Source organism: Leptidea sinapis, chromosome 32 (assembly GCF_905404315.1).
Source record: "Leptidea sinapis chromosome 32, ilLepSina1.1, whole genome shotgun sequence".
NCBI lineage: Eukaryota > Metazoa > Arthropoda > Insecta > Lepidoptera > Pieridae > Leptidea > Leptidea sinapis.
In genome coordinates, this window is record NC_066296.1 from 6,076,961 (window position 1) to 6,149,049 (window position 72,089).

The 72,089-nt window shown below is 36.9% G+C and overlaps 1 protein-coding gene across 1 annotated transcript; it reads right to left on the bottom strand.

Annotated features, from left to right (window-relative positions):
• Nucleotides 1-900: 900 nt before the first annotated feature.
• LOC126974441 (uncharacterized protein DKFZp434B061-like) lies at nucleotides 901-21,943 on the bottom strand. Its single transcript, XM_050821933.1, has 7 exons — nucleotides 21,118-21,943; nucleotides 18,546-18,637; nucleotides 17,248-17,434; nucleotides 15,166-15,225; nucleotides 6,069-6,258; nucleotides 4,284-4,464; nucleotides 901-1,228 (listed from the first exon to the last, which is right to left on the bottom strand). Exons 1-7 carry the CDS (start codon nucleotides 21,941-21,943, stop codon nucleotides 1,187-1,189), a joined length of 1,578 nt encoding a protein of 525 aa, XP_050677890.1. The 3' UTR covers nucleotides 901-1,186.
• Nucleotides 21,944-72,089: the final 50,146 nt, after the last annotated feature.

Consider the following 72,089-nt stretch of genomic DNA (forward strand, 5'->3'; position numbering starts at 1 on the left):
TGATTTTTTATTTATTTCTATAAATAAATACAATAGTACCGCAGCGGTTAGTTTAAAAAAGAAACAAAATTATAAATTATGAATTAATAAGTTAAAAAACGAAAATGCTTCCATCCTAAACAGAGTATAATTTAAAAAAAATGCTGTGTTAGTGCAAAAAAGTTGAACATGTTTTGAAAACGTGTTTTAAAAAAGTTCTATTAGGAAACTGTGTCATTCTGTTGTTTAGCTTTAGCGTTCAACAATCTTTAGACTTAAACCCGAGTCAATGCTTGTCTAAGGTGTGTCTAACGGATAGATCATATTCATAAGGTAGATTTAGCTTACATGATGACAGATAGGTGACAGCTGTCAAAAATGGCGACCGTTCCTTTAATTGTTCCTGTAAGCTTCACTTATGTTGTGCTTAACAACGTTTTAGTTATACACAAGAAATACACTGGTTTGTAATAGAAAAAAGTAACCTCCATTTTAGACGTCTTTATTGTAAAGTCACTGACGTTAAAATTAGATCCCTGTCTAACAAATCACGTGTCCAAGCCATGTTTAAATATATTTTTTTGTAATTACACCGATGGTGTTTAATTAAAGTTATATCTAAGTTTATACCAAATGCGCTTTTTATAGTATAAATTCAAAATAAACTGTTCCACGGACTATTCATAATTTCACCGTACTGGGACTTTATAAGCTTCGGGCTGCAATAAACTTATAATCTATTGTACAAAACAGGACTATGAGTGAATGTAGGTTTCTAAAATAACTACTGCATTAAATATTGGAATGATAGTGACAGAAACACTCAGTTAAGCTATCATTAGATACTAGTATGTATGATATTTAAAGCATTTACTGCAATATTTCTGTGAAATACACCTAATTATATCTAAAAGTAGTAAATAACGTCCGCAGATTTGAAATGCACACGTTTCTTGGGCACCACGACTCTCAACCATCAGGCTGGGTTCTTTGGGTTGTTCTTGGGACTCTTGCGCACTTCGTCACTGTCACATGGTTCGTGTATCTCGGGGATCCTCTCGTTCTTGTCGGCCTGAGTGAGCACTTCCTGGACGTGGATGGTGAGCTCTGGCCTGACGAGCTGGGTGAAGGGCAGCAGAGCGCCGGCAACGTCCATGGTGTTGTTAATGTTTCTGTGCCACAGCTCGAGCACGACGCTACGCCGTTGCTACTTGTAGCGCGGAGGTCCAAGCCACCCGCAGCCGAAGACCTGGGGGCAGGCCACGCTTTGATATCACCACATCAATCCAAGTATTTTAATTCAAATGTTGTGAGCCTTCTTGATAGACAAGAGAGAGAGAGTCTCGTGCTAGAATTTTGCGAGTCAACATTTCCTGAGGATGCCTCGTGTAGAGGCGAAACACGACGTGTCGAATTGATTGAAATATTAGCGAAATTTACACTCAAGAAGACTCACAACACTTGGATAATTATGGATTTCCGCAAAATTTGAGAGACAAGAGGCGTGAGAGAAAATCTCGTGCCAGAATTTTGTGACTCAACATCTCCTGAGGATGCCTCGTGTAGAGGCGAAACACGACACGAAGTAGCGCCTATTTCAATAATTTTTTTCTCAAATATTTTTATAAAAATAGGATATGTTTTCACTTATTGAAAGTCAAATAATATCACCCATTCGAAAAAGTATGCCTCAGACCTGAGATAAGCAGGTGCAAGAAACTCAGCGGGATTCTTTTTTTCATAAAAAGAATGGGTACAATGTAATATCGTTCAATAAAATTTACTATTTGATAGCCCGAGGGCGGTCGCTCTATTCCCAATCTGTGGTAACATTAAGTAATGTAGTATGTTATAGAAACCTTTACATACTTTATATACATGACATTATCAAGAATGTATTAGGAAGCAATAGTTAAAATATTTATTTCTTTAAATTTAGCTATCAATGATTCTCTAGGACCTAGGTTATAGGTATAAATTCTCTAAGACTACTTGGGCTGAAAAAACAAACCCCTCTGATACTAGCTTTAAATATTTTCTTTGTAAACTTTATAAAATAAATAAGTTAAAAAAAAATTCGCAATAAAAACACGGTTCGTGGAGGATTTATGACCTTTTAGAACTAGAATACGGACTAGACACACTACCAGTTTGGAGTTTCTGTTTTTTTTTATTAAATATAAAAACAATTCTCCATCAATGTAATAGAAACATTATATTTGATTAAACAATAATGTATGACGCGAAAATTGTTCAGGCGATGGTCTGCAGATAATGGAGGGCTAATATCGTCATTAGATGTAACGGCTGAGTTAAGTTGCAAGTCATGTAGATTTTATTTGTACAAGGGCCCTTAATCTTACTAATGTATACTTATATATATGAGATAATTGACTCATCACGAGATCTCATAAACTACAAAGACTACAAAACTTGGAATTTGGAAGATAGGCTTTTCCTAGGTGTCAGCTTAGAAACGGATTTGAGGAATTCCTTCCCTATGGGGGTGAAAAGGGGGGTCGATAGTTCTATGAAAGTCTTATGTATTTGAAGTAAGAGAATCTTTAAATAATTAAAATCTGTGTAAGTCATTTTGGGAAATTCCCTTTTAAGGGTGGTAAAGAAGGGGGGTAAATTTTGCATGGTAAAGTTATTTATAGGGGGCAAATGCAAGAAAAAAGGATGCTTATTAAAATCCTCCACACTAAACGGGGCGAAATTGGGGTTGAAAGGTTGTATGAAAGTCCTATGTTTTTGAAGTTAGATACGTGAATATCGTAATTTAGGTTACTCGCTATGAATAATTTAAATCTGTGCCTATACGTTATTTTGAAAAATTCCATACAAGGCTCTATATAATAATGAGGCAAATAAATAAAACTTTTTATTTTAAACACCGTATATCAGGGTAGTAACCGCCATACTAAGTTTGTATGATAGTATGTCCCAAAAACAACCATTCGGGAGTGTTCCGAAGATCTGCTCTGGTTCCTTCCATACGCCACAAATTAGAATATCATCCCCACAATCTGGATGTGTGGCGTTCATACACAGTGCGGTTTTCACGGGACTTTTGTCAACGTACAACCAAGCTGTGGAATGAGCTTCCTTATGCGGTGTTTCCAGAATGATACGAAATGAGTACTTTAAAAAAAGCGCGTACACTTTTCTAAAGACCAACAACGCTTCCTCTGGTTTTGCATTTTAAAAAATAAAAGAAATAAACTTCTGTACTTTTATATATTTTTTTTTTATGGAATAGGAGGACAAACGAGCGTTAACCTGTTGTTAATGATCACCGCCGCCCACAATCTCTTGCAACACCAGAGGAATCACAGGAGCGTTGCCGGCCTTTAAGGAAGGTGCACGCGCTTTTTTTGAAGGTACCCATGTCGTATCGTCCCGGAAACACCGCACAAGGAAGCTCATTCCACAGCTTTGTAGCACGAGGAAGAAAGCTCCTTGAAAACCGCACTGTGGAGGCCCGCCACACATCCAGATGGTGAGGATGATATCCTAACTTGTGGCGTATCGTGCGAAGGTGGAATTCGGCGGCAGGAATCAGGTTAAACAGCTCTTCGGAACACTCCCCGTGATAAATGCGGTAGAAGACACACAATGAAGCGACGTCTCTACGCAACGCCAAGTGATCCAGCCGTTCACAGAGTACTGGGTCCCCGACAATTCGAGCTGCTCTGCTTTGCACGCGGTCAAATGGATCGAGCTGATACTGGGGTACGCCAGACCAGAGATGACAGCAATACTCCATGTGTGGCTGGACCTGCGCTTTGTAGAGCGCTAGTATGTGGGCCGGCTTGAAGTATTGCCGTGCTCTATTAATGACGCCCAGTTTCTTTGAAGCCAATTTGGCTTTGCCTTCCAGATGACCACGAAATTGACTCGAGATCGCTCGAGATTTCGAGACCCAGTATTCCGATACTAGGCGAGGCTTTGAGGGGAGTGTTGTCGAAGAGCGGTGATACGACAAATGGGGATTTTTTAGTGGTAAACGTGCAAACTTGAGTCTTTTGGGGCTTAAATTGGACAAGGTTCAATTTTCCCCATTCCGCGACCTTCTCAAGAGAGGACTCGATAGAAGACACAAGTTTATTTATATTAAGTTTATCATATGAGTGCTTTGTGAAATAAATGTTTTTCTTTCTTTCTTTTCTTCAAAAAGAGATCTAAGGTTGTGTATTAATATATTGATTTATTCAGACAAAGCTTTTGCGGGAATCCCAAATGTCTAGACGGCTTTTTCATTAACATAGATGATGTTATCTGTCGATTGTAATTAAACGTACCTGGCAGACGATTAACGACAGTAACAGCAAGATGATAAGCGCTATAATTCCCCACACGACACCCAGCTGAGTTAGTGCAAACACATACAATGTCTTGTGACACCACTGGTTGGGCTCGAAGAGTGTTGGGGCGTAGTCCGGCCACATGATGCCGAGGGTCCAGTAGTTTCCGAAAGCGAACCTGTACAGTAAACATTAGTAGATGTATCAGAGTCCCGTTGATGTCAAAATAACAAATCTATAGTTTAATAAGTTTGCCAGTGGGAGTTCTTTGCACAGGATGCCGGCTAGATTATTGGTACCACAACGGCGCCTATTTCTGCCATGAAGTAATTTGTAAGCAATATTGTGTTTCAGTCTGAAGGGCGCCATAGCTAGTAAGATTACTGGGCAAATGAGACTTAACAGCTTATGTCTCAAGGTGACGAGTGCAATTGTAGTACCGCTCAGAATTTTTGGGTTTTGCAAGAATCCTGAGCGGCACTGTTTTGTAATCGGCAGGGCGTATCAATTAATATCAACTGAACGTCATGCTCGTCTCATCTCTTATTTTCATAAAAAAAAAATGTAGAGTCGACGAGTCTGTACATTGGATATTTCTTTCCATAGATGATAGATAAACCTGAACAAAAAATACAAGTTTAAAGTCAAAAGTCAAAATTATTTACTTGTCAGAAACATTCACAAGAAAAGTTGTTACAATTTAACAGTAGGCACATGTTTCGTCTTGACTGACATACAAATATTTCAGTAGTTTCGTTTTATAATATTATAATCTAACACAATCCATAATTACTGCTACATTTAATTTGACCAACCAACGTAAAGCCATACCTAAAAGGTCCTACAATATAAAATTACAATAATTAATAAATGTCTAGAGATAATGTAGAAAAAATAATCACAGAAAATTATAGGATTAAAAATAGTATTGGTGCCAGTTACCACTTCTTTTGATAATATTCGTTTATTGAGTAAAAACAATGTTTGTTAATAATTAAAATTAAAATCTATTTAACACAGTATTTTTAATATTAATCAAGAAAAACAGTTACCTGCAGAATCGAGGGGTTGGATCTTGTACTATCATACTTACGCAAGTAATTTATAACATGTTCAAATTGAGAAATGAATGCGTATAACCCACTCGCAGTTTATCGTTTGTTTAAAAAAAAGTTCGCGGAAGTTTCAAACACAAGAAAACATTAAAAATGAAGCAAATATAATATACATTAAAATATACGCTGTCTTTTCTCCATACGAAAACAACGATAAGCTTAATACAAACTGAACAGGAAAAAGAAAATCTAAAAGATGCCCCGAGGATATCTCCCAATCAACGCCACAAGAACTTAGCGAAAAAAATAACCGATATTTTCCGGCAGTCGGCAAATTAAATTAGATCAGTGAGAGGTTGCTGAGATGTAATGGATATATCAATTTGGTTAGCTTTTAAATATAATAGGAGTGTGATATTCTTTTAATAATAAAAAAAGTTATTCAAAAAAATCAACAATAACATCCCGTACTATAATATGTACATTATTATTTATTTTAATTACAATAAGGGACGTTCAGCTGATGGTAGTTGATACACCTGCCCTGCCCTGTGCCGCTCAAGATTCCTGACAAACCCAAAAATTCTGAGCGGCACTACAATTGCGCTCCCATAATCTAGCTGGCATCCTGTGCAAAGGAGTCTCCCACTGGTGTTCAGTCTCTCCCATTATATATCATGTTGTACAAAGATTAATATGAAGAACACTATAGTGATCGTATCCATACCATCCCATCAAGAAGACAGTCAAGGTGTACGCCAACACTCTCTCAGGCACACTGGCTGAAGAGTTGGAACTCCTGCTAGCCAGCTGTGCCCAAAGCAGCCAACAGATGCCAAGCCCACCAGCTGCACCACCCACCACCATGTAGACCGGCAGACGAGGTTCCGCAGGACAGTCGCGGATGTATTGTACACCTATACCGAAAAATTGATATCAATTTATACCTAAATAAAACGCTTTTTAAAGGATTAAAACGCGTGTTATTGTAACTGTGTTTTTACATTCGTTTTTGCGTTAAAGTTACCTTTTTATTATTATAATAATAATATTGACACACTTTTTACACAAATTATCTTGCCCCAGGTTAAGCATAATATATAGCCTGTGCTATGGTTTACAAGAGAATGATATATTTAATACAATATACTTACTTAAACATACATAAATTCATATAAACATACATAAATACATTTAAACATCCATGACTCGGAAACAAACATCCATATTCATCATATAAATGCTTGCAACTACCGGGATTCGAACCCGGGACCTCTAGCTTAGTAAGTAGGATCGCTAACCACTCGGCTATACAGCTCGTCATTATAACATTATAACCAGAAAATTTTGCCAAAAACCATCTGTCTACAGCAAATACCACCTCCGAGGCAACAAATGGCGCTAAATTTCGTAATGACAACTACCTATGACAAATACTATCTCGACTCCTACCAACCGCGATCCCCCTGAAAACGTGCTCTGGAAAGGTCGCGAAACATCTGGTTAAATAAAATAATAATAAAAATGTAACTTTTATGTGAAACCTGATGTAAAAACACAGTTACAATTACACGCGTTTTAATCCTTTAAAAGTGTTTTATTTAAATGTGTAACACTCGCGAAAATCAAAGAAAATACTATAAATTATGTTTTCAATATGACTGAAATAATGTTAAATTGTCTTATTTTCAGTCATACCTCAACCTTTACTTTTTTTTGTACTGAATATCCTCTTGGTTATTAATGCTCTTGAAAATGAAAAAATGAAAAAATATTTATTTCTGTAACAAAAATGGTACAAACATAATAGTGGATGTGACCTTCTATTAAGTGAGAAACACCTGTGCCAGAAGGCCATTCTCTTCAATACCAATTAAAATGCTCTTACCACAACTACTTTCATTTTATGAGTTTTCTATAAAAAAGTCAAAAACCTTTACTCGGGTGTTTTTCTTGTAATCGAGTATTGAAAAAAGTGGCCAAGTGCGAGTCGGACTCACCCATGAAGGGTTCCGTAGCTGCAAGTAACAGAATATAAAAGCTCTTGTAGTTCGTTGCAACTTTGATTTTTAAGGCGGAATACGCGCGTCTGGGCACGACCGCCTGCCATGCGGTTGAAAAGAAGCTCTTTCCAAACTAGCATTCTATTAGTGTGGACAGCATTCTTGAGGAAATGCAGACCTACAGCGCACCTCCATCGACCTGCAGCCAGCGCTCATCAACAGATGAGCACACCCGCATACGGGCGAGCACACCTGAGATGCCGTAACAGAATACATCCCCAACTGCGAGTTTCGCCGCAGTTGTACCGACTCCCGGCCACCAAATGAAGACGCAGACCGTCCCCACGGCCGCCGACACCACCCGCAAGGGAAGAATGCCGCCGCTGGTGGTTGAAGAAATGCCCAACTGGATCCAACACTTCAAGATCCTGCGCGAGAAGTTGGGTCGGGTCGCAAACGCCCGTCCATACCGCAGAGGGATCCGCTTCCTGCTAGCGGACGAAGCAGAATACAGAGTGGTACAGCAGTACCACTCAAGTCAGGAGAATCTCACGATCAAGGAGATGCAGACCTACAGCGCACCTCCATCGACCTACAGCCAGTACCCATCAACCACATATTGCATCCCCAACTGCGAGTTTCGCCGCAGTTGTACCGACTCCCGGCCACCAAATGAAGACGCAGACCGTCCCCACGGCCACTACCGGCCCCACGGCCGCCGACGCCACCCGCAAGGGAAAAATGCCGCCGCTGGTGGTTGAAGAAATGCCCAACTGGATCCAACACTTCAAGATCCTGCGCGAGAAGTTGGGTCGGGCCCCAAATGCCCGCCCTTTTGGCAAAGGGGTCCGCTTCCTGCCAGCGGACGAAGCAAGTACAGAGTGGTACAGCAGTACCTCTCAAGTCGAGAGGAAACCGCGAAGCTCCCCTGGTTCAGTTACTCGTTGCCGGCAGATCGCAGAGTTAAGTTTGCGATTCGTGGCCAGCCGGTCGACACTGAACCAGCAGAAATTGAAGACGCTTTGCGCTCACGGGGGTACAGTCCCGAGTACTGCCGGCGAATGCAAGCAAGAAGAGGCCGGCCAGGATGTATATATTTTATAATCCTGAAGAGATCTCCTGGAATTACCCCCGCCATATATGAGATAACTGAATTACTCAACATGGCGGGCATAAAGGTAGAACCGTGGCGCTCGAAGAAAGGGCCAGCACAGTGCCACCGCTGCCAGGGCTTCCGACACTCGTCGCACGGCTGCCATCGGCAGCAAGCTTGCGTACAATGTAGCGGACCGCACCCAGCCAGAGACTGCAGCCGTCCACTGACGGAACCCGCCACCTGCGTTAACTGCGGTGGACCCCACCCGGCAAGCAACACAAGCTGCCGGGTCTACAAAGAAGATGCTCGCAACAGACGCGCAAGCACGGTTACGCGCACCGGCTCCAGAAAGCCTGTTGCCTCCCCCACGCCGCCCCTCCCACAAGTGTCGGAAAAAAATGAGGAATATGAAACTACCCGCAGTGAGTTTTTTGTAGATACCCGCAACAACCATGAAGAGTTGTTGCGCCCAGAAAGAAGCGATCCAGAGCCACCCCCACGATCAGAAGATGTGGCGGCAGACGACTACCCATGGCCTCGGCAAATCAAGCCCTGCCTCGAGAGACCAAAGGAAAAAAGAAATCCAAGAGTACCCGCATAATGGCAAAACCACCATTGCGAATTGAGGACCTAAGTGATGAGGCAATCGGAATGTTGGGCACCCTCATAAAAGCATTCCAACTAGAACAATTAGTCTCGGAAGCCTTGAAGCCAAAAATCCTCGCCAACCAGCTGATCGCCCCGTGTATCCTTCCTACGGGGCTCGATCGCTCGGGACAAGCGGCGCGGAAATTTGCATGGTAATGTACATCATATATTTTTTTTAGTTTTATCGTTTTCGTATTTTACATTGAAACTAAACTAAATGCGCAAACTATTCAGTTTAGAAAAAAAAATATATAATAAACTTCAATATAATTTTTGAATACTAGTCCATAGATACACCCTCAAAATTGATTGCTTTTTTTATTTTTGTGTAAAAATCTTAATGCGGCTCACAGAATACATCTACTTACTAAGTTTCAACAGTATAGTTCTTATAATTTCGAAAAAAGGTGCTGTGAAGTACGGACGGACAGACAGACAGACATGACGAATCTAAAGGGTTCCGTTTTTTGCCATATGGCTACGGAACCTTAAAAATGATTTAAATATTCTTCTTTTATTGTATATGGTTTGAGCTGATGGTCTTGTAACTTATGTTATAAATAGGTAAAACAAATCAAGAAATGAGCTTTTAGCTATTATATATTTCTATAATAAATTCAACAATGTTTTACGAGAGTTCACTTTAACATTACTTAAAAAATAAATTTTTTTATAATAAATTTTCTTAATAAGCGCTGTATACTATTTACATTATATTATTTGACGCTTATTTAAAACTACAGTTTATTAAAAATAGATTTTACAACGGGTGCACATAACGAACCATTTTTATCCGAGACTTTTAGCCGCCCGAGCCGAAGGCGAGGGCTGATAGTAATGCCCAGGAAAAAATGGTTTTGTGGACGAGTTATAAACTCTGTTTTTCATTTCGATTGCGAGGAAATAAAACAGTAGTATAACATGGACATTTTTAACAATTTTAGCAAATTTTAAGAAATTAATAAACGTACGAAAAAACAAGACCTGTTTTCCGCCGCTTTTTTTTTAATATTACGTCATTGATTTTAGGCTTGGGCTCCAGACCTATACAGCCTACTATTAAATTAATTTTGTAATATATATATATATTTATTAATTAAGTAACCTACCGTATTTTAATTTTAATTTTGTATAGGCAAATAAATTAAAGTAAATATTATAAAATAACTAATTCCATCTGTGAACTTTTTATTGTGTTTGGCTGTATGGCTCACTTTCTTTGCCTTAATATAGATACATTTATGAGTAGATACGTTAATGCACTGGTGCACAAAAATCCATTTTGAGCAGCCTATATCGTGCACAAATAATTTCAGAGCATGAGAAGTGAAAAATATATTATGTTAGATTAATTAAAATCTGTATAAGATAATAAATATAAAATCGGCCATATTTTTGTTTTAAAATTAATTTCAGAGTAATAATATCTGCTGTAAGTATGTTGGTATTTAATTTTCAAATTCCTTTAAACTTCAATGTATGACGATGATACTAGTTTATTTATTACTAGCTGAACCAGCAAACGCTATATTGCCATATAAAGTAATTAAAAAAAGTTTAGGGATGCAACCGATTATCAGACCTACCAAATATATCGTACTACAATTATTGTATTCGATTGCCATCTTGCAACCCTATTGCAGATCTGTGGATAGAATAGAATATTATAAAAAAGGCGATACAAAAATAGGTGTTAATCTTAGAGGGTTAAAAATTTAGGGTTGTATGTATTTTTTTATTATATTAAATTTTTTCCAAAACAATAAAAAAAATTTTTGGGGTGGACCCTTAACAATTCGGTAAATGAAAAGTAGATGTTGTCCGATTCTCCACCCTAACCGATATTCACGCTAAGATTCACGAAGTCGGTCGGAAATCGGTCGAGCCGTTTCGGAGGAGTTCAATTACGTACACCGTGATACGAGAATTTTATATATAAGACTAGCTGACCCAGCAAACGTTGTATTGCTATATAAAGTAATAAATAAAAAAATCCATTGCCATCTCGAAACCCTATTGCGGATCTGTGGATGTAACAGAATAATATAAAATCGTGATAGAAAAATAGGTGTTTATCGTAGATGGCTGAAAATTAGAAGTTGTATGTATTTTTTTTAGTTGTATCATAAAAATAAAAAAATAAAAATAATTTATCTAAAAATTAAAAAAAAAATTGGGGTGGACCACCCCTAACATTTAGGGGGATGAAAAATAGATGTTGTCCAATTCTCAGACCTACCAAATATGCACTCCAAATTTCATGAGAATCGGTCAAGCCGTTTCGAAGGAGTTTAACTACAAACACCGCGACATGAGAAATTTATATATTAGATTATAGCGAACGAAAAATAAATCGACCACTACTAAATTCTCCGGATATTGCAGCGCAAATCTACACAATGTCTGAAAGTTTTACCAAAATAGCTCATTGAAAATACACATTGAAATTTAAAATATTTATTTTTCTAAATAATCAAAACATATTTTATAACTATATATGCAATACTATGATTACATAAAATTAAAACTAACATTACGGGGAAGTGGACCAAGAATAATGGCATATCCACGTTGGATAGCTATGCTGATCCGTTGACCGAAATAGCTGCCTACGCTTGGGTTTCCAGTAAGTAGCCCTATTGAAATTATGTGAAATTAATAAAGTATATAAAATTTATGTAAAATGTTACAAATAATGATATACGTATAGTGTTAATTCCGCTTAATTTCAAAAAATTACTTCGACACATGTTTCACTTCTACTTGAGGCATTTTCAGGAGCTGTTGACTCAGCAACGTGAAATTTGTTGCACGGAATTAATACTAAAGATAACCATTTACAAAATTTTAATGTATTTTTTGCGTTTTTAATACAAAAATAACTTTAAACATTATTACTTAGCAACTATAAAATTCCCGAAATACGTAACATTGTTGAAATATATTTAAAAATAGAAGCGATCATGCTTATTATATTCCTTACAATTTATTTGTTTACAAGAATATTTGTTACATTTACATAAATTTTGAAGCTTTACAAACCAAGCAAGTTTAAGTAAATAAATAAAAGCTACTTAGATTCTGGCGTCAGGATTGAAATATTTGACCATATTTCACAGTCGCTGGCTTCAGTGCGAATCACCTTTTAGCAGCATGAGGCTGAGATCTTCATATGAAACTGGCGTTGGTGAATTTTTATACTCTCTATCCAATGCCTGCGTCAGACAACGCTAGATAGCAGACCATTGAACGGACGCAGACCTTAGAGAGCAGAGCAGAAAAGAGAACTCCCGTGAGCTTGAGAATAATTCTTCAACATCGTTATCCTTTTCATTTAAACCATTCTCACAAACCATTCAATAAAAATCATATCGGTGAAGGAACCTGGACGTAGCAATCAATATTCTTATTCTCACGGCTACAATTATTTGTGATAGTTTGAAAATATATTTAAAAAATATTTAGTAATATTCAAATCATCAAATACCGAATTCCGAACTTGATAAACTTACCGAAATCAAATTACAAAAGCGAAGAACACGGATGGTCCAACGAAGAATTAAGGTATTCATTTTTCGTTAACATAATAATTGGCGTTTTAAATCATCCTCATCACTGTCTTAACTTTTGACAGTGATGTATAAGTCTTAAGATTCTAAACGAAAAATATAATTATGGAAATGACATGATGAGGATATGACAAAGCAAATACACCTTGACACCTTGGCCACTGACCAAGGTACAATTGATTGATAGTGACCGAGGTACAACACTACTCCAGCATCAACAAAACGGTGGATTTCAAATAATTTGGGGTTAATTATCTCGTAACTTTATGGTTGTTTTAATACAAGTTAAAGAAAAAACCAATGGCATATAAAAGTTCAGTGACTATTATAAAACACTTAAAACTATCAGACTTCAAATAAAAATTAAATAAAATAGCCTTTATTTAGACAAAATACTTAATCTAATTTTACATGCATTATAATTATTTAAATTTGACAGTATTTTCCCTCATAAATTATCTATATACATTTTTTTTTAATAAGTTGAATAACTATGGATTCTGTCTGTTTGTCTATTATATAGATATAGGCCTCCTCCAACTGCCTCCACTGACTCTTGTTTTCAGCTGTTCTAGTCCATGTACTACCGGCAACTGATTTAATCTCGTCCACCCATCTCCTAAATGGTCTACCTCGGTTTCTTTTTCTGTCAAATATCTATCAGACTTCAAAGCATATTATAAATACTTACTTTTTTCCCAATAAATCTTTTTTTTAACGCCGATAACACTAAACAACGGCTTAATAGCGGTAAGCGACTACTTTCAAATTGAATAGTCAGTAGTGACGTACAAAAACCCTAGACAATAGAATTTAACATCGCCGGAATTTTTGAAACCAGCCTTATGACCGAGGCACACAAAGTGCCAAGGTACAACAGGTTCCCGTAACAATTTTTATGAAAAAAAAATGATGTGGTGTCGTTGGACACCAGGTAGGAACGAAGTCGCGCCTGCGCACGTCTCATTTAACGGTTTTATTCCACGCACTTTTCCACGCACTTTTTTCCAAGGATTTTTCCTTACGGTTTTACTATCACATTTTTTTCAGTTCGGTCGCGCAGCAAAATCCCTATCCCCTCCAAGCCTGCCGTAAGGAACTTCGTTCCAACAATAACCATGCAATTCATTTGAAAAAAAAGTGTGTGGGTGTAATCTTTACGCGCGATTGAAGTAAAACTTAATTATAATTAACTTTAGGAGTAATTAACATGTATATAAATTTTTTGCTTATCTGAAAGCTCTTAGACTTAAATATGTTATTTTCGTTTGCACTTGTTTGTCCCACCTATTCTAGGACATTCCGTATATAACAAATATTCTTAAAAAGTTGAAAGAGAAGAAGATTAATTTATACCATTAAATATATACTTACATTAATTAAAGCCGTGTTATTAATAAATAATTGAATAAATATAATTAAATTATTAATATCATACATCGCTGTTATTGAATATTAACGAATATGGCTCTATGGGCTCGACCTTTTGCCTGTCCGATGGACGAAGAAAAATTAACGAATGTCGCAAACGTCAGACTGAGAACTTTTATATATTATTACAAAGTAGTCATAAATGAACAAATACACTTGGAGATTTTCAGAAATTATTAGTGAGCATTTTGAAACAATTATTTAAACCATTAAATTAAAATGGTTAAAAATTGTTTTAATTGACTTTTTTCATTCGGAAGTACTAACGTTACTTCCGTCAGAAAAATATTCTAAACTACCCCCAAGTCAAGCCTAAAGAAGTGTTACTTCAAAAATACTCAGTACAATAACTGCAGATTTATTAACCAAATAAATCTTAAAGCGTTTTTTTTAAACTTCTTTGGACTCTGCAAACCATTTTTATGAGAGACTAGCTGACACGACAGACGTTGTTCTGTATATAATAAATAAAATAAAGTTTTTTATTAATTTGTCAATAATATATTTACGATATTATCAATCTACATATACCTAGTTGGTTGTCAAACGTCAAATATTATGGTTGCGTTCAGAAATATAATTTATGACAAAAACTTAAGATTTATCAATCTACATAAAAATAATCTGATAGATAGTTAACAACTGTAGTTAATCTATCAACTATAGTTAGCTAAAATTAAGTTTACTTTTTACCTCCTGAGAAAGTTAGAAAGATTTAAAAATTCTAATTAGTTATTCATTTTAAATTATTCTTTCAATTTGATTTTTGAATAACTTGGGACACAATAAAGGAAAAACAAAATTATTGTTTTCATTTCATTCTATTTTCATATTTTTTCACCTTTTAAACCTTCCCTGCACTTCCACAAATAATTTAAGACCAAAATTAGCCAAATCGGTCCAGCCCTTAACTTAACTAATTAACTAACTTAACAGCAATTCATTTTTATATATATAGATTACCGTAGAGCTTACTAGGAAATAGTATTTAATCTTTCACGTTTATACCTGCCCTTATAAAGGTTGAAGACCTTTTTTAAGGTCCGCTTAGGCTTTTAATTTGAAGTTACTACTAACCCATTATTAACATGATGACTGGAATAGTAGAGAGGAAGGCCAGGAACACTGTCATTAGAACTGAAACAAAAGTTAATAAATTATTACTTATTGGTACAGATTAACGTCAAAACTTATCAGTACCAATTAAAACGAGAATGAATGGTTTTTATATACTGTAGGCGTGGTTCTGATGCGTGATTTATGTCTTGACGACCTTACTGTGTTTTGATGTTAAGTGAGGTATAGTGTGTTCTTCGCCTTGAATTCCTTAGCTTTATTTTGTTGATGACAGTAAGGGACGAGACGTGCAGGACGTTCAGCTGTTGGTAATTGATACGCCCCCCCATTATAATGCAGTGCCACTCAAGATTATTTTATTATTATTGAAAAATCTAAGAAATCTGAGTGCCATTACAATAATTGCGCTCGTCACCTTGAGACATAAGATCTTAAGTCTCATTTTCCCAGTAATTTCACTTGCTACGGCGCCCTTCATATCGTAACACAGTAATGCTTAAACAATAACGTAATGGTACCCATAATCTAGCCGGCATCCTTTGCAAAGGAGCATTCCAGTGGTTATGTAATTATAAAATGTTTTCAAAGAACTCAATTAAATAACATCTTCAAAGACGAGGAAATGTTATTGTCAAGCCCATTTTATAAATCAGTATAATATTGTGATCAGTTTCTGGAATATACATTAGACAACTAAAGTCACTAAAAAATATCTAGTAGTTTTCTATCAGATGTGTTTCGACCGCGCTTTGAATACAACGCCACGCAATGACAAAGTGTTAATATTCAGTTTCTGGAATATACATTAAGCAACTAAAGTCACTGAAAAATATCTAGTAGTTTTCTATCAGATGTGTTTCGACCGCGCTTTGAATACAACGCCACGCAATGACAAAGTGTTCCATATTTGGACTGTTTTTCACTAAAAACAGTCCAAATAACAGTATATCCAAACTTAAAAAAGGATAGAGTCCTGACATACAAGATATGCAAATATTGGGGTTGAGCAGGTTATCAACTATAAAGTAGATCCTGTAGTTGAACCCACAACCTGAGAGTTGAACAAGCATACAATACAATTAATCAACGATTCGTCACTCGAACGCTTGACTCAGTGGAAGAGCGCTCGTACGGAACGCAACAGGTCACGGGTTCGAGACCCGCATCGTTCATAAATTTTGTTTTCAAATTTAATTTGTCTCTGTCATCATATAATTGTACTGCTTTGAAAAGATACTTCAATTTTTTTTTTTAATTCATTTTTGTATTATCTATGATGTTTTAGTATCTGTTCTATTACTAATTAGTAACTTTGAAGTATATTTTAGTTATAAAAAATTACTTCATTCATTAGTAATAATCGAAATGTAATCTGTAGGTAAATCTAAGAAAATCATAAAAAATGCATGACAGCCCTACTTTAAACGAAATTTGTTTAAATTACACAGTACCTATTGTTTATGTTATCTAACAAAGTAGCGCTTTGTTTAATAACAAAAGCATTGACGTTCGTTTTTATAAACAAGCTGAAACACTTCAAAAGAAATAAATTTTATTGTGTAACCCGAGCCCGTTGAACTTGGCGTCGGTAACGCGCGGCGGCTTAAAACTGGCCATAGCGCCATGCGCTTTCTGGGCATAGGCCGCCCAACGGACGGGTTAAGCCTTACCTATCCAATTTCTGTGAAGTTGTAAATAGTAGGAAAATTATATGTCATAATGAAGTGTAACTTCTTACCAGTGTATTTATTTAAATTGCGTTAAATGCGACTTAGTTACTAAACAAACTTGTAGTACTAATTTATCTTATACACCTCGTAAGGCATAGCAATGAACAACACAGGTGCAGACATTCAAATACTTTTTTCTTCTAAGTATTCATTAATAGTAACTTTTTTCTAAAAGTACCTTTTTCAAAGAGCTTATGAATTTTTTAATATTGGTTTCGGCTTTTAAGTGTTCTGTACTTACATATATATTTATTATTTTCACACATATATATACACATATTTATTTAGCAAGTGACAACGTCAGAGCTTAATTTAAACATGGAATGCTCTCCTGAATTGAATAAATACTTACTGGTCCTATTCATAATTTTAGCAGCTCTGCACACGAAGTCGACGGTCCCTGATGCCTCCATGTTGGCATCTTTGAGCTGATAGGCCACGGAGCCGTACGTGGTGAGTCCCACTCCCAAACCCAGGCCACTTCGGTCGCTATACTTAGCTTGCTCACCGCACAGGCGTCGCTGCTCATCTCCGGAAACCTTAACATTGATAATAACTCCTATAAATACTTCAAAGCCTTCTATTTTATCTAAATTTTCAAAAAATCATAAAGTTATATTAATGTATTTTTACAAGATAACAACTTATCGTATAGTACTAAATTCTAGTAGTATATTCTACAAAAACGGTTCTGCTTGATTATATTCTAGAAATGACAGTTCTAGTTCGGTCGTCCAAAACCGGCTTATATTGATGCTCAGTAAATACCATACAAAACTGTTACAATTGGCACATGCACACATACGAGTGTGGAGTCAATGCAAATTCACGTCTGTTCTCGTCTTAGGTCTTAGACCTTGCGCCAGAAAACCGATATAAATCAGAGAAACCTTTGATCATTATTTGAATCGAGTCCACATTCGCGTTTCTCGTGTTATTCTCACTTATTCGTGAGATTCTCGCGTGAATGTGGAGAGGGCTTAACAACAAATAACAAAAATCAATATGGTGGCTTCACAAAATGGCCGCCATGCAAGAAATATAGTTTTTAGAAAAGAATTTAAATAGTACATACTATTAAATCTTTAACAAACACTTGCGAGTCCACTTGTCCTCTTTTGGTTTATTATTTACTAACTGACCCGGCAAACGTTGTTTTTCCATATAAATTGTATTGATCTTGTGCTTGCTAGTTGATAAGAGTTGGTGTTGTATTCATTAGTAACAATCACACTTCTTTTATATTTTGTCTAATCCACACTATAGTTTTATAAATTATAGCCTATTTGTTATTCTGGTGTGTAAGCTATATTATTGTAAAGTTTCATTAAAATCTATTCAGTAGATTTTGCGTTAAAGAAGTTCAAACATACATCCATACATACAAACTTTCACATTTATAATATTATTACTTGCTGGCCCGGCAAACGTTGTTTTGCCATATAAAGTATAATTCACGCGATAGTTTTATAAATAATAAATAGCCTATGTGTTATTCTGGTGTGTAAGCTATAATATTATTGTAAAGTTTCATCAAAATCCAATCAGTCGTTTTTGCGTTAAAGAAGTTCAAACATACATCCAGACATACAAACTTTCACATTTATAATATTAGTAGGAAGTAAGAAAGTATACAATCTATGTACATACCTGACTCACAGAACTGGAAGCGCGACGAGATCCGGTATCCAGTTTTCCGCTAACGGAGGCTCTGTACGGCGACACACTGCGACCCCGAGTACCTTAAAATAAATAATAATTCAACATTTCAAGTAAAAATATACACACCTAGCTGACTTACCCGCGACTTTGACCATAGCATATGAAAATCTTTGATTCCTATAACTTAAATTTCTTTATATGAAAGAAAGATACAGCAATAATTTTATATAAGGGCCAAGTGTCTTAGGAATAATACTTAGAAGACAATTCAAATCTATTCAGTATATGACCGTGATATGACCGTGCTAGGATCGTGTCTGACAATATAATAGTATTTATATTGTAAATCCGTTATTAGGTGTAAGTCCTACAAAATAGTATTATTATAACCTAATTTAAGCTCTGTGGATTTTGTGATGTTTTAAATAAATAAATGAAAGTGTATGCATTTACCCTTAAACCTATTATGTATCTAATGAAGCCTACTAGAATTAGTTACAAGCAATCCCTTATTTCTGGTGTAATAATAATGAAAAGATTTTTGTGAACGTATATTAAATTAATAAAAAATCATAAAAATTGTAAAGCTTATATCAATTTCTAAATTATTAATTTCGTCATACTCATAATTTCATTGGGAAAGTGAAATGTCCCTACTGAATGTAATAAAATTTTAAAAGTTTATTGATCATATCGTTTAGCAAAACATCAAAATTGTCAACTTATTTGACAGACTGCAAATAATCTTTAGTAAAAGATTAAGATCGCTTTGCTTAATTTTATTAATTTTTGTCTTAACACTACAGTCCAATCAAACGATCTTTCAATGAAATATAATCTTATCAAGTTATCAACAAGTTGATACCATAAAGAAGGCAAACGTTTAAATTACAGTAAAATCATATTGACTTATACAAATGATTTAAGTTTTCTTTAGTTTAATTCCGCCAATATTTGTTTTTAAACAATTCGACACGTGTTTCGCCTCTACACGAGGCATCTTCAGGACGTGTTGTCTCGCCAAAATCTGGCACGAGACTCAAAATGAGTCTCGTTGAGTATTGAAAACAAATATTGGCGGAATTAACACTAAAGAAAACTTTAATCAAATTCAAATTCAAATATTTTTATTCAAAATAGGATTTATAATCACTTATTGAACGTCAAAATCTACCACCCATTCAAAAGAGACTGCCTCAGACCTGAAAAGAACGGGCGCAAAAAACTTATCGGGCTTTTTTTTTATATAAAATATGGATTACAATGTAATATCGTACAATAAACATTTATAATTTAAGAGCCTGAGGGTGTTCGCTTTAATCCCAGTTCGTGGTGTCATTAAGAAAATCGTTTATGCTATAATAACCTTTCCCACACAAACGTTTTTTAACATTTCTTTTAAATCATTTGTATAATTATGGATTTCCGCAAAGTAACGCCTACTTCAATAAATTTTCATATTGAGTTATTATATTTTTTCAATACAATCAACATTTATCGTATTTCATAAAAACGATTCTATAATTTAGGCGTTTTTGTGAAATAATAGTTTTAATGTAATTTGAGTATATAAGTATCAATGAGCAAATAAATAAATGGGCTAATAATAATAATAATGAGACTCAACATGTCTCAAGGTGACGAGCGCAGTTGTAGTGCCGCTCAGAAGTTTAGGGATTTTTCAACAATCCTGAGTGGCACTGCATTTGCAGGGCGTATCAATTACCATCAGCTGAACGTCCTCGTCTCGACCCTTATTTTCATAAATAAAAGCGTTGTCGAAAAGTCGCTTCTAATAATAATTAAAGTTTCCATAAATAACCTTTTAATATTTTAAAAATATAGAAAAATAACTTTTAGTTAATCTTGAGTTTTTCTTAATACATAACTAGCCTTATACATACATTCAATTCAAAATACCAAAGTTAGTATATTTTCAGAGTTTAGTATGTGATAATGTAAGATTATTACTACGATGGAATGGTGCCTCAAAGGTCATCCGACATGGCCTAGTAAATTCTGGCCAGCTCACAGTTCGTCTATCAAAACAGCCCTAACAGATAAAATATTTATAAAGCTATTTATTTAGTGTGGAGCCACAAATTGGTTAATACGATACAGAATTTCTTTTGTGATTAAAAGCACTAAGTATAATAATATTACTGAAATTGTTACAGCAAAGAGAAATATAATGTAATGAGCCTTATTGTTCTAACATTTACATAAATGTAAACTTTATAAGGACATCAAATTCAGAGAATAATTGTGGAGCTTTAATAATATCATCATCATCAGCCGAAAGACGTCCACTGCTGGACAAAGGCCTCCCCCAAACATTTCCACGACGATCGGTCCTGCGCTGCCCTCATACAACGTAAAATAATAATAAATAGTATATATAATATAATAGCTATTATTAGCCAAAGATCTTAGATAATTTATACGTCTAGATAGAGCCATTTGCTACTTTACTTTAGTGTGCGTGACTAGCTACTTTTTGCACTCGCGATTTTCATGACACTTTAGAGACGTATGAATGATTCAAGCTAATAATACATACTTGCTGCTTGGCTTTCGACGCTCGCCCGTCGTTCTTTAGATATAAGTGGTTCTTGAAAGGTTAACGTCAAGCTACCTCTAGGACTGACCCTAGAAGCCTCAATGTCTGCAGCAACCAGACTGCCTCTGGCGCTTCTCTCAGATGGTGCAATACTGCCTCTGGGACTCCTTTGTGGATCAGGAATCAGAGATCCGCGTGGACTTCGGTTAAACTCTGATAGTTCCTTTTTTAAAGCTTCAGGAGCTATACTTCCTCTGGGACTAGTTCTTGGACTAGGTCCTAATTCTCTTTGGCTGCGAGCTGGGTCCAATTGTATACTAGCGACTGAATGTCTTGGACTTCTACCAACATTGGGTACTAAGGAGTTTCTTGGTTGATTCCATGACGTGCCTTCAGGTACCAGACTTCTTCTTGGAGTTCTCGCTGCGGAATCTGGCGTAATGCTATTTCTTGGAGATCTGTTAAAATCTTGAGGGTTCAAACTTAGCCTAGATCCATAAGCCTGTTCAACGCCCAGGTTATTTCTGGTCGGTGGGAGATTATTCCTCAAAGCAGATTCTGGTGTTATTGAGTTTCTGGCTGGTCTTATTTCTGGTACCAAAGAGTGTCTAGGACTTCGATGGTATGGGTCCAGGGCTGCGTCCGGAGCGAGACTAGCTCGTGGGCTTCTTTGAGGTGGTGGTTCGATTTCATCATCAGACTCTGTGGCGGCCAATGATGCTCTCCTTGATGACTGTGCTGAAGGTCGTGGTGACCTCGTTTGAGGAGATGTTGCAGCGCTGCGTGATGCACGCCGACGTCGTGATGATGATGATCGATGCAGCATCTTGGTACTTTACACAATGACTTGGATCATACCAAAGCTGTTAAACAACGCATCTGAAACAACAAAAATAAACTTTGGAGTTTTGTATCAATGTAACAATATCTATAATTGGTCAATAATTTGTGATATTATTTTTTTATTAAAGTTTATGAAAATTAGAGATGAGACGATCAGGACGTTCAACTGATGGTAAATAATAACAGTGCCACTCAGCATTATTGAAAAACCCAAATATTGTGAGCGGCACTACAAATGCGCTCGTCACCTTGATACAAGATGTTAAGTCTCATTTGCCTAGTAATTTCTCTAGCTACGGCACCCTTCAGACCGAAACACAGTTATGTTTAAACATTACTGCTTCACGGCAGAAATAGGCGCCACCGTTGTAGTACCCATAATCTAGCCGGCATTCTGCGCAAAGGAGACTCCCACTGGTCACAAAGTCACATAAAAGATATTGAGAAAGTTTAATGAAATGATTTTAATACTTGAGAAGCATATAATTTATACGACCGCCTAATTTAATTTACGAAGCTTTTACACAGTCCATACTCTAATCTTATAAATAGCATAATACCATAACAATGGTGAGTGAATTTATGTAAATAACCTTTTAGAAATGAGTACCTATCATCCCGAAGAGAAAGATTAAGCAAGCCTTAATTTAAATTCTCAGTTTACAAGCGGGCAATAAATCCAAATTACACTTGAATACCACTACCGTTGAAGTAATCACCCTAATTTACTTCGAGAAGCATCTTAAATATAACAATGATGTCTCAAGCCGCGAGAATTATTTCGTACCGTAATATAAAACGTGACTCGCAATTGGAAACCAGGATGAAAAGTGTCCTGGTATTTTAGTTATCCTGTTGAATGTTGGAATGCTTTCATAAAATTTTATAATATTAATTCATTTCTTATTTGATCTCTTCCAGATGTTCTTACGGCACTAAACAACAAATTGAAAATTATTGTTATTAGGTGAACTATGGTAAAAAACCTTAGCAGATCCTATTAGAGCCGAAGTTGTTGCTATTGTTATTTACGACGCTGTTTTTTGATATTTTCATATCTTTTTTTTATGGAATAGGAGGACAAACGAGCGTACGGGTCACCTGTTGTTAAGTGATCACCGACGCCCACAATATCTTGCAACACCAGAGGAATCACAGGAGCGTTGCCGGCCTTTAAGAAAGATGTGCGCGCTTTTTTAGAAGGTACCCATGTCGTATCGTCCCGGAAACACCGCACAAGGAAGTTCATTCCACAGCTTTGTAGTACGTGGAAGAAAGCTCTGCAAACATTGGTTTAGGTGAGTAACAAAATCATTCATGAACATTTTGATGAGCAGGGGGCATAACAATGACCCTTGGCGTACGCCAGATGGTATTTTTATGCAAGTCGACGTAACCATTAGGAAGTATAGCGTGAGACCTATTTTCTATATAAGCTTGATTGAAGCTTGGGAGACAGGAGTATTTGCGAGTTACAATCAATGCGTTTGATGAAATGTTGTAAATAACATGGAAAAGCAGGCAAAATACTCTTTTTTATGATAACAAGCAACGAGACGATCAGGACGTTCAACTGATGGTAACTAATACGCCATGCCCATTACAATACAATGCCACTCAGCATTATTGAAAAACCCAAATATTCTGAGCGGCACTACAAATGCGCTCGTCACCTTGAGACAAGATGTTAATTCTCATTTGCCCAGTAATTTCTCTAGCTACGGCACCCTTCAGACCGAAAAACAGTAATGTTTACACATTTCTGCTTCACTGCAGAAATAGGCGCCGTTGTGGTATCCATTATCTAGCCGGCATCCTGTGCAAAGAAGCCTCAAGGAATTTCAAAGTTCGATTTAAAATATTTTTGAATCACTTATCGAAAGGCATGAAGTATCCTAACGTTTATTAAATTTGATATCCTTATATCGTAGACGGATAACCCTTGTCTAATTGTGCCCGTATAAAGTTACGAGTAGCTCTGCGTCTTATAATACAAAACCATGTAGTATTTCATGCCTACTTTATAGTCATTGCCTTCAAGCCAACATGCCTTGCTTTCGTGAAATTGCTACTTGCTTTTTACGTAAAACCTTTAGAGTAAACGTAAACCTTGAATACTTTATTGGTTTATAAATAATACCTATATATAGCAATAGGATTGTTCATGATCCCACCTCCGATCATGAGGGTAGTTATTGTAGTGCTTCGCTTGCTGACGATACAAGCCCCGCTTGGGTTGACAAGCGGGTAAAGGCTTTTGAACTTTGCTCGAGCGTAGTTTCTGACATTACATCTATAAACCATGTTTACCCCGCGTGATATCCTGTGGTCATCAAGTCTACCACAAGCTTCGTGAGAGCCACCAGTGTTGACGTTCAATGCTTGTGTCTTTACGTTATAATTCATTCAAAATATGCAAGCTTGCGATCGCCAGTGTGACGTTCTTTTTGGAATACCAAAATTAGTACCGTTGCTGCTGCATCACTACCATCTGAGTGGCGTGGGAGTGTCAAAAGGTTAAGCATTTTACTTCTTTTTTTTTCTCTCCTCGTGATTCTTGGTAGATCACAAGTGCCTACATAAATACATTCATTAAACGAGCCAAAAACTGGCGACTGTGGGAAACCGTAATACAGTCATAAACATTGGTCCTTCGATCCGGATTTTGGTCATTTCATACCTATAGGAACCCTAAATACAGACGAAAATAATTAGTAAGTCGTAGATAACGGTGTTGATTGCACAAATACTTAAATATTTGAACAACTAGTTATAAGTAGCACTATTTGTTTGATTGTTTGTTGTCCTAAATAAAATAAAAATTATCACGGATAAGGGCAGTGAAGAATGTGATTGGGGTGGAATCAGGGTTCGCTATGTCTTAGGTCAGATTATGATATTTTACAAGTCATCTGATGATATAACTCAAGGTTTAACAACAGGACTCCTATTACTAAGTCTCCTCTCCTCATAAACCGATGGAAAGTTGAAATATTGACACAGTGTGTATTAATATTGCCGCAATTAAAACAAAAGACAAATTCCGAAATATTCTCCGTGAAAATAAGAAATGTTTCTTTTTTAAAGTATTTTAAAACATAATGTTATATATTATACGGAAGCTTCATGCTCGAGTCCGACTCCGATTATTCGAAAATGAGGAAATATTTGCATCACTTTTGTCCATAAAACAATTAGGTTTGTGTTATAAAAATATTAGGGACATGCTTAGATAATTTATATGTTTAGATAGAGGCTCTTGCTGTTAGACAACAGATAAAAACAGGCCAGCAATATTAGTTTAGTGTGCGTGACAAGTTACGTCTTACACTCGCGACTTGTATGACACTTAGAGTTAGTGTGTGTGAAATACACAAAACACAGGTTAGTTCTAAGGTCTATTTTCTTCGACGTTTTAAGAGCTGTCACAGTCTATCTAGAAGTATAAATGATCTAAGAAGGGGTCATTATATTTGATAATCTTTATCCACATACAATAGCAGAAGAATATCTATTAATCTTTCAAATTATCTTTGGTTTTTGATATGAAACTGTTAATAATTAAAATAATAGTAGAAATGCTAATGCTTCACCTTAAATTTAAAATAAGTACATCGTTGACTCAGTTATCTGTGCAATTAAAACACTGAAATGAAAAAGAGGTCAAGAATTAAGCGAGATGTTATTCCTTTATCTTTCTTCGAGAAAATGGTTTAACCAGATGAAAGCTGTATTAAGTTAATTAGTTATTATCCACAATAATTATAAATCAAAGTACGTACCCCAAATTATTATATTATTTCTAGCAGATAGAAACTCAAAGAAAAAGAAATATTTTAGAGATAAAAACAAAATCAAAATTTTAAAAATTGTTTGTTTTGTTATAAATTTAAACTAAGATTGGTCGCTACTGCGCTCCAACCTTGGGCGCTGGGCCTACGAACACTACGTCTTCCGGTATATGGTCGCCATTGGAGAACTTTACTGCCCAACGGCTACGGCGTCGAGCTATGTGCGCTACAGACTTCACTAGTCGAGACCACTCCAGTTTTGGATTTATATTCAATGTGCCTCTTACAATGCGGTGATCACTCCCAGTTTTCACTGGGTTGATCACAGAGACATAATTGAATATATGTCTTTTGGTCGACTTAATGAAGTCGATTTAATATTGGTACCATCAGGACTGATCCAACTCCATTTGCGTTGTTCTGGTTTCATGAAGAAGGAGTTTATCATATAGAGATCCTCCTTCTCCAATAATCAGCCAGCATCTGGCCTCGGGCGTTCCAATTTTCATAACCAAATTGCCCCACTCTACTTGGACAGTTTTGCCTGAAGTCTCCCATGACAACGTTGAATTGGGTTCTAGGAGTGCTGTTAAGTTGTCGTCATACATGGCCTGCACCTCCTCGTTATAATTTTTTTTTGTACTGTTAAGATTTGTACAAATTAAATCTGTATATTTAATCCCATAATTAGGGAATATCACTTAAAAAAAAAACAAACTATTTAGATTTAAGAATGTTAAGTAGTAGTGGGATTGGGCAGGTTACCATAAAGTAGATCCTGTAGATCCAAGAAGTGTGGGTTTGAATTTGTATACTTATATTACTTCATCCCTTGCTCGAATTCATTGTGTATTAAAAATATTCTAAAGATAAAGAAGGAAAATAAATGCAAATCATTATGATTAATGACTAATTAATGATTCAACCTATAGTTAAAATATAAGGCTCTCGTTTCATCTTTCTAAAAGTTTTAATGCTTTCGCCATAAATCTACATCAGGCCCGTGTTCCCAACGTTACTCGCTAAATTAGAACCGCTTTAAGAAGATTTAATCTCAGAAATATTATAACTTATTTATATTTTGTTTTAGTTGTTCTTGGAAGGACATATTTGTTGAAAACTCTCGAAAGAGATATACGAGGCTTTGAAAATACTCTTTATACGACCTGTACACCTGTTTTAACCTAGCTAGCGAAAAGCTCCCCTCGAAAAAGAAAGATACGTACTCACAAAAGCAAGTCAGAGAAAACTGTGAAGTTTTCACTTCAAAAAGAAAAAAATCCGCTGAATTCTTTTTGACGTACAATAGATACGATTGAATATATAAATACAATATTAGGATTTGAAAATGTATATATATTTTGTTGTGTCGTTTAGTTTGTTTTTTCTCAGAAGTATTCTACAAATACAACACATATAAAAAATTATTTTAATATTTTTGGGTTAATATATAGTATACATATATATGACACTCACACAAATTTGTATTTCTATTGGTAACAGAATTTTCAAAATCGGTTTAGTAGATCCAGAGATAAAGGCCGGCAAAGCTCTTGTGATTCCTCTGCTGTTGGTATAGAATGTGGGCGGCGGTTACCACTTAACACTTTGAAAATTTATATTATAATATTATTAAGTAGGTTTTGTTCTTGTTCACGTAGCGTCTACATTAACGCTACGCCCACGTCTACGCCGTAGCAATAGAAACAACCCCATACTGTTCCCTTGAGGTCAAGGCTTTTTAGGTTTAGTACAGTTCAAGGCAATCTATTGTGACAGCCGCTGTTAATTATAACTCACTACTAAGATTGATTCTTTTCAAGAATCTAATTATATACTTTGCAGTAAACTGGTGTTTCTTAAGTGGTTGAAGGATTGGTCTTCCCAAAGAGATGCTACGTTTACGCATTAAACGGATGTGTAACGGTTTCATCTGCACTTTTACAAAATTTACACGGTAAGCAATCTATGAGGCCTACGATTGAGAGCCGTTTGTTTAATCTGCATTGCCCAGTTATTACCCAGTTATTACGAAAAATAACAATAATCGTAACTAGAATTACGTTAATTTGATTGTATGAAATTTCGCAATTATTTTCATACTTTTTAGTCTTTATTATATTTATTGATTTGGTATAGTTTTTCTTGACTTTTTTTTATTCTTACGAATTTTAAGAGATTAAAGCTTTTTCTCAACAAAAACAGCTAGGTATGGTGGTAGTTTTACTTCATAAAAGCTTAAAAATGGTTTTGCTAGTACTTTATAAAAGTATCATTATATTTGGCTTTTGAATTAATGTATTATTCATTTAAAACAACGTATATTTCAATAATCCAATTTTGGAGTCATATTAAACGGATAAATTTGAGAGTACTTAATCTGTCTACGAAATATCATCCGTTTCAATATTTTAATTAAATTCACACACATTTACGTGGACTCCAACGAACAATAGCGAACATTATCTCGTTCAAACTCGTTATAAAACATCAGAGCTCAAATATTTTCATAGTTTAAGATAGAATAATAAAAGATAGTAGTAGATAGATAGATATAGATAGAATCATAAAAATACTTATTTTGGCTACATTTAAATTCCACCGAATAAGACTTCAAACGATACACATTCTGATTGTGCATAAAAAGTTTTATTTTATTTAGGACAACAAACAATCATACAAAAAGTGTTTCTTAAGTATTTGTACAATCAACCCCGTTATCCACGACTTACTCGAACCCACAACGTCCCGTGCGAGTGCTCTTCCAACCGAGCTAACCGTTCGAGTGATTTATCTTCATAAAATCTTGTATGCTTTGTTCCACTCTCAGGCTTCATTTTGTTTTTTGTAAATTTTATTTGTGTATTAATCCCAAGAATGAGGGTTATCACTTTAAAAACATAACAAATTGTTTAGTTTTGTAAGAGCGACATCTCAAGTCAATTTCCTAATATGCAAATATTGGGTTTGAGCAGGATAACAACTGTAAAGTAGATCCTGTAGATGAAGCCACAACCTGAGAGCTGAACAAAGCATACAAGATTTTATGACGATACGTCACTCGAACGGTTGGCTCAGTTGGAAGAGCACTCGCACAGAACGCGAGAGGTTTGAGTCCCGCATCGTTCATAAAATGTTATTTTCAAATTTTATTTGTGTATTAATCCCAGAAATGAGGGTTATCACTTTAAAAACATAACAAATTGCAAATTTTTTTTTTCATTATTATCTAAGTCGGATCTGCGATCAGTCACAAGACTATAAGCGGATGAGTTGGGTGAGTATGACGTTTAGACGAAGAGACCAGTGTCTCATCTGCCTTCCTATAACACATCCTTCCTTTTCAGCCTTTTCATCGCTCTGGGACGGATTAGGAGATCATTAGCCAGCCTAGGTATTTGGGTGAACCGAGAGGCGATCAGCGTATTTCCTTTTGAATTTATGAATTTCCGACTGAACACTGGGAAAGCCAAGATATTGATGGATCTCGTCATTTCTGGAAAACCATGGGGCACTTGTGATGGTACGCAGGATGTTATTTTGCACACGTTGGATGAGCATGATGTTGCTTTTGCTGTCAGAGCCCCACAGTGGGATTCCGTAGGTCCAGATGGGCTTCAATACAGCATTGTAGATTAGAAGCTTATTGTCAGTAGAGAGGACAGAGTTTCTACCCATGAGCCAGTGAAGGTTTCGGAACCTATGATTAATTTCATCCCGTTTCTTCTTTATGTAAGAAATCCAGGTGAATCTTCTGTCTAAATTAAAGCCTAGGTATTTCACTTTCTCAGAATCTGGTAGAACATCAGAGCCAAGTTTGACAGGAGGGCAATTTCCCCTTCTTAACGAGAAGGTGATGTGGTTCGATTTTTGAGCACTTGATCGAATGCGCCATTTATTCATCCATGCATGGGTCTCGTCTAAAAGGTGTTGGAGCTTATTACTAGCCTGTGCTGGGTCTTCATCGCTTGCAAGGTAGGCTACATCATCGGCATATGTTGCTACGGTGACGTCTTCAGATACCGGTAAGTCTGAAGTAAATATGCCATACATTACGGGACCAAGTACTGAACCCTGTGGAACGCCGGCTTCAATTTTTCGTAGCGTAGATCTGGCATCACTCTGTTTCACTTGGAAAAGCCTGTCTTCAAGGTAGGACTTGATGATGAGGTAGAGAGAGTGTGGGAGTTTGTCTTTAACTTTGCACAATAGCCCTTTGTGCCAGACTCTGTCAAATGCTTGGTGAACATCTAAAAATGCCGCAGAGCAGAAAAGTTTCATTTCAAAGCAGCGTCTGATCTCGTGATGAACCCGATGCACCTGCTCAATTGTCGAGTGCTGTTTCCGAAACCCGAACTGGTGCTTTGGAATGATGTTGCAGTTTACCATGAGTTCATTCAAGCGGACTAAAAATATTTTTTCCCATAATTTTGATATCACTGGAGTTAAACTTATTGGTCGGAATGATGAAGCTTCATGTGGAGGTTTTCCAGCTTTGTGAATCATAATAATTTCCGATACTTTCCAGATTATGGGAAAATATGAAGTTCTCATGGTAGCATTAAAGAGTGAGGCAAGAAATGTTATGCATTTTCTGGGAAGATTTTTAAGAACTATGGGGGTAATTAAATCAAATCCAGGTGCCTTGTTGGAATTCAGTCGTCTAATCTCATACGCGATTTCCTTTGGAGATGTGGGTCGGAGAGGCAGACATAGCTGGAGATCTTGTCCAAGTACTTTATCAATCTCAGATTCATCGCCACCATCATTCACCTTGAATACATTTTCAAGATAATTGGCAAATACTTCTGCTTTCTCAGGGTCCGTTCGAGCCCATGAGTTTGATTGTTTGAGGGGAGCGTGATGTTCTTGCGGCTTTGCAAAGGATTTAGCAGCTTTCCAAAGCGACGTTTCGCCCTTTCCCTGAGGTGACAATCTTTCGAGAGTATTTCGGAATGAAAAATTTGCCTGTTCTTGCAATAGCTTCTTTAGCTGTTTTGCTGCTCGGTTGAAGGCGGTTTTATCTGCAGGATGGCGAGATTGATGCTAGATTCTTCGTAGTTTTCGTTTCTCTCTAAGGCTTTCTTTAATATCTGCTGATTGTAGTGACATCTTTGGAAGGCGAGTGGAGACTGGTGAGTTTTTCCACGCCGATACTTGGATCAGGTTTGTGAGGTACAAGCAAGTATTGTCAATATCCTCCGGAGTTTTCATAGGAACATTTAACTGGATATATTCGTCCAAGAAATTACGAAAGCCATGCCTGTCAGTTTTTCCATTAGATAAGGAGTCAGATGGCTCGGCATGAATGGCTGAAGTACTTAAGGTGAGGATTACCGGCGTATGATCAGATGAACCGTCAAGACTCGTTTCTACAGTGGAGTAATGATGGCTGATCCCCTTGGTTACAAAGAAGTCCAACAAATCTGGAGTCTTGTTAATATCTGTTGGCCAGCTCGTCGGTTCTCCCGAGGATATTGGAGTGAGGTGGAGACTATCCAAGCAGCTTTTTAGCGCTCGGCCTCTAGGAAGAGTCATGCGAGAACCCCAATATGTATGCTTAGAGTTCCAGTCCCCTCCTGATATGAATTTGGTTCCAAGGTGAGAAAAGTAGTCTTCAAACATTTGATAGGTTATTTTATGCTTAGGTGGGCGGACAATGTAATCGGACCTGCTCGGTAATCAAGTCTTATGGTAGTAGCCTGAATATATTGGGTAGAGTATGCCTCCAGCACGGTATGTTTAAGGTTTGATCTTATCACTATTGCGGTGCCCGCATGAGCTTTGCCTATGTCAGGTAGTAAAGTAGATGTTGAAATCCTTCATTCGGTAGAGACTATTTTTTGAGGAATGTGACTCGGAGATAAGAACTATGTCAAGATTATTATTTTTAATTACTTCTTCAAGTTCAAGTATGTTCGATGACAGCCCATTGATGTTCCACGTTGCTATACGTAAGGGGATTACGAATGTAGTTTAGAGACAACGGACGTCAATAGGTTTAAGAGAGTACCTATCTGTTGAATGAGTTGGTCTATCTTTTCGGATTGTTTTATTAAGATTTGTTCAATCCGACTTTGTTGAGGGTTGGGTTCAGTTTCACAGTCAGTGTTAGGGCTGCTTCTATTTGCTGTAATATCAGAGTAGCTTCGCTTGTCACGGAGTTGGGTAGGATTAGGTGCTAGCGAGGGTTTGTTGGGGTGATCTTGTGGTTCAGTTGGTTTAGTTAATTTCATGTCGTTCATAGAAGGTCGAGCAGGGTGTTTTCTGTTTTGGTTTGCGTTTCTGGACGCGATTTCCAAATAAACCTGACAGCCTTTATAGTTTGCAGGATGGTCGCATGTGCACAAAGCACACTTTGCTGGAAATTTGCGATCTTTCTTTGGACAATCAGCGGACTTGTGTCCTTCCCCACATTTAACGCATCTATAGGGCCGCATGCAGTTATTTTTGGAGTGACCATATTGCTGGCAGCGCTGGCATTGAACAATTGTTTTCGCTTTTCAAGGGTCTTCTATTATTACTCGCTGGTGGTGGATATACTCTAGATTTTTCACTGCTTTGTTGTTATTATTTGGTTCCAAATTGACGAAAAATGTAAAAGATGGAGTTTTGTCTGGACCATATCGGGCGTTAATTATTTCTCCACGGACTTTATTACCAGTAGCTTCTATCGCATCGATTATTTCACTATGAGGTGTGGTATAATGTAGTTTCTTTATTACTATGCGATATGCCTTCTTTTCTTTTGGCGTAAACGTGTGACCTATCAAACCTTTGGCCCTTATTGCCGATATCACATCCTTGTTGGTTTCCGGGCAATCTACAAGAACTCGCAGTAAATTTTTGTTTGCTATCCTTATTTTAAATAGTTTGGCATCACATACTGATTCTATAGGTTTACATAATTCATTTACATCTTCTATTCCATATAGAACGATAGGCGGAGGCTTATTCGTTTTTAGGTTCGGTGTGGAGTTCTTTTCATTTAAGGCTAGAGGAGAAAACCTATTTGATACTGGCACGGGAGTACTGTTTGGTGGTGAATCGCTTGGTCTTTTCCGCTTGTTAGTACCTGGCACCCGCTGCCAGGGTGGAGGTGCTTGCTGGGTGCATAGGTTATCAGTTATATCCAGTGTGTCTCTTGATTGTAGTTCTGATTGGTTGACAGATTTAGACATATCGCTAAGAGAAGCTGAGCGTGTTCTATTAAATAGTTTTGGGTGAGGTAGTTTTGTTTTCGTTCATATTAGTTTTTATTCCCACGAGTAAGGTCGAATTTAGTAGTCACTCTCAAGGTGACGCCTATTCCTGAGAGAAGGCATTGGTTCAACGACACGTTGCCCAGTGTGTCGAGGTTGGTCGCTAAATAATGAGTTAACCCATCAGTTATTCATCCTATTAGCGCGTGCCTCACTGTAGGATTGGGGGATTAGTTAGAGAGGTTACCTTCCTCGCGGTCCGAGTGGCGAAGCTCAGACCCCCGTTCCTGCAAAACATGACCGCAGGTTTACGATCTGGGTTAGCCGGTTAAGGCTACAGTTCGGTTTATCTGTCGGGGTTGTCTCCCTTATCTAGAAAGTCGGTTTTAGGGCGCCAACAATTCGCCTGTGCCCTTCATACTTCGCTATTACAGTCATGAGGAGGAAGATGTGTGACACTCATAAGGGACTGTAACATTGCCCGGGGTAGACGAACCACCTGAAAGTTCACATGGATCCACCCCTAGCCTGTACGTCGGCAGAACTAGAGGCAGCGAGGACATGAATGATCGGACTGGATGATGCGCGCCAGTAGCCCAGTGCCACACACCTGAGCGTACGCTATTGGCTCTATCTCAGCATTTATTTGACGTATATCTTCTAGAAATGATAAGAATATAATATACACCACCGAGGCCTGACATCATCTCCCCCCCCCCCACAAATTAGTTCATAAAAAAATAAAAATAAACATTAAAAAACATCTGAATTGTGTCATGTCATACGTTACAAATTTACTCACAGTTAATTTAAATTAGATTTAATTAAATTACTTATAATACATACAACATTATTATTTTACAGTTTTTAATTATAATAGGTTGAAAAAAACATTTCCCAACAATAGATAACATTATAGAATAGGATAAATAAAATTGACGAACAATAAAAAATAATCTTTCTCTTTTTTTTAAGTATAGGCAGTTATAATATGTACGGAACATATTATAAAAATTATTTTGAAACTCTAATTATTAAAAATATTATTTCAGTTGTTCGTTATAAAATTACAGCTTTGAATATTCAAAAAACTCTCTAACCCTTACAATATCAAATAAAATTGAGTTTAAAGTCAATCATCACAAAATTCAAATTGCTTTTTGTTTATATTTTAATAATTGTTGAGATACGCCTCGCTGAATATTTAACAGCTTATTAATTATTAAACTCAGTTTAATGACGTTAATTCAATTATAAGACTGAGAAATACGGTTGAGTTATTAAAATAAACCGGTTTTACTTTAGTACAAGCTCGATCGATTTGACCGCGAGCAGCGCAGAGAAACTCGAATTGTCGCGGACCCAGTGCTCTGTGGACAGCTGGATCACGTGGCGTTGTGTAGAGACGTCGCTTCATTGTGTGTCTTCTACTGCATTTATCACGGGAAGTGTTCCGAAGAGCTGATTCACCTGATTCCTGCCGCCGAATTCCATCTTCGCACGACACGCCACAAGTTAGGATATCATCCCCACCATCTGGATGTGTAGCGGTCCTCCGCATTGCGGTTTTCAAGGAGCTTCCTTTAACGTATAGTACGTCGAATGATCTTCCATGTGCAGTGTTTCCGGGATGATACGTCATGGGTACCTTCAAAAAAAACGCGTATGCATTCCTCAAAAGCCGGCACCGCTCCTCTGTGATTCCTCTGGTGTAGCACGAGAATCACTTAACACCCGTACTCACGTTTTTCCTCCTTTATCATAAAAAAACACCTAGAATTCCTTCTTTCTTTTCTTTTTTAAAGAAGAGTAGCAAAGGTAAACATGGGGACCACATGATGGTGTGTATTGTCTCATATTGTCTTTTAACACCAGGGTAATCACAAGATCATTAGGGTAGGGTAGGGCTCAAAACATTCTGTACCATATAATATTAGACTTGAAAAAATTATCAATATCATTATTATTATATAGCATCCAATAAGCATACATATGAGTGCGAAATCAGTAATAAGTAATTAATAAAAAGTTTGAATCATCTATAGGAATAAATAGTACTGATGTTGTTTTTAACCCTTAAATAGCACTCTTCACTTCAATCTTAACTCATTTAATTCCTGCTAGAGATTATTAAATGAAAATACTAGTTTTATATTCGTTATAATGTTTTACTGTGCATTATTACCAATGAAAACTTCACAGCCGTTAGTAGTACCATGTAAACTGGGTTACACTGTGTAATGTACAGGGCTTATGATATTGTGTTAAAACTCACGTCATATTGTCACTGTTATGATGTAGTTTAATTTTATTAAAATATACGCTTGATTCATTGAGATTTTTTGCTACAACAAGTAGCATCATTATTATATAAATAAAAATTTCGTGTCACGTTGTTGGTCCGTGATGAACTACGGAACTACTGAACTGATATTAATCAAATTTGCACACTAGGTGCAGTTTGATTCAACTTGAGAGATAGAAATGTTTGTAACTGACTTCAAAACAGGAGGAGGTTTTCAAATCGTATTTTTTTATTTCCATTTACGTACCTTAATATTTTTTCATTTCAAATTTTATCTCTGTATGAATTATTCAATGTGATAGATTTTTATCGCACAGCTTGACAGTTATTATAATTATAGAACATATCATATAATTTATAAATAAATTTAAATGTTTTATTAAAAAATGGCTCTGTCATAAATCCTATTACATCACAGCTGAATATCTAAGTGATCGGAGAGCTTGGGACTAGATTATTTTATAGCAATCACAAAAAAAGAATGCTGGGAGAGTTTCTTGCGCCGCTTCTTCTCTCTTAGAGCGCCATTTATTTCCGAAGCGGTAGTAGTATCTAGTATATTAGAAATCAAAAAAAAATTGTAAAGGAATCAATTTTGAGAAAATAAATGCCTTTTATGCATTTTATTTTATTATTCTAAAGTTTAAAAATTTGTAATTAACAAAAAAGATTTTAAATAAAAAAAAAATGAAAACCTATATAATACGTATTTGTTTAGGTGAAAAAAAATGCACCGATCACCAACTAGTTCAAATATAAATTTTAAAACTTCATTAAAGCCGAAAATACAAGCAGCTATTGTAAGAAAAAAGAATTTATATTATAGGAAGAAATTACCAAAATTACTCACAAGAATTTCATTACAATATGTATAATGGAGTAAGTTGTGATCAACTTAATGTTTGTCTTCGAGCACTACCGTGGCTTTTGATTGATTGGCTTGCGGGACTTGCGGGCTTGTGTGGGCGAGGGTCTTATATCCTCAAAGCTTAGCATATCAAATGACAATTTCATTAATTTGACATGGCCGAACTACTAACCTTTAGCTATTGATTATAATTTATTTATTTATTGTCCAATTAGCACGGCAGTGTCACACTAATTAGACGAAAGACAAAAAGGAAAAATTACAAACAGAAAAGGAAAATTAAAGAATAATTTAATTAAATTTCAATGCTCTTCGAAAGGGCTCAGAAGCTAGGGAAGTCCACCCATCATTGAATGGGTCCCATTGAGCATTATTGTCCAAGAGCGCGTTGAAAGATGCCAATGAACGCGGTATAGGTGCCATGACTCGGGCAACGATCCCATGAAGCGGGATCACGAAAAGTTTATTTTCTCGTGGGGAAAGCTTATTGCATTTAGGGACACGTATACTACACAATTTCCATGAAGATCTGGAACATCAACGTCACTCCCAATAATATTATTTAGGACTCTATCCAGGTATTTCCTTGATAGTCCTTGCACAACTATACTAATAAATAGTGAACCTTTTTTCTTCGCTTATACTGCAATAACTACTGAACCAATCAGAAAAATACTTATACCATAACATGCAACGTGTTTCGGAAAAGGTTTTAGTAGTTTTTTGGCTTAGAACTACCTATATATTCGAAATACAAATGTCAATGACATTTCATTACAATAATACATTGGGCACACTAAAAGTTTTGGACTTCTATAATATCGGAACTATTTGAACGTCGAATGTTATATTTTTTGAAACGTTGTAACTTTCTAAGTAATAAAAAACAATTAGCGGGAAATCATTTGTCAATTATTTTATATCACACATCAATGTTCTACGTATGCAACGAAAATGGAACTAAGTCGAAAAGATTTTAGAGTGATGATTTTTTATGATTTTAAATATTCTCTCTCTCCGCAAGACTGTACCGCTCGTCTTCAAAATGATTTTAGGAGAGAAGCACCTTGCTTGAGCACCGTGAGACGATGGTTTGCTGAATTTGAGAGAGGTGGGGTTTCTTTACATGACGAATTTCATGAAGGACAGCCTTCAACTGCCGTCAACAAAAATAATGTGGCTACTGTTAACCCGCGAATTATCTACGAGACAATTCGAGGACTATTGGAGATTGGTATGAGCCAAATTCAGATAATTTTACAAGAAGATTTGAAAGTTCGGTAACTTTGTTGTCGTGGGATCCCTCATGAACTGACAGCGGTGAGAATCGGGCTCGCGTGGAATGGTGCTCACAGATGCTAATGAAGTACGACCACGAACATTCCAATGCTGTTTATTACATTGTCACGGGAGATGAAACGAAGATTTATTGTTTTGAACCAGAAAAAAAGAAACAGCAATCTTGTGAATGGCTGTTTGAAATTGAGAATAGGCCAATAAATACGAGGCAGGCGAGAAACTTTGGTAAAAAAATGATCGCATTTTTTTTCAGCTACGGGTCCCATCTTCACAATTCCACTTGAAGATCAAAAGAGTCTTAATGCCGAGTGGTATTCTAACATTTGTTTACCCAGGGTGTTAAAAAAAGTACGCGAAAGACGACCAAAAGCCGCGTTCTCCTACATCATGACAACGCTTCTTCACACACGGCCAACAAAACTAAGTCATTTTAGCTTCCGAAGAAGTACAATTCGTCACCCATCCTGCTCACAGCCCCGACCTAGCACCCTGTGATTTCTACATTTTCCCCAAAATCAAAGATTTGATAAGCACAAAGTTCAATCAGCACGTAGAAAGCATGCCTTCAGATCTGTGGTCTTAAAAATGGTTCGATCGCATGAAAAAGTGCTTAAAATGTAAAGGTGAGTATTTGGAAAGGCAATAAACTTAATATTTTGCTTATAAAATGTTGATTTTTTAAGTTACGCAAAACCTTTTAGTGTAACCTACGTATTATATAAAATTATTCTAAATATTTGATCTAATTTCGTACTAAAATATTTTATTTTATTTTATACATTTTATTTAATGAGCGGGCGCGGATTACTTAATTTATATGGCTGATGTTAAGTGATCACCTCATCCCACATTCGGCTGCAACATCAGAGGAATCACAAATGTGTTGTCGACTTTTTAGGAAGGTTTACCAATAGGAGGCTCTTTGCACAGGATGCCAGCTAGATTGTGGGTACCACATGGGCGCCTTTTTCTGCTCTGAAGCAGTAAAGTGTGAGCATTACTGTGGTTCAGTCTGAAGGGCGCCGTAGCTAGTGAAATTATTGGGCAAATGAGACTTTACATCTTGTCTGACGACGACTTGGTGACGAGCGCAGTTGTAGTGCCGCTCAGAATGCCGCTCACTGCATTGTAATGGGCAGGGCGTATCAATTACCACCAGCTGAACGTCCTGCTCGTCTCGTACCTTATTTTCTTAAAAAAAAACCATACCATATTATGCCCTAGTTCGAAGCAAACTAGAAACAAGCACTAGTGTCTGGGATCCTTACAAGAAAAAGTACGGACTATTATAAGAAAAACTGCAGAATGTTTTCCTAAGAAACCTGTACAATTGTTGCTATGGATATGATCCTGTCATAATATGACATTGATATAATTTCTCTAAAGTTGTTTAGGTTTCAATTCCTTGGAGGTCAGGTAGACATCTTAAAAATACATTTTATGAAATGCTCACATAATGCCTCTATTTATTTACGGTATGTGTGGATTGATGCATCTACTATACTCAATAACTCTTGTGTTTATAAGTATTAATTTAAATTTTTGTTTTTGACTTACTCGTGTTGCGTCACTTTGCATATATTGTAATTGAAATGATTTGTAAAACAATTAAAATGTAAATCTTGACTTAAAAGAGTGGCAATGAGTTTCTTGCTACTTCTTCTCATTAGCTCAACCCTTTACGAAGTAGCGTTAAATTCAATAAGAAACAATTTTTTTTTGACATTCATAAGTGTCATTTCCGTGACCTACATGAATAAAGTGTCTTTGAATTTGAATTATGTGTCGAGTATTGCACGCGGTCAAATAGTTCGAGTTGATTCTAATTGTGCGTTTCTGGAATATCTCACCACTGTGAACTATTTACTTTGTTTATAAATTCTAACGTTTTATTTATGTTGGCCCTTAATCCAGATACGAGATAATGTTGAAACAATCAAATAAATTCTGCGAAATATTTATCAATCAATTTCAGTATTTTACATCTGGTATGCAATCAATTCTGTAACACGTTTGCATTATTCATACAATGTTTGTATATTTTAATATTCAAATACGCATTTTCAATAGATCTCCTCCGAATTCAAGCGCTTTCAGTTATTTTGGTGAGCGGATAAACATAGCTATACAATGCGGAAATACATTCTTGCATGCAAAAATTGCGTCCGTACAAAGTACACATATCAGAAGTAAAACCTGCATTGTGGATGAACCTCTTAACTGCATATGAAGTCCTGGTACGTGTAGCTAGGATGACACATGATTTCAACCGCTATGAATGACATTACTAGCACCACTAATATATATATGATATTAGATTCTACTGGTATCTATGAAGTAATATAGTGAGGGCCTACGCGGAAGACCCTGGATCTTCCGCGTAGGTCCAGCTTCGTTTTTTTTTATGAAAATAAAGGACAAGACGAACAGGACGTTCAGCTGATGGTAATAGATAAGCTCTACCCATTACAATGCAGTGCCGCTCAAGATTCTTGAAAAACCCAAAAACTCAGAGCGGCACTACAATTGCGCTCGTCACCTTGAGACATAAGATGTAAAGTCTCATTTTCCCAGTAACGTCACTAGCTACGGCGCCCTTCAGACCGAAACACAGTAATGTTTAAACATTACTGCTTCTCGGCAGAAATAGGCGCCGTCGTGGTACCCATAATCTAGCCGGCTTCTTATGCAATAGAGCCTCCCACTGGCTCGTTCATAAGGATAGGAACTAGTAATAATAAGAATTGAACGACATGAATAAAAATGAATGAAATCTACACTAATAAATGGAGAGTCGTTTTTGTTCGGTTATACTGCGAAAACTACTTAACCGATCGGAATAATACTTGTACCATAAGATGTAGCATATTTCGGAGATGGTTTTAGAATATAATTATTTTGACTGCCTATATTTTTTGACTAAGAAATATCTATATATTCACAATTCAGTTAATGACATTTCATTACGTAGGATGATCTTAGATTAAGGATTGGTCTCCGCTGCGCTCCAACTAGATACCATACTACCTAAGAACAATAACTGTTTTATGATTGCAACTTTACATTGTTGTCTTTACAAATAGCCAATACAGTGTGTATGATTGTGTTCGTGGCATCTTGACACTCAATGGCATATTTCAATTTTTTGTAATATATAATATACGCTTTGTGTTATTTCACATTGAAATGAATAAAATACAAAATACTTACTGATGATTTGTGACCCTAGTGTCTTTTATATTTCTTATAGTATTATTTTGACAAAGTTATTACTACTTCGTAACCCAGCTTTTTAGTTACAATAATTAGCAAAGTTTAACAGAACATGTGGTTCGAGACTGGCTCGAGTACGCCCACTTGGTCGTTTATTAGTTGCCATTCCTTAATTTAAGCATATGATAATTCATACAATGAGCGGGCCGGGGTACTTAATTTATATGGAAAATCAAAGTTTACTGGGTCAGCCCTTGTGATATAGATATATTAATTGTAAGTTTGTGATGTTAGTCAATATATGGGTTTATATCAAGTAGTTCTTTTTGTTTTAATATTATTTATCCGTCTATCTATTTTACCAATTCCTCTGACTCGATATAGTACAGTAATGTTGAATTAAACGCACAAGCAAACGAACTCTTCGCAATACAAACACATCCCTGATTCAATAACAACGATTTGAAATTCAATCTCACTCAATTAGCTGGGAGCAACTGTTGCCATGGCAACCGTGCAATGACGTATTTGTCCACGTCTCTCTGTTTGCTTGCATCATATTGCACAGTGGGAGAGCTTTACATGTTGAATACTTGCTTTGATTTAGTATTTATCAAGGAATTGCAGGTTTCAACACAAATTTATCATGCACAGATTTGACTGTACATAATATTTTGCAGCAAGCTCTTGCTTCGAGTAATTAAATGTTATTTTGTGAAATATTCTCTATATAATTAGAAATATGGTAACGCCATATTGTGTGACGTAGCAAATCAAATAGCATAAAAGGTTTCTGAGGTGACAGTCTCCAGCAAAACAGAATCAATACCTCACGCCTAAATTAAGCATGACAGCGCCAGCAAGGGGAAAAAGCATCCCCTTACAGGATAGAGAAACAGCGAAGGATGCAGGAAAACAAGAATTTACGTTCCGGTAACCGGTTGGCCTGCAATTCAGTTTACAAAGGGAAAAATAAGTGAAAATATAGATATTATACACGACTATTGTTCCTTAAATAAACACCTATTTATCACAGAACTGACATTCCTTTATGGAGAGGACTTCACTTCTTCGTCATCTTTTGATTACGAAAATAAGGGACGAGACGAGGAGGACATTTAGCTGATGGTAATTGATATGCCTTGTATACAATGCAGTGCTGCTCAGGGTTCTTGAAAAACACAAAAATTCTGAGTGGCACTACAATTGCGCTCGTCACCGTGAGACATAAGATGTTAAGTCTCATTTGCCCAGTAATTTCACTAGCTACGGTGCCCTTTAGACCGAAACAAAATAATTCTTATACATGCTTTACGGCAGAAATAGGCACAGTAAAGCATGTACCCCTAATCATCTAGCCGGCATCCTGTGCAAAGGCGCTTTGAGGAGGGCTTTTGCCATAATCGCTACGCTTGGCAGGCGGGTCGGCGATCGCAGAGGTTGATGCTCTCTGCTGGATGCTGATGCCCCACCCTCCGTTCTTTGTATCCCCTATTCGCCAATAACGACAACCACGGGACGAGATGGAGTGGTGATATTCTGATACGACGCCACACGCCTTGCAGAGGACTCATGGAGGCAGAATAAACTCCACAGCATGTTCTTGTGGAGTGCAGGAGCAAAATTCTCTAAAATAGTCTTCACAGATTCCCCGATCTCCATCATGCTGCTTTTAATACCACAGACTGGGAATGAAGCGAACACCTTCAGGATATTTAATTGTAAATGTTTATTGAACGATATTATATTTTAACCATATTTTTATGAAAAAAAAAAAAGAGCCCGCTGAGGTTTCTTGCGCCCGTTCTTCTCAGATCTGAGGCACGCTATTTTTAACGAGTGGTATTTTTGACGTTCAATAAGTGATTTTAAATCCTATTCTGAATTTGAATAAAGACTTTTTGAGATGGCATGGGGTAATTGTAGTACTAAGATAAATTAACATGCATTATGACTCATGAAGCTAAGATTTTTTTAAGAAAATAAGGGACGAGACGAACAGGACGTTGCTGTTGATACGACCTGCCTATTATAATGCAGTGCCGCTAAGGATTCTTGAAAAACTCAAAAATTCTGAGCGGCACTACAATTGCGCTCGTCATCTTGAGACATAAGATGTTACGTCTCAATTGCCCAGTAATTTCACTAGCTACGGCGCCCTTCTGACCGTAACACAGTAATTCTTACGCTTAATGCTTCACGGCAGAAATAGGCGCCATTGTGGTACGCATAAGATAGCCGGCATCCTGTGCAAAAGAGCCTACCACTGGTAAATTATGACTCAATCATGGAGCTAAATGTGTAAAGATCTCAGAAAAACTAACTCAAACTAACTAACTAAGCCCCGTTCAGCTGTATTTTACGTTCTATATATCTTTACTATAACTTCTTGGAAATGAAACGAGCTGTTCTGAAGTGTAAAAGTTCTAGAAGGAATTTCTCGCAATCATTTAAGCTTTGAATTAAATTGAAAATAGAAAATTGAATTGAACCGAATGGCGGGTGAAAATTTTCAGGAAAAGTTTATATTAATTGAACTCTCCGCTTCTTTTCAATGTTTTGCAAACGAAAAAATAACAGGACTTGAATTGAATAACAGACTTTGATAAAATTTTGTATTAGCAAAAAGTATGGTAGTAAATTGTTGTGTCAGAATATATTGTAAGTATTAGTATTAACGATAGTTCTGTAATATTTTTTTTTTATTTCATCATTTTAAACTACTCATTTAAGTCACCATAAATGCTTACATAATGATAAAAACGGGTTGCACTCCGTCAGCAGAAGTGAAAACTTGAACATTAACGTTGTGTATTTTTGAATATTATGGAATGGTTAGGGAATCATTTCACACGAATTGCTTTATTTATCAGTATAAAACAACTGTCGTACACAAAAATGACAATAAATATTACGAAAAAAATTTAACACTTACAATTATTACTACAATTATTTTACATTCAAAAGTTTATCTCTCAGAAAAATCAACGTTCATCCATAAATTCAACGACTGTCTTACAAATTTTCGGTCAGGCCACGTGTCCTGACGCGAGTTTAACATTTTTTACCCATCCCAAGAAAATGTTCAACGCCTCTTAAGAAGTTTTCACTTCAATAACTAGCGGTATAAGAAGATTTTCACAATGTATATCTAAACTATGACAAAATTGTAGAGTCATGTCTGTTCGATGTGTACTGTGTGTTCAAATTGAATGAAATTTTAAATATACAGTGTTTATACAATGCCTACTTGCACTTTTTTTATGATAATAAGGGACAAGACGAGCAGGACGTTCTGCTGATGGTAATTGATACGCCCTGCCCATTATAACGCTGTACCGCTCAGGATTCTTGAAAAACCAAAAAATTCTGAGCGGCACTACAATTGCACTCGTCACCTTGAGACATAACATGTTAATTCTTATTTGCCCAGTAATTTAACTAGCTACGGGGCCCTTCAGACCGAAACACAATAATGTTTACACATCACTGCCGTGAGCAGAAATAGGCGCCGTTGTGGTACCCATAGTCTAGCCGGCATCCTGTGAATAGGAGCCTCCCACTAGTATAATACTGTTTATAGGCTTCTAGTTTTATCCAAAACGAAGTTATAGGAGTCAAAATGGCCTGAACTGCGTCGAGAAAAGGATGGAACGCATGTTTTTGCCCGACTTGGCGGGGCACTTTCGGCCTCCAAATGGTCCAAACTATTTGGTACCCTCACCGATAACCCGTGAGTACAGCTGTGTTAAATAAAAAAGTTAATAATATGTCAAGAAAATTAAATAATTTAGTTATTTTTCTTTATAAAATATTATCGTCAAAAATCATGTCCTCGGGTATCGTTACTAAATAACCAGTTATGCTTCAAAAAGTCTGAATATGCCACCCATTTAGAAGATAAATATTTCAGAACTAAGAATAAATGGTAGCAAAATAATCATAGTTAACTAAATATATTTATTAAAAAAACCTGGAGGCAATCACACCATGTCCAAGGCCATCATTTATAAAGTAAGTTCTCGTGTATCGAACATAACATTATTTTGAATAAATTTTGAACTATTAAAAGGCATAAAAGTAATTTATTTTCTCAAAATTGATTACTATAGAATTCTTATTGATGTCATTTCTAATACTACTACCGCTCCGGACACAATTGGCGAGAGAGATGAAGCCGCGCAAGAAACTCTCCCAGCATTTTTTGCTCTTTTTTTTTTTAAATATAGAATATTGTACTGTCATTGTTATTGCTATAAAGTTATCATAATCTATTCCCAGGCTGTCCGATCACTTAGATATTCAAATTGATATCATCGATATAACACTAATAAAATTTTAAAACAAAATTTTATGAACGATGCGGGACTCGAACCCACGACGTCTCGCTTTCGAGTGACGTATCGTCATAAAATCTTGTATGCTTTGTTCAACTCTCTGGTTGTGGCTTCATCTACAGGATCTACTTTACAGTTGATAACCTGCTCAACTCCAGTATTTGCATATTAGGAAATTGACTTGAGATATCGCTCTTGCAAATCGAAACAATTTGTTATATTTTTAAAGTGATAACCCTCACTTTTAGGATTAATACACAAATAAAATCCACAACCTGAGAGTTGATTAAAGCATACAGCATACACTCGCACGGAACGCGAGAGGTCGTGGGTTCGAGTCCCGCGTCGTTCATAAAAATTTTATTTCAAATTTTATTTGTGTATTAATCCTAGAAGTGAGGGTTATGACTTATAAGTACTACAAATTGAAAAATCACATAAGTAATATTCGCCATAATAGTGATGTTCTGTTTAATGCCATAATAATGATTTAATTAGTAATTTATTCCACTAAAGCAGAGTGTCTGTTAGTACTCAAACCATTAATAACTCTAGGCTCAGCTCAAATTGAAATGAATTAAGACAAATAGAGTTTCATGATAACACTGTCCGAGCTCTATAATTCAACATGAAAATGCTTTTTATAGATCCGTTAAGCTCAAGCCTTTGTTTTGTGAAGGAGCGAGCTTAAAGCTCTCATGTATTTTTTTCACTTTTTAATGAATTCTTAATTCAGAGTATAGTATGGTTTTTTATATTTTTTACACAAATCCAAATATTTATATTCAAAATAGGATTTGACATCATTTATTGAAAGTCAAAAACTATCGCCCATTCCAAAAAGAAAGCCACAGATTTGAGAAGAACGGGCGCAACAAACTCAGCGGGATTTTTTTTCATTAAAAAATGTTTACAATGTAATATTTTGGAATCAAACTTATTATTTAATAGCCTGAGGGCGGTCGCTCCATTCCCAATCTGTTCCTGGTGTTAGCATTATATAGTTATTACAGTTTCTAGCAAATTCACTTATGTGCCTATGAACATACATTACATTATCAAGAGTATATTGAGAAGCAACAGTCAAGATGTTAATTTTTTCGAATTTTTTATTTTTTTGATTCTTTAGGACCTAGGTTATAAATAGCGCGAATAGCCCTCTTCTGCAGCACAAATATTGTATTGATATCGGAAGAATTAAGCGGATAATAAAATATGTACCTTTAATAATAGGCCTTTTAATCGCAGGTTTCGTATTACTATCAAAACTGTTAATTTGAGTAAAATTCGGTATGAAAACCTCCTTGTGTGAAGGCTTTCTCCATTTAATTCCACATTATCCTATCTTTCTTACTTTCCGTAGTCAGTTCTTACCTGAAATACTAATAATCTCTTATTTTAGACTGTTAACATTTATTTTCCCTTCTTATCCCATCCATGTTATTTCTTGAAAGCCCACTTATTTATATATGCAATGGGCATATATTTTCTAGAAATATATCCACAAGTAATTATATTTGAGAACTGAAAACTTTTAAAAAAGTCGTACACAAACTATAATTATATCATCCACGTAAACAAAAATATTCATAAAATGAAAAGTACTCGGCCAAACTATGTCAAATTTTTATAGGACCAAATGGCAAAAAGTACGCATTAAATTATAGATGATCACGTAAATCGGATCGTAAATCTCAGCGTAATCGGTGTACATACATGAAAAATACTGATCGAATTGAGAACCTCTTCCTTTTTGAAGTCGGTTAGAAAGATAATATTACCAACAAAATATAACGCTTATTTCGGCTATATTTTGCGAGGTATTAACTCGCTCCAAAGCTTTGCTCGCTCCATTACAGCCATTACAGCTGATGAGAGAAGAACTAATTATTATAATGATCGTAAATGTATCTACCATTAAAGCTTTATTATTAATTGTTAAATGCCTGCATTATTTAGTTAAAAATATTTATGGTTTCTAAGTAGATCTTTCGAGATAGTAAAAAAAAACCTTACAGCTGAACTTGAACATGCATTAAAAATGAAACGGCAATGGGCAGAACATGTGGCTAGGGTCCCAGACCGATGATGGACTTTAAAAGCGACAAGATAGAGTGGTCCCTCAGGTGACTGGTATCGAGGTAGACCCAAAATGAGGTGATGACCTTCTTACAATTGCAGGTAAAAACTGGCTGGAGAAAGCAAAAAAAAATTTTAACAAAAAAACAACTGACTTCAAAAACACTATTCCAAAAACATAGATATAATATGCACTAAAAAGTATGAAAATAATCCTGTATTTTTATACAATCTAATTATTTAATCTAAATCTAGTTACGATTATCGTAATTTTTGGCATCGGTGTCCTTCCGCCGCGACCCGCTCTCGCCTCTCGCCTCCTCACGACTCAAGCACATCTCACCTATAACTATGTATGTAGTTACAAACCTATCTTGGATGACACTGACTCCAAAAATTACTTAGATTATGATGATTACAAATTTAATTAGATTGTATAAAAATACGCAATTATTTTTATACTTTTTAGTGCATATTATATCTATTGTTTTTTAATAGTGTTGTTGAAGTCGGTTGTTTTTGTTAAAATATTTTTTTATTTTTTGATTTTTAGTGAATTTGAAGTACATTCACTAACAATTTATCTAAATATGTGTAGATTGAGAGTTGACTAAGAATTGAAGAGTTCCGTTACTTTGTCATGGATTCCGTAATCAGAACCTAACCAAACTCTCACTAAACTATCTTTGAAGCATATCCTTTCCTATAAAAAAAGAATTATCGAAATCGGTTGGTGCAATATTGAGTTATTCGTATATTTATCATCCACTTTGCTATACGTATGTATAGCAAATTAAAGACTTTTATGGTTTTCTCATGGATGTCATTGTCAGATCTGGACCAAATTACAATGGAACCACACGGAAAGCACCAGCTTTCAAATAAAGAATTATCATATTCGGTTCACCCAGTCGAATGTTTTGTGGTAACAAACATAAAAAAAATACCGACAAATTGAGAACCTCCTCCTTTTTTGAAGTCGGTTAAAAATAGAGAGTTGTGGAAGAAGATAGAGGAGGCATATACCTGGATGGGTTCAATATTATAATTTAAGTAATAACATTAGCTTAAGGTATAATTTTTTAACTTACTAAAACATTAAAATATATAATCTTTCCTCTTTAATATATAAGTAGATATATCAATTAATCATCTGTCACGTTGACAATAATTCAAGATGGCGACATCAATTAATATGGCGTTGTGGTCGACCCACTTTAAAATTACCTCAAGAGTGTTAAAGCAATTTACGTAAGGCGGATGGCTAACATCATTCGGTTACTTAAGCGACATAAACTTGGAAAGCCAATTTGCAATCCAACCCGTTGTAACGAGGGTAGTGAAATCAAATTTACTGTCGAATAAAGGTCATGTTATTTGTGTTTTTATGTTTACAGGCTACGTTTGCGATGACCCCTTTAATTCTTTTTTATACTCAGCAGTTTACGATTCACAGTTGGAAGTCACAGTATATACACATTGAACTTTTCACTATATCACAGATATCCCTATTCCCTACTAATATTATAAATGTGAATGTAAGTTTTTTCGTTACGCTTTTATGCCTAAACCACTGAACCGATAGACAAGAGATAGACAAGAGCTTAGGAAAGGCTTCTATTTATCGCAAATAAAAGGCTTGGCGGGGTGGAAATTTGTATGAAAGTTCGTCATTATTAAAGATAACACCATGAAAATTTGTGTTTAGGCACTTGATAAAAAATAAATAAATAGATGTTCTAGCGTTTTTAAAATTTAATCCATGGGAATGAAAATGGGGGATGAAAGTTCTATAGTTGGAAAGTTTATAGAAATGTTTTAACCACAGCAGTTTAACTTTAATAAAAACTGCTGCCCAAAGTAACAATGGCACGCGCCCGAAGTTGCGGGTGACAGCTAGTACAACTATATAAGCATGTCGGTGACGCGAATTAATGATATTTCGCCCATACAAAATGTGTCTAACTATACATATAATAATTTTTTATTATTTATGTATCGCTTGCGCCAGTCATGAGCATGTCGGTGACGCGCACCCAAAGATTTTCCCCTACCAAATAGTGCCCAACGCGGCTAAGGAAGTAATCACTTCAAATTTATTTCAAATCATTATTCATTATTAATCATTAAATTATAATTCATGGAAGACTTAAGCCATATGCTCGATGGCCTCAATACAGCTTCCCAAGCAGTAGGTCTTAAAATGAACATGGACAAGACGAAGATCATGTCAAATGTCCATGTCGCACCTACTCCCATAACAATTAGGAAATGTACTCTTGAAATTGTCGACGAGTACGTCTACCTCGGACAAACAATCCAGTTAGGCAGGTCCAATTTCGAGAAAGAGGTCACTCGTCGAATCTAACTCGGATGGGCAGCGTTCGGGAAGCTCCGTAAAATCTTCTCGTTCCAAATACCGCAGTGTCTGAAGATGAAGGTTTTCAACAAGTGTGTGTTGCCAGTGATTACTTACGGTACGCATTCGTGGTCACTAACTATGGGCCTTATGAGAAAGCATGGTCGCTCAGAGGGCAATGGAGAGGGCTATGCTCGGAGTTTCAGTGGACGTCTTCCGGCTGATGATGATGATTCATTATTAAAGTCAAAAGCCAAATTCAAAAATATTTTACTAATATAAAATCAAAAGATTGCTTGTCAACGTATAATATATAGTATTCTGAAACAAACAAACTATATTTCATTCGATTTACATAATGACATCTTTGAGATCATTTGAAACGTTGTCAATTCTTTAACAGTAAATTCTTTGTTATTTTTTATGAAATAATTTATATTGATAGATGCAGCACCTTACAAATTAATTTGTTATGCTATATTACAGCCATTTTAAAATACTCTTCTACCAGTGGGAGATGATAGGATGCTGGGTAGATTATGGGTACCACAACGGCGCCTATTTCTGCCGTGAAGCAGTAATTATTATAGTGCGTCGGTCTGAAGGGCGCCGTAGCTAGTGAAATTTTTGGGCAAATGAGACATACCATCTCATGTCTCAAGGTGACAAGAGAGAGAGAGAGATTCAGGTATTTCAAGAATCCTGAGCGGCACTGCGTTGTAATGGGCAGGGCGTATAAATTACCATCAGTTGAACGTCCTGCTCGTCCCTTATTTACATGGAAAAAGAAACTCGATTTGTTTGAAAAGAGTGGCCGTTGACTTTCTTATAATATAACCATATTATGGTAAAAAAAATTAAAAGAAATATGAGCAGTGACGATTCAAAAGCGCTTAGTTTAAGATTAATTGAATAAAGTTCATTTGACTCTGACTTTGACTTGATGTAATCGATGTACAAATATTAAAGTATGGATAATGTATCGCACGAAGTATTGGACATCGCGTGTTCCTAACTGTTGGTAGCCAGTCAATAAATCTTCACTAATTGCGTCGATTGACCCAAAAAACGATCATTTGTTTTGTAAACACTGCGCTGCCCTTATTTATTGGTTAATTTTCCATATGATAAGTGCTAAGCGACTGAGTCAATGAACGATTAATTTAATAAACTGTATCGTTTTTTAACATGTTTTTTTAAGCTTGGTATGCACCTAGGTCTCCATATATAAATGCAACGACATCTTAGTATGTTCATTTTTAATAAGTTTAAAACGTCATACAATAGTAAGACGTCATACATTACAGTGATGACATACGGAACACAGACGTGGTCGCTAACTATGTGCCTTAGGAGGAAGCTTATTCCCAGAGAGCAATAGAGGGGGCTATGCTCGGAGTTTCACTGCGAGATCGAATCAGAAATGAGGAAATCCGTAGGAGCCAATGTCACTGATATAGTCCAGGGGTTGCGAAATTGGAGTGACAGTAGGTAGGGCACATAGCTCGACGGACAGATGGCCGTTGGGGCAGTAAAGTCCTCGAATGGTGACCACGTACCAGAAGGCGTAGTGTTGGTAGGCCCCCCACATGATGGACCGACGATCTGGTCAAGATCGCCCGAATATGATGCATGAGGGCAGCGCAGAACTGATCATCGTGGAAAACTTTGGAGGAGTTGGTGGCTTTTGTCCAGCAGTGGACGTCTTCCGGCTGATGATGATGATTGTTTTTTTTATTTTTAACACGCTTTTATAAGCTTGGTATGCACCTTGGTGTCCATGTGTCTATGCAATGGGGACATACATCAAGAGACGATGACCATGCAATAATTTCAAGTCAGTCCCATTTTTACTAGTTTTACTTTGTTTGTATGTTTGTTTATAATGGATTCTTTGAATGCGATTTTCAACTCCTTCGAAATGAATTAAACAAAATTAGTTTGATAACTTCACACTTATCAAAGACCTATGGCAAATCAATATTTGAAAAGGTCTGTTCCGATCAATCAAATTTTAATAAATTTCTCTCTATTGGAAGTAATATTTTGAGAAAAGGAAAGAAAGAAAGAAAAAGATTTAAAATCAATATTTATAGCTTCATCGTTTTACAAATCTGGTAACAGGATCATCAAGCCACCACAAGTATGGCCCGATCACGAGTATGACACATGGACCAGCCATCGCCTCCCTCGACAATATTTTATAGGATAATAAGGGTAATACCCACGTGAAATGGGTAGCCGCCATAAGCAGTGGCATTTAAGAGAGCATGACGACTCCTGTCACGAGAAATCAACAAAAAAAAGGAACGTACGACTATATATTCTGCAATACTCACTAGATACCTCTTTTTTTTGGAAAAGGAGGACAAACGAGCGTACGGGTCACCTGGTGCTAAGTGATCACCGCCGCCCACATCCTCACACCAGAGCAATCACGTTACCGGCCTTTAAGGAAGGTGTACGCAGTTTATTGAAGGTACCCATGTCATATCGTCTCGGAAACACCACACAAGGAAGCTTTGTAGTAAGTGGAAGAATATTCCTTGAAAACCGCACTCTGGAGGATCGCCACACATCCAGATGGTGGGGATGATATCCTTATTTGTGGTGTGTCGGGCGAAGGTAGAATTCTGCGGCAGGAATCAGGTGAAACAGCTCTTCGGAACACTCCCCGTGATAAATTCGATGAAATGAAGCGATGTCTCTACGCAACATCCAGCCATTTACAGAGCAATAGGTCCCCCACAATTTGAGCTGCTCTCTGTTTCAAATGGATCGAGCTGGTACTGGGGTGCGCCAGACCAGAGACGACAGCAATTCTCCATGTGTAGCCGGACCTGCGCTTTTTAGAGCGCTAGGTTAGGTTACACAGGCTTTAGGGCAAGTGTTTTCAAAGAGCGGTGATACGACAAATGGGGTTTTTTAGTGGTAAACGTAAGCCTTCTGGGGGTTAAATTGGACAAGGATCAATTTACCCCATTCCGTGACCTTCCCGAGAGAGGACTCGATAGAAGACACAAGTTTCTCCTGGCACTGGTCGACGATTTACCGAGGGAGACCTTTAGGGCCCGTGTATACGGCATCACCAGAGCTGTCAGAGCATCACACATATTCTGTTATTTTAATGTCTTTCTGATGATGATGGTTTATTATGTCTTTTCTTTATGTATGTTTGTTTAAATGTGTAGGTTTCATATATTATAATATTTACATTTTCATTCTACTATGTTTAAAAACTAAACTACACTAAGAATACTAATTAATGAAATAAGGATAACGTACATAAATTTTTATTTTATAGATAAATAATAACGGTGCAGTTATTTTTTGTCATTTACAATTCATTTTTATTTCGAAGATTCACACGGTTCTTCATGGTCACTAAAACGGCATTGCACCGCAAGATGGAGTAATGTGCCGGGTCATCTACTTCCTTCAAATATGTGCGAAGGGAACGATGGCTGGTCCATGCATCAACTCGTGAACGGGTGTTGCTTGTGGTGCTAGGTCGACCTGCAATAATTAATAAATCATTGTATTTGTTTGAACGGATTACTTATTATGACAGTAATCACTACTGATATTTTTATATGATTGTTCATTGAGTTTTCTTATTTTGGCGCCAATACTTTGTACAATATTTTGCGATATTAAAATGATAAAGAGAACCGAATCGCTGTGATTACAAAAAATAGGTATGGAGCCAAATGCAATTTTTAAAAGTCTCCATAGGCTTGGTAAATTGTTTATGAATTGGGCTATTAATAGGTACAATGAGACCTCCTCTGTTTGTGACAGAAAAAGATCTGGCCGCCAACGTAATGTTCGTACGAAAACGGTGGTCAAAGCAGTAAGGGAAAAAATTCGAAGAAATCCTGTCCGAAAGCAAAATATTTCATCTCGGGAGATGATGATAGCACCTAGAACCATGTCACGTATTCTAAAAGATGACTTAGGACTTGCAGCCTATAAGAGTTGTACTAGTCATTTCTTAACTGATAATTTAAAAAGAATAAAGTGGGTAAAATCGAAACAACTACTGAAGCGGTATCCAGTGAGAGGTCATACAAAAATAAATTTAGGTTTACGGATGAGAATTCTTTTACAATCAAGCAACATTTTAACAAACAAAATGATCGTATTTATTCTCAAAGCTTTAAGGAAGCTTCCCAATCAGTCAACAGAGTGCAACGTGGGCACTATCTGACTTCAGTGATGGTGTGGTGGGCTATAAGCTATGAAGGAGTGACTGAGCCATACTTTTGTGAAAAAGGTATCAAAATATCGGCACAAGTGTATCAAGATACCATTCTTGAAAAGTAGTGAAGCCCCTTAACAACACCATTTCAATAACCAAGAATGGTCCGTCCAGCATGACTCGGCGCCGGGTCATAAAGCTCGGGTTACGCAGTAATGGTTGGGAACGAACGTTTCAGACTTTATCAGAGCTGAAGACTGGCGTCATCTAGTCCTGATCTTAATCCGCTGGATTATGATTTACAGGCAGTTTTAGAGAATACAGCTTGCTCTAAACACCATGATAATTTGGAGTCCCTAAAACATTCCGTACGATTGGTAGTGAAGAATTTTCCCACGGAAAGAGTGCGTGCTTGTATTGATAACTGGCCTCAACGTTTAAAGGACTGTATTGCAACCAATGGATTACCACTTCGAATAGGCTTTTTGTATATTTTTTTTTATATTGATGTATTAAACTAACACACTGTAAAAGTAATAAATGTTATTTGCAATAGAAAATATTTATTTTTCTTTGTTTCAGTATTTATGGCAAGACTAGGTATCAAACAATAATTCTCAAATCTCTAAAGGTTGATTGATGGATTAATAAATTGATTGAAAAGAGTGGCTGTTGAGTTTCTAGTATGTTCTTTTCACGAGCTCTACTTTTCCAAACATAATTTTATTATAGATTCAGTAATTTCAAAGAATTATTTATTGTGACCATTCAAAAGCGCTTGGTTGAAGTTTAGTTTAGCGTAATTGAATAAAAGTTATTTGACTTTGACTTTAAATCAAACAGAATGTTCCACATTTTATACTGTAAAACAAAGTTACAGATAGAAAATTGAATGCGAGTGCCCACTCGGCAGTCCATCTTCAACTTTAATACATTTACTTTTCACTTATACAATATTTTTCTATTTTTTGCAGCAGCAGTGAAGTTTAAAAGGGAGCAAAAATACTGCCTGAATGAGTTAATTTTCTAAACATGCATGAATGCTTTTAGCCGGAAATAAAGTAATTAAAAATCTAGTTAAGTCCGAAGGCTATAAACTTGTCAATTCGCTGAAATAATATTTTAATTTACTGAATAAAAGACATTCCTTTATATTATTGATTGAAAAAATATCAACAAATTATAATTCACTTGTTTTATTGATCAGTTTCTACGCTATAAATATTTTTACGCCTGATTTCTTAATAAACCTTCACTATTGTTTTGGATTTTTACCATTTTTTACCAGTGGGAGGCTGTTTTGCACAGGATGCCATGCTAGATTATGGGTACCACAATGTCGCCTATTTCTGCGTTGAAGCAGTCATGTGTAAACATTCCTGTGTTTCGGTCTAAAGGGTGCCGTAGGTAGTGACATTACTGGGCAGATGAGATTTGACGTCTTATGTCTCAAGTTGACGAGCGCAGTTATAGTGCCGCTCAGAATTTTTGGGTATTTCAAGAATCCTGAGTAGCACTGAATTGCAATGGGCAGGGCGTATCAATTAGCATCAGCTAACCGTCCTGCTGGTCTCGACCGTTATTTTCATAAAAAAATATATATAATTTAATATGTACAGATATAAGAAGTTATAATTATTATATTCATTAATTTGACGCCCAAATAGAATAGCTGTTAGTGACCTTGCCTAATGAGCTAGGGGTACCAGGTACGTACCCCAGTAGGTAAAAACACTTACTATGTTGACTATATCGCTGACAACACTGTAAATAATACGAGTAGACAGATAATTCTGAAGTTTTCCGAATGTCAGGCAGATTTTCAAATAAACGCGGGACACGTACATCTGAATAAGCAAATCCTAAGTAATATGTCTATTTGTAGACATTTTGCATATTCTTGGTTTATTCTCAGGTATATCATTATACCAAATTTATTTGTAAGGTCGTTAATATTTTATCTCGATTTCGAATTTGAATATAAGACCACTCGAACGGGAAATTCCGTGAAATGATATTGCGAAGTCGAAGCAAGAAGTATTAAATCGGACTAGGGAACTAGAGCAGCGGAACTAATGGCTGTTCGACAAGAATGTCGCCACGGCGATCAATGCGCTCCCAACTAATATATCTCTATCTAGCGATAGACAGACCACTGCTCTGAGTCACAAGCTAGAACTAATAATAAGACTGGGTTGTAAAAAACGTAATCTATATTATATTCATAAATCTTAGATTATATATACGTCTAGATAGAGCCTTCTGCTGTTAGGCAATGATGACGGCAACCTATCTCATTTTCTCCCATGTCTCTATCGTCTCCCTTTTTCGTTTCATCAAGTTTCGAATCACAACGATTCTAAAGGAGTTTAAGTTCAAAAACTCTAAACAGTAACGAGTATAGTTAATCCATCAATTCACATACACTGAAAATAAGTAAAGGTACGAGAAATATTATATATTATAGTATTTTATGCAATAGTTGCATAAAGAGGGTCAAAAAATGCAAATGGCGCGGGTTGTGAGCCGCAGGCGGACATCGCAATGAAAGACGCCTCGAGCATTTTTAAGCTACTTATACAACGTGTCGCATATAATATTTTTTCTACGACTTGGTAATTTCATATATTTATAAGCAAACGAGCTGCCCGTTAAATGGGCGGGAAATTTATTGTATACATACTTATCTCTGGTGAGTTGTTTAATTTTTCCTCCAAGGAATGGCAAAGGTACACCCATACAGTCAACGCGGGAAAATTGCAAAATACACCTAGCAGCATCTTGGCAAATTATGTTACAGTAATACAAACTTATCTGTGAAGTGGCAATAATAGGAACTACGTTCGCCATGTTGAAATGTCATTCAACTGTCAGTGTCTACTACGAGTACTTTCGAGTGTACCGTGTGTTTTATTGCGATACTTCTGAATTTTAAGCATTCTATATGCCGAAAGCTATTAAAACATTGGAATTAATTAGCAATCGACAATGGCGACACCCATCAGTTCACAGATAAGTTGGTGACACTGTAACTGGTTTTTTCTTAAGTTGCCATTAAAATGTTTAGTCTAATGTTTTAAACATGTAAATATTACGTATTTACTACCTGATATTTCTATGAACCTGCAATACCTAACCTAGATTTAACTGTTTATGCCACCAAAGCTCAGGTGCTTTTTGGCGACATAATAGTACGGTAAACAATGCTATTTTACACAAATAAAATTTGAAAATCAAAATTTTATGAACGATGCGGGATTCGAACCCACAACCTCCGGCGTTCCGTGCCGGTGCTCTAACCAACTGAACTAACCGTTCGAGTACCGCCTCGTTGCAAAATTCTGTTTCTTTGTTCAACTCTCTATTTAATACTATTTTAGAGTACAGACTTTTTCATAGACTTAATAAAGTATGTACTTATATTACTGATCGTGGCTGTATAAGTGAGATAAAAGTAAAGAGGTAGAAAGAATATATTTTATCTAATAACTTAAAATGGTTTATTATAAATAGAAAACAAATAATACTATCATTTGTTCGAAGATTTTCATGAAATATTTAAGGCCGGTGCCACATTTTATGAAAGAGAAGAGAGACTTTAATCTGGCTTTCATATGCCGCCGTTATTTGTGTGTGCACGGGGTTTAAGGCGTTAAGGACCCAACACAAATATTTAAACTTTGAAAGCTTACTTCCTAAGCGTATGTGCCACTACTTTTACAGTTAATCCAGCATTCGACTTGTTCCGTAGTACCCCAATGGTGAATCTCTTTTAATTATGTTATTTCTCAAATGTGTTATTTTTTAGAAACTGAGAAAGCTCATGGTCGCTCAGAGGGCAATGGAGAGGGCTATGCTTGGGGTTTCCCTGCGAGATCGAATCAGAAATGAGGAGATCCGTATGAGAACCATAGTCATCGACATAGCCCAAATGATTGCGAAACTGAAGTGGCAGTGGGCAGCGGAAGATGTTGGCAGTGTTGGTAGGCCCCCCATAAGATTGACCGACGATTTTGTCAAGATCGCTGGAATACGTTGGATTAGGCAGCGCAGGACCGACCGTCGTGGAGATGTTTGGGAGGCCTTTCAAGCCGTGGACGTCTTCCAGCTGATGATGATGATTTCAAATTCGAACACCAGTTTAAGAGTGGCCGACCCGTAATATTTCATACAAACACTCATACGTTATTTTAACGCATATTTCGTAAAAAAAACTTTAACTGATAGATTATTTTTGTATTGTATGTAGGTTTGTATCAAAGCAAAAAAAACCAATTATCAAGATAATCAAATTCAGTAGGTATAACTCTGCAAATATCAGCATTTTTGCACAAATTTCAACTAAACTTTGGCCGTTCATAATATCCTTATAAATTGTGAAAGTATAGAACACATTGCTTTAGGAACTTCATGCGCATGTAATGGAGATTCTATATGAAAAACATCAATTTCACAAATTTGTAATGATTACTTAAAAACACGTATTTCCTTTCAAGTTTTATGGAATTTCTGCACACTAAATATCGTTCCATGTTATTATATCTTGTTTTCTCCCGTTCAGAGCGGGGGCGGGTTGCTACTACGTTATTCAATATCAAAAATGGTATATGTATACCTCTAAAATTTCCTAAGTTTCCCCACTTACTTATAATTCCATCGCTTTCTATTGCATCTCGTCACGATGATGATAGACAGGACTGAGATGAGATGTACCAGTGGGAGGCTCCTTTGCGCAGGATGCCGGCTACATTATGGGTACCATAACGGCACCTATTACTGTCGTGAAGCAGTAATGTGTAAGCATTATTGTGGGTCGGTTTTAAGGACGCCGTAGCTAATAAATTACTGGGCAAATGAGACCTAACATATAATATCTCAAGGTGCGATATCGAGCGCAGATGTAGTACCGCTCAGAATTGGGGTCTTTTGGGGTTTTTCAAGAATCCTGAGCAGTACTGCATTGTGTGCAGGGCGTATCAATTACCATCAGCTAAACGTGCTGCTCGTCTCTTTTTTTGGTCACAGTAACTATTACCATCAGTTTGACCAGATGTTTGCCTTTACCAAAGTTTACCTAAGAATACTTACATAGATGCGCTACATTCATTACAATTATTTACATTCCGATTAAGAAATAAAAATAGTTTTAAAGATACACTTGTTTAGGAGTAATAATGAGAGAGAATTTTCACGCACAAGCTCCTAATTTTGCAACATCATCATGTCGGTTAATCTTCTTTTAGTATAGTGTGAAGTGGTCTATATTCGAAATATTTTAATTTTCCGAATGTCATTGTCAATACATCACGACGAATTACTTTGAAAATTTAATATACATTCACAAAAACGTCACCTGTTTGATCTTACTAGTAATTTTCGTTATTATAACACTAGAAATAAGGGATTGCTTGTAACTAATTCTAGTAGGCTTTAGTATAGACTTTTGTAAAAAAGTCCCAACCACTGTTCGGAGATTATTTACAAATAAATTAAAAATGTCTTATTAAAAACTGGCTCTCTCAAAAATCCTACTACTCCACAGCTGAATATCTACGTGATCGGGTATCCTGGGACTCGATTATGATTATTTTAAAGCAATAGCAATGCCAGTACAATATTGTATATTTTACAAAAAAAGAATATTGGGAGAGTTTCTTGCGCCGCTTCTTCTCTCTCAGAGCGGTATTTGTTTCCGAAGCGGTAGTAGTATCTAGTATATAAGAAATGACATCAAAAAGAATTCTAAACGAATCAATTTTGAGAAAATTAATGCCTTTTAAGCCTTATGTATTTAAAATAGCTCTTTCTTCACGGTAACTACATCACGCTAAGTCGAAGATAGAAGACCTAACTATTTCGTTATTTGTTTTTTTTTTATAAACGTTAAAGCAAGTCGCTTATTACTTGCACCACACATTTATTAGCGACGTATAAAATATGTTGCTGTCGTGAAAGGAAGCGTCGTACCGTATATTCTTTGTTCAGGAATATCTGCTTCTCGAGTTGCCTTTTGAACAAGTAGAAAAGCGTGTGAATATTTACACGAACTCACTAATTGAGTAGCTGTAAAGTAAACAAACACTAGCGACGTATTTTATAATATTTTAATTGCATCAATCACACGGTGTTAATCTAATATATAAAATTCTCATTTCGCGGTGTTTGTAATTGAACTCCTTCGAAACGGCTTCGGAACCGATTCTCATGAAATTTTCAGTGCAAATTGGGTAAGTCTGAGAATCGGACAATATCTATTTTTCAACCCCCTAAATGTTAAGGGTGGTCAACGCCAATTTTTTTTACATCTTTTTTTAATTTATTTGATTATGAGTCAGCATTAAAAAATACATACAACTTAAAATTTTCACCTATCTACGATAAACAGTTACTTTTGTATCGCGATTTTAATATCGGCAATACAACGTTTGCTGCGTCAGCAATATATCTATACTAATATTATAAAGCTGCAGTGTTTGTTTGTTTGTTTGTTTGTTTGAACGCGCTAATCTCTGGGACTACTGGTCCGATTTGAATGATTCTTTCAGTGTTGGGTAGTCCATTTATCGAGGAAGGCTATAGGCTATGTGTTTTTTCAAAATTAGGGATCCGTAATAAAATTGCTATTTTGTAACACAAGGTGTAAAATCGAAAACCTATTTTTGCGTGCGCTGCAAAAACTATTGACAATAGAACAAAATGATGTACAGGCTATAATATAGGCAATATTTTATTACTTATAAAACTATCGCGTGAATTATACTTTACATGGCAAAACAACTTCTTATAGTTTAGTTTCTGGTTTGGAATATGTTCCAAATAATTTAAATTAGTCAATAAGACATTAGGGGACTCCTCTAGCAATATAAATACACAATGTACAAATAATAGTAAACATAATAATTGTAAAGATATAAACCTGAAGCACCATAATATGCAAGGATTGTTAGGTAAAGAACTGGAACTGGAGTTACTAATGAACCATGAAAATATTGATATCTTATGTCTTACTGAACACTGGCTTAGAAATATGAGCTCATTTTTAACTCCAGTGGTCATCGGGTGGCAAGTGTGTTTAGCAGAGAAAAGGCAACACGTGGTGGCTCTCTTATACTTATAAGTAAATCATTTAAATTCAAAGACCGTAAAGATATTGTGGGCCTCCTTGTATTTGAATTATAACAGTACTCCAAATGAGATGTATGGTAAGTTATTTAAAATAATTAAAACAGAGTTTGCTTCTATATTTACTTCAAAGACAGTCAACTCGGGTGGTCTCTTGTCATTTAACAACTGGGCAACAGCTGGTATTCATAGGAGCAGACAACGGTTATATGAACTATATAGTGAGAGATCATCATGTAATCATGATGCATCTTTCCTTGTATATGTGAAAAATTATTCAAAATTATTTAAGAAAGTATGTACTATTGCTAAGTCAATGCATATTAGAGAAATAATTAAAAATGCTTCAAATAAAATAAAAATGACTTGGAAAGTTATTAACTGGGAATCTGGAAGAGCGAAAGACTGCAAGTTTGAATATAATCTAATAATAAACAATACAAAAATCCATTCTGAGCAGGAAGTAGCTTCTGCTTTTGAGAATTTTTTTTCTGATATTCCAGTTTCCATCTCAAGCACCCTTGTCTTCTCCACCAGTGTTGCCGAGTCACTTCTTTTGGAAAATGTTAAGGAATGTAAACAAAATTTCAAATTCAGTGTTGTTAGCCCAGCAGAAATAATTAAAACTTTCAGATCCTTAGAAATGAAAAAAACTGCTGATATATGGGGCATATCTGTAAAAATAATAAGTTCTGTTATTGACGTCATAGCACCATATCTAGCACTAGTTTTTAATAGCTGTATTGAACATGGCGTGTTTCCTGACCTTCTGAAGTATAGTAAAATTACACCAATATTTAAATCGGGACTCACTTCTGACCCGAATAACTATCGCCCTGTTTCGGTGCTGTCGACCCTTAGTAAAATTTTTGACAAAATTATTTTAAGCCAAATGCTTACTCACTTTAACACTTATAAGTTACTTCATATAAAACAATTTGGCTTTACTAGGGGATGCTCGACTACGGATGCAGGTGTTGAACTCATCAGGAATATTTTTGAGGCCTGGGAGGAATCACAGAATGCACTTGGTATCTTCTATGATTTATCTAAGGCTTTTGATTGTGTTCAACATTCAACGCTGGTCAGGAAGCTATGTCACTATGGTATAAGAGGATCTGCACTCGATCTTCTGATCTCATATTTAAATAATAGGATTCAGAGGGTCGAGGTGAATGGCAGGAGATCTCCTGGGACTCCTCTCGGTATGTGGGTACCACAAGGGTCTATTCTTGGACCCTTCCTCTTCCTAATTTATATAAATGATCTACCTAACCTTGTAGAAAAAAACACAAGGTGGTATTGTTTGCGGATGACACTTCACTTATATTCAAAGTGAAACGAAGCCAAGTTTTATATGACGAAGTAAATAATGCTCTATCTGACATCGTGTACTGGTTTAACGCCAATAACTTATTGTTAAATAATCATAAAACCAAATATATTAAATTCACTGCGCCAAATGTCAAAAACGTAGATGCGAATATTTTATTAAATGGAGAGGTGGTAAAACCAGTGGAATCCGCTACATTTCTTGGCATTACTCTTGATTCCAAATTGCAGTGGGGCCCCCATATTGAAGGATTGGCGAATAGGCTTAGTTCTGCAGCATATGCGGTTAAGAAAATCAGACGGTTAACTGACATAGATACGGCAAGATTAGTATACTTTAGTTATTTTCATAGTATCATGTCCTATGGTATATTGTTATGGGGCAGTGCGGCCGATATTAATACTATCTTTGTGCTGCAGAAGAGGGCTATTCGCGCGATTTATAACCTAGGTCCTAAAGAATGATTTAGAGAAAAATTTAAAGAAATAAACATTTTGACTGTTGCTTCTCAATACATTTTTGATAATGTTTTGTATGTTCATAAGCACATTGAGGAATTTTCTAGAAACTGTGACATTCATAATGTTAACACGAGGAACAAACATAAACTTGTTATGCCTACTACTCGGTTGGGTCGAGTTAGTAAGTCTTTTGTTGGGCGATGTATATGCTTCTACAATATGATCCCAGAAAATGTACAAAACAAATGTGTTACGAAATTTAAAAGAATTGTTAAAAAACGTTTGTGTGGGAAAGGTTATTATAGAATAAACGATTTTCTTAATGACACCACGGACTGGGATTAAGGCGAACACCCTCAGGCTCTTTAATTATTAATGTTTATTGTACGATATTACATTGTAATATTTTATATAAAAAAAAAGCCCGCTGAGTTTCTTGCGCCCATTCTTCTCAGGTCTGAGGCAGTCTCTTTTGAATGGGTGGTAGATTTTGACGTTCAATAAGTGATTATAAATCCTATTTTGAATAAAAATATTTGAATTTTGAACGTTTGCTGAGTCAGCTAGTTATAAATAAATATGTAAGTTTGTTTGTTACGCTTTTACGCCAGAGCTACTGAACCGAGTTGGAAGAAATTTAGTACAACCATAGACTAGAGCTTAGGAAAGCACATAGGCTACATTTTATTCCGGAAAAATTCATGGTTCCCGCGGTATTTGTGAAAATATGAAAATTCACGTCGAGCTATAACTATACCAATAGTAGGTTTAGTTTGCCATAGCAATCATCCTCGAAATAAGATTCATATAGTATATTGGGAACGGGAGCGAAAACGGGAACCGGAACTTGGATATAACATGAGATAATCTTCAATAATAACCTTGCTTATTTATTTAAAACCCTTTATCTACGCGGACGAAGTCGCGGGCATCAGCTAGTATAATATATTCTTAAAACTTGTATTTACTAGAGAACTGTATTTTCTCTAAGATCTTTCGTAATAATTATGCTCCACCGTGCGCTATTTATAACGTAGGTCCTAAAGAATCATTAAGAGCAAAAATTTAAAGAAATAAACATCTTGACTGTTGCCTCTCAATATATTCTTGATAATATTATGCTTTACACAAAAGCACATAATTTGCTTGACTCTGCCATAACCATAATGGCAAAAATTTATAATGCTTACTACACGGCTAAGTCCAGTTAGTAAGTCTTTTATGTATATGTTTTTACCACAAGATAATGTTCAAAACAAATGTATTACGTTTAAGTTAGTTAGTTTTAGTGTAATTCGGTTTAACATTTCCCTAAAAACACAAACGTCTAATAGACCTCAATTTATCAACAAACTTAAAGTAGATAATATTGTAACTTTTGAAGTGAAACCTCTTTAGAATCATTGTAATTTGAAACTCGATGAAACGAAAAAGCGAGACGATTGAGACACAAACAGGCAAATGTAGAAGGATTCAGCCGGTGAGAGAATGAGGTAGGAGGTATTATACAGTGTTCTGGTACCAGGCGATCATAGTTGAAGAAGAGATTGTCTTATGTATGACGCGAGTATACCTTAATATATTCTGACGTCATGCGCCCGGCGTATTGCTATATAGACATAAATATGGTAGTGGTGATAGTACCGTCTTTCATAGCGGTTTAAATAATGTGTCACCCTAGCAAAATGTACCAGGACTTCAGAATGTAAATTTGCATCGGACACAGCGATTCCATTGATTGAGTTTTTGGACGCCAAATTAAATTTGAAAATGTGCAGCAGTCGCACTGTATCAACAACAAGATCAAAAAAAAGGTAATCGACGCAGTATTCCAAACATATATGGACCATATTAAGACCAAAGTATTTATTTCATACTTTAGTTACCATAAGCCTCTTGTATCATTTATCAATAATGTAAGTTCTGATTCTGAATATATCTATGTAATATATACGAATAAAATGTAAAATAATAATTTATCAAACTTTGTAACCCTTTTTACATTCGTCTCATTATCTTCAAGCCAAAATTTTTGAGGGTTTTATTTCTACCACATGTTTTTGTCTAAAATTATTATCATTTCCGAACGCAAAACGTACTGTTTGCTATTACCAAGTTAGTTCACATATTTGTGTTGGCTACATTAATTCCCCACACTTCGACTTTGTAATTAGTTATTGTATCCAAAACGAATAACTTTTGAAGACTTTGGAACTTTACTCTGTTTACTGTAATAACTAATAATATACTACGTGTTCTTGGTTTAAAAAAATTTCGGTATAACCACTATAATTCTATATTTTTTTTTCCATAAGTTTTTAGGGAGTTTTTTGAGAAAATGATACACAAATGGGTGGCGAGCATCAAATTATGGTCCCAGGCATAATGTACAAGTCAGTTCCTCTCCTTTTTGCCATGAGCTTTTCCGGGGCGTGCGAGCGAGAGAATAGGGGAGTCCAATGCCCTTTTAGGAGAGGGATACAGCACGAACGGGGCAGACTCGTCCGGATTAAGTACCACACTCGCAAAGAAAACCGGCGTAAGTAGCGGCCTGGCGAAATTTTGTTTAGCACAGGTAAGTTTTGAGGACCGTATTCAATTACTCCACCAGAATATGTCAGCGGTCTTCTATGATAATATACCTCAGGAGGATACAGGCTCCGCCAGAGTCAGAGAATCCCTCCCAGAATACTCGCTTGAGATCGTCGAATTCTGGGGATAGTACAGGACCGCGTATTTCTGAGGATTACCAAGGCATCAACACCACGGCTCCCTGCTTCACGCTTTATGTGGAACTTTGCAATATCAGGGGAATCTACTCCAATTTAAATGCCTTCCACCACCACCTTGAGACGGCGCAAATGGCCTTCTATTTCCTTATGGAGACTCAATATCTTGACCGAGCGCCACACAGCATATTTAACATAAACCGGGTACATAAAATTAAAACTATCATTAGGTGGAAGCGTCCCAAGAATACTGGCAGCATTTATGCGTTAGATAGGTAGGCTGATCTGTTGACCGAAATAACGGCCAACACTTGGGTTTCCAGTAGCCTTATTAAAATGTCAATACAAAGATAATTCTGAAGTTTTCCGAATGTCAAGCAGCCTTTCAAATAAACGCGAGATACGTTATATGTCCGAATAAATCAATCTTGGAACATGTCTATTTGTAAATATTTAGCATATTCTTGGTTTATTCTCAGGTATAATTGTATACCAAGTTTATTTTTAAGGCCGATTAACATTCAATCAAGCATCAAGAAGCAATCGATCCAATTGTTTTTTTTTAAATAGCTGACCCTATAGACGTTGCTCTGTCAATAATCTTTCATAACATGAAGAATTATTTCATAAAATATGCTCCCTATTGTTACAATCAAATTGTTTCACAGTAAAACTGTCAAACCGTGCGTCAACAAATTCTCTCTTCGTAAATATATACAAAATTGGAAAATCAAAATTATGGGTCCCAAATCAAAATAAAAAATTTCCTATCTTTCAAGTTGGACTAAACTGCACTCCATGAACTAATAATCCCCGATAAAATCCGTTCATTAGCTTAGAGGTTCACTGGAAACAAACATCAGGAGTGGTAGTGCCATGTTGGGTCCTTACGGACACAACCGAATTGGGCCGGCACGCCCAGAGAAATACCACTCCCCCACTCGAAACCGGCGTGAAATAGCGGCTATGCCGCTGTGTTTCGTCCGGTGAGTGGGGTATACGGAGGCCTACACCCCCCCTCCCGAATACAAATGGCAGCACAGACTAAAAAGAGACTACTCCAGGACGGTACCAGGCTATGCAGCCCTGGAGAATCCGTCCCTGGGCGTCCACAATTAGGGCCTGTACCTAACAGTGGTTGCCCAGGCTGCCCCGCGTATTCTGGAGGGGGCAAATCTGCGCTGACTCGGGGCAAACAGAGCAGGAGGCTCAAACCACCCTCCGCCACACTCGCTGTGGACTTTTGCAACATCAGGGGGCTTCGCCCAAATTTAAATGCCGTCCACTTCCACCTGGAGACGGCGAAGCCAGCCCTGCTCTTTTTAACCCAGACACAGATATCCTCCCTAGCTGATTCATCTTACCTTTCCTACCCGGGGTATAATTTGGAACACTGCTTTATACCACGGGCTGGCGTGTGCGTTTACGTCAGGGAGGATGTCTGTTCTCGACGCCTGAGTTTTCTTGAAGGATAGGACCTATCCATCATCTGGCTGCGTGTAGACTGCGATGACCATCCGCGAATTTACGCATGCCTGTATAGGTCCCATAGCGGTAACGCAGAGACTGATCGGCTCCTCGAACACATCCAAATGGCTACAGATTCCGTGTTGGAGCAGATCCCCACTGCAGAGATCGTGTTTCTTGGCGATTTTAACGCCCACCACGCCGAGTGGCTAGACTCACGTACCACCGATCATACAGGGAGATCTGTTCACGACTTCGCCTTAGCATATAGTCTGATGCAACTGGTTATTGCGCCAACGCGAATCCCAGATGTGCAAGATCATACACCTTCACTGTTGGATCTTCTGTTGACCTCACATCCTGACGGCTACCTAGTTTCCGTTGACCCTCCACTGGGATCGTCGGACCACTGCCTGATCCGGAGCACCGTGCCGATCACGCGCCTAACACGGCCCCGCTTCTTAGGCTGTCGCCGCGTGTGGGTCTATAGGTCAGCAGAGTGGGACGAGATGCGGTGCTTTTTTGCATCCTACCCGTGGAGGCAGATCTGTTTTTCGCTGGGAGATCCAGATGCTGCTGCTGACGCTGTTGCTGATATGGTACTGCAAGGTATGGAACTCTTCATTCCATCCTCCTCTGTGCCTATCGGTGGCAGGTCCCAACCATGGTTTAACCGCTCCTGCAAAATGGCCTCTCGCCGAAATCAGGAGTGCTATCAGGCTTGGGTCAATGCGGTGGTATCTAAGGATGTGAATTCCAGCGAACTTAAAAAACACTTCAATCATGCCTCCAGGTCCTTCAAAAGAGTTATTGCTGACGCGAAGTCGAAGCACATTGGCAGAATTGGCGAGAAACTTGCACGCCTTCCCTCGGGAACTCGTGCGTTCTGGTCACTCGCAAAGGCTGTGCAAGGAAACTTCTGCCAGCCAGCCATTCCGCCACTGCACAGGGATGATGACTCGCTGGCCCATGACGCGAAAGAGAAAGCTGATCTCCTGGGCTCCCTCTTCGCGTCCAACTCGACTCTGGATGACCAAGGTGCACCACCACCGCATATTCCGTGACGCGATTCATATATGCCGGAGGTAAAAATCCGGCATGGTGCCGTGCTTAAGGCGTTTCTCACCTTGGACATTCACAAATCGAGCGGGCCCGATGGCGTTCTCCCGATAGTGCTGCGGACATGTGCTCCGGAACTAGCACCGGTCCTTACCCGTCTTTTCCGGCTCTCCTACTCATCAGGCGTAGTCCCGAAATTATGGAAGGCGGCTTTAGTGCACCCAATCCCTAACAAAAGGTGTACGCTCAGATCCGTCCAACTACCGCCCCATTGCCATTACCTCCATTTTCTCCAAAGTAATGGAGTCGATCATCAACCGCCAGCTCTTGGGATACCTAGAGGGGCACCAGCTGATCAGCGACTGCCAGTACGGTTTCCGTCAGGGTTGCTCATCTGGTGATCTTCTTGCATACCTCTTCCATAAATGGGCGCAAGCGGTTGAGTCGAAGGGAGAGGCGTTGGCGGTGAGTTTGGACATAATGAAGGCCTTCGATCGGGTGTGGCGTAAAGCGCTTATAGCAAAACTGCCATCCTATGGGCTTCCTGAGAAGTTGTGCAAATGGGTCACTAGCTTTTTGGCTGATCGGAGCTTCAAGGTTGTTATCAACGGTGCATGCTCCGACTTAAAACCCATAAATGATGGTGTACCGCAAGGCTGCGTGCTATCCCCTACGCTGTTTCTTCTGCATATCAATGATATGCTACAAATCAGCAATATTCATTGCTATGCAGACGACAGCACAGGGTATGCTTCCTTCACCGGCCGTACCAACATGTCCCGGGATAGCGTCGACGATATGAGACTATGCTTTGCAAAGTCTCGGAATGGGGCCGACATAATTTAGTCCAATTCAACCCCAAGAAGACACAAGTTTGTGCGTTCACCACTAAAAAGTCACCCTTTGTCGTATCCCCTCGATTCGAGATCACTCCTCTAACTGCCACAGCCTGTATTGGCATACTCGGCGTCGATATATCGAGCGACGTTCAGTTCCGTGGTCACTTGGAAGAGAAGGCCAAACTGGCCTCTAAAAAGCTTGGTGTACTCAGTAAGGCGAGACAGTAGCTCACTAAAAGCCACCGCCTGCAACTTTATAAGGCGCAAATTTGGCCTCACATGGAGTACTGTTCTCACCTCTGGGCGGGTGCTCCCCAGTACCAGCTTCTTCCATTTGATCGCATACAACGAAGAGCGGCTCGAATTATCGACGATCAAGTCATCTCCGATCGGCTTGATTCTCTAGCATTGCGTAGAGATGTGGGTTCTCTCTGCATCTTCTACCGCATTTATCACGGGGAGTGCTCAGAGGAGCTGTTCGGGTTGATTCCAGCGGCCGAATTCCACCATCGGACATTACGTGCAAAATACCATCCGCATCACGTAGACGTCTGGCATTCCACAACCGCGCGTTTTCTTCGAAATTTATTGCCTTCCACAGCCACTTTGTGGAATCAACTACCGGCAGCGGTCTTCCCGAACAGATACGACTTAGGGACCTTCAAGAAAAAAGCATGTTAGAGGCCGGCAACGCATTTCTTGACACACCTGTTGTTGCGGATGGCCATGGGCGGTTGCCTCACCTCTCCCCATCCCGTGAGCCTCTTGCCCGTTTGCCCCCTCTCATATAAAAAAAAGGACACTGGATTTATATATATAAAGATTAACAATATTTCGGTTAGTATAAATGTAGTTTGACTATATGATACTTATTACATTAGGTACGTTATGAGCTTAGTTTGTTTTTCTTAGTAGAGTTTAGAAATTTTAAATAACTTTGTTAATAAATTTTGATACAATGAAACTACAGTAATAGAATTTTTCACGTAAGAGTAAGGCTCCATTGAAAGCGAATCAAAACTAAAGTTAAGTTACTTTCAAAGTCGGCTTTCTTATACTTCTTTTATAACAAAAGTTTACCTGAGATTAATTTAAAAGTTACATGGGGCTTCAGTTTATTGAATGTTTCTTTATGACAATGTAATTGTACAAACAATTAGTTTAAGCGTGAATTGTTTGAAGATTTATATTTGCACTAGCTGCCCCGACAGACGTTGTTCTGTAGATAATAAAAAAATACTGTTTTATAGGAATTTGCCAATAATATTTCAAAACATCAAGAATTACGTCGTAAAAAATGCTCGCTGTTGTTATAATGAAATTGTTTCACAGCGGAACTGTCAAACCGTGCGTCACTAAATTCTCTCATAGAAAATATGTCCATAAAAAACAAATTTTGGAATATAAAAATAATAATGGGTCCCAAATCGAAATAAAAACTATCCTATCTCTCAAGTTGGACCAAGCTGCACTTCATGAAATAATCCCCATTAAAATCCGTTCATTCGTTTAGGACTCCATCGCGGAAAAATAACGTGTCACGTAAATTATATATATTATATTAGGGCACATAGTTCGGCGGATAGCCGGTGGGGCAGACAAGTCCTCGAATTGCGACCACGTAATGGAAGACGCAGTGTTGGTAGGCTTCCTACAAGATGCACAGATGATCGAGTCAAGATCGCCGGAATACGTTGGATGAGCGCAGCGCAGGACCGACCGTCGTGGAGATCTTTGGGGGAGGTCTTTGTCCAGCAGTGGACCTCTTCCAGCTGATGATGATGATGATGATATGTTTAGTTGCAGCTAACAATTTATTCGACATTTGGGCTTGCTTTTGTCAATCGGGTATTATGTTCATATTATCTCAAAACTGATATTATAGAAACAAGTCCGTAGATAGAACGCTTTTTCTTAAAAGTGGCAGCTGTTAATTGTTAGGCCACGTATGGGGTCAGAATAAACAGGTGTGGTGGTTAAACTGTCGTTGGAACCTTGTCTAATATCATAGTTTTAAGTTTACTAAACCTTTCCAAATTATATTTTCTTAAACTATTATGATCGCGGAACTATAACATTGCAATTATTATGACAGGTACTCAAGATATATATTTTGTTAATTTGATGCCAATATTTCGATACAATTGCATGGATCGTGGTCGCGGCGGAACTGCGGAGGCGGCGAGTACCTCTTGACACATTGACATTAATAGTACATCAATCTGTCCACGTTGCGCCTAATTCGTTTTGGTCTTTGATTCCCTAATTCACGACACAAACTACTGGCGACGTCTATACTTTCGGGTGTTTCTGTGCATTTGTACTGCAGAATTGTTGAGAGGACGTGGGTACATCAATATATCCTTCCTGATGAACTAAGTTCCCCTGGCATGAGGTGTATAATTATGCACAATTTTGTTGTCGAGTATGAATGGTGCCAAAGAATATAATATACAAGTACGGAAGGCTCGCTCCGCATAGTCTTTTATAGAAATAGAAACTCCTACGGTCACACACGAAGGTGTAATTCAGATCACACAGCACTATTAACCTATATTTATATACAAAAATAAAACTGAAAACAAAATTTTATGAACGATGCGGGACTCGAACTCGAGACATCTCGCGTTCCGTGCGAGCGCTCTTTTTAACTTAGCCAACTGTTCGATTGACGTTTCGTTTATAAAACCTTGTTTGCTTTGTTCAACTCTCAGGTTGTGGCTACATCTACAGTATCTGCTTTACTGTTGATAACCTGCTCAACCCCAATATTTGCATATTAGGAACACGGACGAATAAAAAAAGAAAGACTCCGTGTCACCTACATAACAGTGAAGCATCAAAACAAGCCAGTAAACGTGTAATTACATAGCCCAGTGCACACGCTTACACTCATAAAAGCTGATCAGCCGCCATATGCCATCTGCCAGCGTCTGTGATGAATTAGTTTACGTCGCATTAAAATATTTTTATAATGCCGCCGTGTATTGAGAAATTGTATAAAAACAATGTTAGGGTACATTAAAAGTGTCAAGGAGTTAACTTTCACAGAAAGAAAAAAAAAGACGTGTGGCACTCGGGGACTGCCGCGATAAAGCTATTGCATAGCATTTTTATCAACTTATGCAATTATAATTATTTATTTATTTTATTTATGCAGTTTTATTTTTTGGATAAAATTAATTTAAAAAAAAGCAAACGGGAAGCGAGTAAAATTTAACCTGCAAGATTTAATTACAGACAGAAAACGGGACAGGTGAAACTAAATAAAAATGCTAGTCATAATAATAAAAATAAAAAAAAAAACTGATAAAAAAAATAAAGAAATTAAAAAAAAATCAAGACGTACCCCAGGACAAAAAAGCATACGTGATAATCGCTGTTCCACGGCAACTGCAATGACCGTGACGAAATATCTATATACATCTAGTAAGTAAGTGTTAGGTTATTTTCGTTACGGAATTT

Bases quoted from the DNA above. Each gene is read 5' to 3' on its own strand.
- LOC126974441 (XM_050821933.1), bottom strand. From the start codon at position 21,943: ATGCTGCATCGATCATCATCATCACGACGTCGGCGTGCATCACGCAGC. The intron at 17,435-18,545 runs GTATGTACATAG...ATCAATGTTAAG, and splicing joins CTTCCAGTTCTGTGAGTCAG to GTTTCCGGAGATGAGCAGCG. The intron at 6,259-15,165 runs GTTAGTAGTAAC...TTTTCGGTATAG, and splicing joins AGTCATCATGTTAATAATGG to GTGTACAATACATCCGCGAC.